Source organism: Thalassophryne amazonica, chromosome 8 (assembly GCF_902500255.1).
Source record: "Thalassophryne amazonica chromosome 8, fThaAma1.1, whole genome shotgun sequence".
NCBI lineage: Eukaryota > Metazoa > Chordata > Actinopteri > Batrachoidiformes > Batrachoididae > Thalassophryne > Thalassophryne amazonica.
Window position 1 is genome coordinate 5,229,461 of NC_047110.1, and position 72,089 is coordinate 5,301,549.

The 72,089-nt window shown below is 43.1% G+C and overlaps 1 protein-coding gene and 1 long non-coding RNA gene across 2 annotated transcripts; one reads left to right on the top strand and one right to left on the bottom strand.

The window, feature by feature from the left end:
* Positions 1-14,729: 14,729 nt before the first annotated feature.
* On the bottom strand, positions 14,730-22,472 carry LOC117515015. Its single transcript, XR_004561992.1, has 3 exons — positions 22,409-22,472; positions 22,160-22,243; positions 14,730-15,914 (listed from the first exon to the last, which is right to left on the bottom strand). It is a non-coding gene; the product is annotated as an uncharacterized LOC117515015 (long non-coding RNA).
* A 2,008-nt stretch (positions 22,473-24,480) lies between these two features.
* Positions 24,481-51,091, top strand: LOC117515220 (carbohydrate sulfotransferase 5-like). Its single transcript, XM_034175698.1, is given in 3 exon segments — positions 24,481-24,626; positions 48,401-49,618; positions 49,620-51,091. Coding segments are annotated over 2 exon segments (1,188 nt in total). The 5' UTR covers positions 24,481-24,626; positions 48,401-48,470; the 3' UTR covers positions 49,660-51,091.
* Positions 51,092-72,089: the final 20,998 nt, after the last annotated feature.

Here is a 72,089-nt window from a genome sequence, read left to right on the forward strand (position 1 = left end):
AAATAATTTAAGCACTCTGGTTACCATGGTAACCACAAATTTGTTGATTTATCATTTATTCAGGCCTACTGAATATATAATTTCAAGATTACTGAGATAAACTGACAGAGCAAATTCAGAAAAATGTCTCGGGGCAACTTGCATAAACATTACATGTGTTCCCACACGAGGGCGAAGCTACTGAATACTGTGTTGGTAATATGAACAGAAGAAGAAGAAACAGCAAGATGTGTAACACTGGCAGCTGCAGGTTTGGTGATTAAAACGGCCGCCGTTTTTCTCTTTTCTGCAAATATATGTACTTATGCCTCTATATACATTTCCACACACTTTACTTTTTCTTGTTCCCCCCTTTTTAATATTATTATATTTAAGTAAATATTGGAGGAGTGGGGTACCATTAGTTATACCTAACAGCTAGCGTTAACGTATCTAGCCGACCTTAGCTACATTCATCGTAGCTTACAAAATAGTTGGCTCTTTTATGTTTGATAACCCACATTAATTCATACTTTTGCCCACATTTATATTTATTTGTTAATACCATTACTGTAGGTTTAACTACGCTATTATACTTTACACACCAATTACTGTTTTTGTTTATCATGTTAGCTTGCTGGGTACGGTTGGCTTATTCACGGCTAATTTAGCTCTTCTGCTATAACTAGCTTATTTTCACCATTTTCAATCTATTTTACATGGTGTAGATTTTTAATGATTCATCAGTTTATGTGTCCTTTAAAGATATCAACATATAGTACCTACGTTCTTAGGTTTCCTTTTGATAGCATAATGATTATACTTTTTATTTTCCTATAATATGTTAACAGAGTTACTTTGGATACCAGTACGTTCACACACTCATAGCTTCTGCTTCTATAGCTTAGCCTACTAACTATATTTGATTTTACTACTAGCCTACATACTAAATTACCTTTACTACAATCTTCTCCTGTGATGTCTTATCCTTCTTATGTCTTAGCACTTATTGTATTATATATACCTTTTTCTTGAGCTGCTTGGGTGTGTAGGGAGAGTTCCCATGGGATAAAAAGGCTTTTTAACCTACCATCCCTGGTTCTCAAGACCAGGCACCTAAGTGACTCTACTCTACTCTACTCTACTCTACTCTCCTGTTTTACTCTTCCTTTTTAGATATTTAGATATACCTTTGTATACTGGCATAGTTCCACCTTAGAATTGGAATATAATATATAAGATATACCTTACTGAATTTTCATGCACTCTGTTAACTGGAATATTAATTTTTGCAAAAGTTTAAGTCACTACAGACTGTGATTGTCAGCGACCAAAAATATGGATTTCACGGAAACAGATTGCAATGGCAGCTTATTATCCACAAGTCCCACAGACCTGAGTTACAACCCAAATTCCAATGAAGTCAGGACATTGTGTGAAATGTAAATAAAAATACAATGATTTGCAAATCCTCTTCAACCTATATTCAATTGAATACATCAAAAGGACAAGATATTTAATGTTTAAACTGATAAACTTTATTGTTTTTGTGCAGATATTTGCTCATTTTGAAATAGATGCCTGCAACACATTTCAAAAAAGCTGGGACAGAGGTATGTTTACCACTGTGTTACATCACCTTTCCTTCTAACAACACTCAATAAGTGTTTGGGAACTGAGGACACTAATTGTGAGTGTCATGATTCACCCTGTAATAGAAATCACAGTCAACCTGATAACAGAGAAACACACCAAGGAGTCACTGCTTCTCTTTACTCGCGAGGAGAGAGAGTATCACTCAAGCATCAAATTCCTTCTCTCTCTGCTGAGCACCTTCTCCTTCAGCTTTTTATTCATTCAAGCAAACAAGGGAACAAGGGTGCGGTTAACATGGTTACAAAATGGAAAGCAGAAATGATCAGCACAGACTCTCACGGGAACAAGGACAGTTTCAATCTTTAGTTAAGTGTCAACATCAGCAAAATACGAGGTCTGTTAGAAAAGTATCCGACCTTTTTATTTTTTCAAAAACCATATGGATTTGAATCACGTGTGATTGCATGAGACAAGCTTGAACCTTCGTGCACATGCATTTTTTCACGCCTGTCGGTTGCGTCAGGGCTGGACTGGGGAAATTTTTCAGGCCGGGCATTTTTAACCAAGACCAGGCCACCACCAGGTATCGAAGGGGAAAAAATTAAGCCTGCTGTGACAGTGTGGTTTTTTTTTTTTTTTTGGTCCCTTAACCAATCAATGTGCACCAAGAGACACATACATTTTAACACTATAAGAAGCATTGTGAAAAGTTCTCCCGAAATACAGTTATCATAGGCTTATCAAAAGTACGATCTATTGACAGTAGGTCACATTACTTTTTAGACATAATAAGCCGTCATTTCATTCAGCCTTGTTACTTAAATTTAGAAATAGAAATTATATAAAAACATTTGTTATAGAAATACTGTAGGCTATACTATAAATAATGTATCATTACTTGTGCGATACAATTCATCATTTAAAGCAAGAAATGACTGGATGACTGGACCAATGACTAGATACAAAGGTTGAACTTTTGAAACTGCAATACACAAAAAGGCCACACGATGGAGACAGTTGTCTATCTCACTACAAGCTACAAGTAACATCAAGGATTTCTTTTATTACCAATTTGTGTTGCTAATCAACTTAGAGAATGACTCTCAATTTAAAGTAAAATGTTAGGTATGTGAAATTTCGTAAAAAAAAAAAAAAAAAAAATCCGCAGACCAGTAGGCCATCAGGCCACCGGGCAAATGCCCGGTGTGCAATACTATCAGTCCAGCGGTGGGTTGCGTCATTCGCCTGTGAGCAGGCTTTGTGTGAGCACTGGTCCACCCCTCTAGTCATTTTTTTTATTGCGAATAAATGTCTGAACGATTTGGAGCTTTGCTGCATCAGTTTTTTTTCCAGAAACTGTGAGAGACCTCCAGGTGGACACCGTTTGGAAAATTAATATGGCTTTCAGGGACGATTTTATGGGGATTATACAGATTAAGGAGTGTTACTGCCGCTTTAAGGACAGCCCACAACTGCTAAGAGCGCGGCACGCACCCAGCGCCGATCGACATGCTCAGACCCCGCTAAAACAACCAGATAATTTCCAACGTGAAGGCTTTGTTTATCCGGGACCTCATCTGACTTTCACAAAAAGGCAGAAGTCATGGACATCAGCACTTTTTTGGCACATTCCACTGTTACAGGAGTTTTTTTCATGGAAAGAAAAGCGGAGGGATGCGCCATGGAGCCGTTCATTACGCGGGACAAAACCACCTCGGTGTTGGTCTCACAGGACGGCTTTCAGGTGGATAGTTGATCAAGATGTTCAACAGTATCATCATAGGCTTCTTCTGACAGACAGACCAATATCCACTGCCATCAGTGGATAACAGATCTTCATAACTTTCAACCGGTTCATCACTTTCTTCTGCTGTTTCTTGTGTCATCAATCAGGCTCTCATTTCTTCTGATTTACCTTCTATTGCAGTTACGATCAGCCTAGTACACATCTTATATATGGAATGCAACAGCATCTGCACAGTACCAAAATGGCGGTAAATACCGTCATTGCAAACAAAGCAGATACAATCAAACTTTTCCATCTCCCAAAAAAGCTAAAAGCTTTGTTCCAGAATTCATTATCTATTCCTGACTGCTCTTTTAGCTCTTCTGACACGGTCTTCAAATTTGCCACTGTTTTGGTTAGAGATCCATCTGGTGCTGTATTATTTGGAATTATTGTACAACATGATGTGCCAAACATTGCACACACACCTCCTTTTTCAGCCAAGAGCATGTCCATGGTAATTCGATTTTGGAAAGCCATTAAAGATGTAGCTGTAGTTCATGTACAGCCTTGAACACATTTCTAGTAAGACTGGACAAGTGCGGCACATTATAATGCATATAATCAACTATGTCAACATTTCTGTTCATCACAGGGAAGATTGTACTAAAAATTGGGAAAGATTCAAATCCTGCAGCTACTGGAACCACCAGTTTGTATTTATCTGGTACACCGCAATGTACCCCTATAGCATCAATGTAGGTGGGAGATTTTTCTCCAGGCCAATCCAGAGACCTCTTATGTCACTTGTTGTGATCCATTATGGCCACATGCCACCCCAGCAACTGGTCTCTTGGGATGGGTACTGCAGAGATCGGCATTATTAGTGAGACTAGGGCACACGTCCCCGTCCATTGTGGTGGCAGCCAACCTTGCAAGCGTGGTGTTCCACAATACCACCATACATCGGCCCTGGCTATCACCAGTTGGGTAGCGGTGTTGTTGGTAGTCAAATTGTGTCTCTCAAAGCACAGATCAGGAGTGATATCTCCCACTTTCAAGGGTTTTGTTGATTCAGGATTTCGAGTAAAGCAAATATAATTGCCATAGACATCTTTGTTAAAGGTAGGTGTTGTTGCATTTCTCAGTGTAATTGGGAACGGTTCATTGAATTAGCCACAGTCACCTGATGGATTTGTCTCTTTCAACAAACTCAGATTACAATGGGTATACTTCACTTCCACTGGTGTGGGTACCAGTCTCAGAATTGGTCTGGGACCAGAAGAAATTAAACAATCCCCTTTTACTTGGTTGGCTGCTTGTTCTGCCATTAGAAGCCAATTGTTATTTTTCCCTCTAATCCCAGTCTCAATGTCAATCAGATCATCAACTTCCAGGTCTGTGGAATTAAATACTAATACTTTGACTCTATTGTGGGCCCCGACCGGTCTCCCAAAGGTGGTGCTGGTTGCCACATTCTGACAGATTATTATTATTTGTTTTGGATTGTCTCCTGCTGCATAGGCCCATAAATATCTACAGACAGTAGGAGAGTTTCACCAGAACCTCCTATTTTCCCTTTAGCCAAAGTGATTATTTGTTTTGGTATTGAGCATAAGGGGTAGTTGGATGAGGTGCCCAGTCACCTCCAGGGTAGCTAACTGTTGTGTCCCAGGAAGTATCCTGAAAATCATTTGTAAGGTGAAATTCATGATTTGGAGGAGCCAGGAAGAGCAATTTTACTGGCAACTGAAAGATATAAGACATGTTAGCAGGTGTGCACAGGCTTGTCCCATAAGTGTAAGCTTGGCTGCCATGACAGTTTCCTACTCGTGGTCTTACTTCTCTGTCTTCCACTCAGCTATGATTTTTGTGCCTTCTTCAATTATCCAAATTATACCAGTAATAAGCACCTCGAGTAATGCCAAGGTTAACAGCATTATATGAGGTTTAAGCCCCATTTTGTCTGCAAGACTCTTCAAAAGGAACATATCGATGTCCTTTTCTTTTTTCTTCTTCTTTTCTTTTTGACAGTTCAGCAATTCAGTTCAGCAGTTCTGGGCTTTTGGTGTTATTTTCCTTATATCAGTATATGTATGTATGTTGCATTTGTACTTCAGCTAAAAATGTACTCTTCCTGTTCTTTGTATTCATCTCTTTCAGATCAACAGACGCACAGGATAAGAGGTCCTGGAGACCCCTGAAATATCCCAAGAATTCTTGGGATAATTCTGGGGTCTCCAGTGACCTTGCTCTCCCTTGTCTCTCTTATCCCGTGCGTCCGTTGATTTGAAGAAAGGTTTTGACCAGTTATTTAAATGTGAACACAATTACTCTGAGGGTAGTCCACCACTCAGAGATTTATTGAACAGAATTTAAATGTCACAAAATTTGACAGAATTTACGTTTTACAGAATGAGTGAGATAAACAAAAATATATCCAAAAGTTCTGAGGGTCCCAGGAGCTGCAAGCTTCCAACCAGCAATCTGGTGTTCCAGCAAGCTGACAGTAAGCAGGAACCCCGGACAGTGGACTGTCTTTGTATTTATACCCTATGCTACTACAACGTTTTTCTGCTAATCTTGTGTGTTGTCCTTCATCTGGTGTTATGTGTCGGACGCAGCTCGGAGAACCGACCAGCGTTTGAAGGACCCAGTATGAAATAAGCAGAGCACGGTACAAAGGCTAACTGAATTTAATACATAACAGTGATAATACAGAAAGGTGCGGTCTGGCGTGGTGCGCTCCCAGCAGCGCTAACGGTCCGGAGCCAGAAGCTGTTTCGGACCCAAGGACCCCGCCGACACCCCCCAGGTGGCCGCAACAACCGAGTCTGTGAAAGAAGGAACCATTATGTGAGTCCACACTCTACACACAGAACACTTAAAGGTGTACAAACAGCAAACACTTCCTGGCTTGATTGCTGATCAGCTTCCAACCTGCAGGCATGGAACATCCAGTTCACAAAACTCCACCGCAGTGGAAGCTGATACATGACTAACAAACAGCTCAATACAATAAGGTGTGAGGGACACCACATTTACTGACTGTATAACTGTTAGTCACAAAATCTAACGTACCTCAGGAAGTGTGCTGACGAGCGTGAGACCTCACCCCCTCCTCTTTCTCAGACTGTGCATCAAACCTGGACGTTTCTCAGCATTCGCTGCTGATGAGATGGCTCCCGAGACGACGATCTCACCCGTCTGGTCACAAGGTCGAGTCTCTGGCAAATACACACTGTGCACTCCAGTCTTAAATGCCAACATGCTCCAATCCATCCAGATGCACCTCAGCTGTGAGTCCTGACGAGTCGCAGGTGATCAGGGTGAGGTCCTGACAGCCTCAGCAACACAGCCACTCAGTCCCAAATGCACGCCACCTGGGAGGAAAACAAAAAGACAAACAAACCGGCAGCCAGGCCCCCCCAGCCATATAACAGTACCCCACCCTCACGGGAAGCCTCCCGGCGACCACACACACCTGGCCCAGGAGAAACACCCCCCCTCCAGGGACCATGGCTGGAAACCGCGTCTGCGTTCGTCCTCCAACAGACTGGTTGAACTGGCTGCATCTTTGCCCTTGTTTGACAGTCTCAGCACAGGTGTGGCCAGGAGTTCCTACACCTGTGCGGTCAGCCTTTAACCAAACATGTGTGATTAGTCAGAAAACAAAACAACCAAAACATCCCCCCCGCCCCAGGGGACCGTCCCATCAAACCCCAGGGAAGGGGAGAAAGGAAAAACAACCCAACCCAAGCCCACAAACAAAAACACTAAAACACCCCCCCCCCCCCCCAGAGGACCGTTCCATCAAACCCCAGGGAAGGGGAGAAAAGAAAAACAATCCAAATTTAAGCTCACAAACAAATGCCAAAATACCCCCCCCCTCCTCCCCCCCAAACGACACGTAGGGACCAACACCCCCCAGAGGGCCACCCGCCAGCTCCAGGAGTAATAACCACGGCCGAGGTCCCTCTGGGATCCAACGTCACCCACGGGGACCACCAGCGCCCCCCAGAGGACCACTCGTCAACCCCAGGAGACGCCTCCCCGCATGACTAATGGACCCAGCCCCGGCCGTCCACGGCTAGATGGACCCAACGCCCGTTCCCCCCCAGAGGACACCACAGTCAAACCCTGAGGGCGGAAACTGGGGGAGGGAAAACAAAAAAAAACCCAAACCCCCCCCCCCCTCCCCTCCCGGGTGCAGAGGCTACCTGGGAAACGCCCAGCACAACCTAACTGCACCCCTCCAGCAATGCCGACACTACGGCACACCCGGCTGGAGTCAGAGGAGAAGAGAGGGCATAACAAAAAACAAAGAGAAAAAACAACCCAAAGACCACCCCATCACCCCCCAGGGGACCGTACCATCCAACCCTGGGGATGTGAAACAAAAAGAAACAAAGGAAAAAAAAAAAAACAGACCAACACACAGTTGTTTGGGTCCCTGTTCTCTTTGTGTTTTTTTTTTTGTTTTTTGCAAAGGCTACAGGGTCACACCCCCAGACAAATAGTGGACAACAAAAAAGAAAAGCCCACACAAAAACCAACTCAAAAAACACCCACACAAAATGAACTAACACAAAACAAATCAGTGAGTTATACCGTCAAGCTCAACCAAATGGAACACACCTGTTCCTACTCAAGAGCTTGACGGTAACGTGATTCAGTCACCACAAGGGGGAACCAGAGTGCTAAAAATGAAAAAACCCCTTGGGCGACAGAAAAAAACAAACGAGCTGCTTGTGTGTGCGCAGCTGAGTGCAACACACAACCAAAATGTGCTCAACTAAATAACGCCGGAGCTGATACAACAGACGCAGTAGTTACCTTTCTCCGGGGAAACGGGGCTATGACTGTAACACAGGAAGCCCAGCGACCCGTGCTAACAGAGCTCCGCCGTGCGCGTGAACCCATTACAAACGCACTCTTGCAGCTCCCGTTTACACCTCTTATCCGGTCGGAGTGTGACTGGCGACGGCTTCGCGTCACACTCCACGACCCACGGATAAGGCACAACACAGGAACACGGCTGCAAGAGAGCACAAATTAGTATCCAGTAATGGGTTTCAAACACGCACCTTCCGGGCGGAGAGCCCCGCAACTGATCCGGATAACCACTGAACGTCTGCTGCCGCCTTCCCGGCGCGTTACCGTCTCTGCTACCGCTGGGTCCGTGATGTTTGGCCAGAGACTACTGTTATGTGTCGGACGCAGCTCGGAGAACCGACCAGCGTTTGAAGGACCCAGTATGAAATAAGCAGAGCACGGTACAAAGGCTAACTGAATTTAATACATAACAGTGATAATACAGAAAGGTGCGGTCTGGCGTGGTGCGCTCCCAGCAGCGCTAACGGTCCGGAGCCAGAAGCTGTTTCGGACCCAAGGACCCCGCCGACACCCCCCAGGTGGCCGCAACAACCGAGTCTGTGAAAGAAGGAACCATTATGTGAGTCCACACTCTACACACAGAACACTTAAAGGTGTACAAACAGCAAACACTTCCTGGCTTGATTGCTGATCAGCTTCCAACCTGCAGGCATGGAACATCCAGTTCACAAAACTCCACCGCAGTGGAAGCTGATACATGACTAACAAACAGCTCAATACAATAAGGTGTGAGGGACACCACATTTACTGACTGTATAACTGTTAGTCACAAAATCTAACGTACCTCAGGAAGTGTGCTGACGAGCGTGAGACCTCACCCCCTCCTCTTTCACAGACTGTGCATCAAACCTGGACGTTCTCAGCATTCGCTGCTGATGAGATGGCTCCCGAGACGACGATCTCACCCGTCTGGTCACAAGGTCGAGTCTCTGGCAAATACACACTGTGCACTCCAGTCTTAAATGCCAACATGCTCCAATCCATCCAGATGCACCTCAGCTGTGAGTCCTGACGAGTCGCAGGTGATCAGGGTGAGGTCCTGACAGCCTCAGCAACACAGCCACTCAGTCCCAAATGCACGCCACCTGGGAGGAAAACAAAAAGACAAACAAACCGGCAGCCAGGCCCCCCCAGCCATATAACATCTGGGTGGTCTTGATCCCTCGATTTCATGGCATGGTCCTGCCCACACACGCTGTGTTCTGTTCTTGAACTGATAAGAAATTTTGGACAACAACTGCTAACTGAAAAACTGTCAGCAAGTCACATCACGCGGTTATACCACAAGAATGTTTGCACATTTCAAAATTGCACAACCTTCTAACAAACAGTTTAGTCTCATTCTCTGACAGTTTATAACATTTACAAGACTTTTGAAAATGATTATATTAGTAACATATCTTCATGACAGCTTGCTAAAAAACTAAACTAATGTTTGAGCAAAAGCAAATCTTAGAACAAAAGCAAATATAATCATAAACATAACATACCTTTAATTAGGTAGACACAATACACAATTCAACAGCATTCAAACATATAACTCAAAAGTATTTGAATATATCAATGTCATGTAATTAACCTTAGCTGTTGATTACGTGTTTAATAAGCATTAAGAAATATTGATCACTATGAGCATATGATTAATATATTCTTCAACAGCAACAAGCTCTATTAATCAAATCAAATCAATTTTATTTATATAGCGCCAAATCACAACAACAGTTGCCCCAAGGCGCTTTATATTGTAAGGTAAAAGCCATACAATAATTACAGAAAAACCCCAACGGTCAAAACGACCCCCTGTGAGCAAGCACTTGGCGACAGTGGGAAGGAAAAACTCCCTTTTAACAGGAAGAAACCTCTAGCAGAACCAGGCTCAGGGAGGGGCAGTCTTCTGCTGGGACTGGTTGGGGCTGAGGGAGAGAACCAGGAAAAAGACATGCTGTGGAGGGGAGCAGAGATCGATCACTAATGATTAAATGCAGAGTGGTGCATACAGAGCAAAAAGAGAAAAGTGCATCATGGGAACCCCCCAGCAGTCTAAGTCTATAGCAGCATAACTAAGGGATGGTTCAGGGTCACCTGATCCAGCCCTAACTATAAGCTTTAGCAAAAAGGAAAGTTTTAAGCCTAATCTTAAAAGTAGAGAGGGTGTCTGTCTCCCTGATCCGAATTGGGAGCTGGTTCCACAGGAGAGGAGCCTGAAAGCTGAAGGCTCTGCCTCCCATTCTACTCTTACAAACCCTAGGAACTACAAGTAAGCCTGCAGTCTGAGAGCGAAGCGCTCTATTGGGGTGATATGGTACTACGAGGTCCCTAAGATAAGATGGGACCTGATTATTCAAAACCTTATAAGTAAGAAGAAGAATTTTAAATTCTATTTTAGAATTAACAGGAAGCCAATTAAGAGAGGCCAATATGGGTGAGATATGCTCTCTCCTTCTAGTCCCTGTCAGCACTCTAGCTACAGCATTTTGAATTAACTGAAGGCTTTTCAGGGAACTTTTAGGACAACCTGATAATAATGAATTACAATAGTCCAGCCTAGAGGAAATAAATGCATGAATTAGTTTTTCAGCATCACTCTGAGACAAGACCTTTCTAAGTTTAGAGATATTGCGCAAATGTAAAAAAGCAGTCCTACATATTTGCTTAATATGCGCATTGAAGGACATATCCTGATCAAAAAATAACTCCAAGATTTCTCACAGTATTACTAGAGGTCAGGGTAATGCCATACAGAGTAAGGATCTGCTTAGACACCATGTTTCTAAGATTTGTGGGGCCAAGTACAATAACTTCAGTTTTATCTGAATTTAAAAGCAGGAAATTAGAGGTCATCCATGTCTTTATGTCTGAAAGACATTCCTGCAGTTTAACTAATTGGTGTGTGTCCTCTGGCTTCATGGATAGATAAAGCTGGGTATCATCTGTGTAACAATGAAAATTTAAGCAACGCCTTCTAACAATACTGCCTAAGGGAAGCATGTATAAAGTGAATAAAATTGGTCCTAGCACAGAACCTTGTGGAACTCCATAATTAACCTTAGTCTGTGACGAAGACTCCCCATTTACATGAACAAATTGTAATCTATTAGATCAGGGGTGGCCAAGTTCGGTCCTCGAGAGCCACCTTCCTGACAGTCTTAGTTGTCTCCCTGCTCCAACACACCTGAATCCAATGAAAGGCTCATTAAAAGTCTGCTAATGAGTCTTTAATAATATAATAATAATATAATATATAATTTTATAATATAATATAATATTATTATTATATAATATAATATAATATAATAATAATAATAATTCAATTCCCGACAATGATCCAGTACACCAATCAAAGCACTACTGATAAACATGTAGGCATATAGGCAAACATCAATTTGACCCCACCACAATGCCCCTGTGCCGTACCCTTATAACCAGACTTAGTGAGTCAGAGTCCCACAGAGAGAAGGTCGAGTAATTGTGACTGTGCCTGCCTTAGGTTGTCCCAGGGTTTAAGACGGGATCTTACCCGTCATGGGCCATCCAGCCTTCTAATACTCGCCTGAAAAAGGATACCAACTGGGCAGGGGTACCAAGGGGTGGGGGAGCAACCATTTGAGGCGTCATATCCAAACAGTTTGAATTTTCACAGATCATCAAATTTGTAGGATCACTGAAAGTGAATTGAAGTACCTCTTTAATAATTTATCTCAGAATAGATCTGTTGGATCAATCAATGCTTAAACAAAACATGATAGTAGTATTATAATAATAAGTGTACAAGGACAGGATCAGATATATATCATTACCATTATGTTGACAGGATCTAAGGCCCCATTCAGTTTAGCCCCCAGCCCTGCACCCTGGTGTGTAAGCAGTTATATCAGTAACAAAAAGGATGTAAGCAGTTCTTCGTTGCCAGATTTAAGAACAGCAAGCATTCTTCATTGCACAGTGGATTATGGAAAACATCTACAGTGTGTATCAGTGACTCACTAAAAAGTAAAAAAAAAAAAAAATGTGAGAAGAAGAAGAGAGAAAAATAAAACATAGGACACAGTAATAGCAGTAATAATATACTGGTCTTCACTGAAGGTCTGGTTTCGTTAGGAGAGTGCTGTGACATTTATTAGGGATGAGGAGCCCCAATTTGTTGTCTAAGGCAGCAGTGATGCATCTGAGAGACAAATGTCTTATACAATGGACCAGTACAGTTACTGATACAGTCAGGGAAGTTGGAGAAATTAGTCTTTTCCACTTGCCAAACTATTATGTTATTAACTGCAGATTTTTCAGCCAATTCCTGAGAGTGTCTGTTAGTCCCGTCCGGGCTCTGGTTACAGAACCGTCAAATACAACACTGTTTTTGGAATAAATGCACAGCACTCTGTGGCCAAACATGTGGCAAACATCCCCCTTCGGCTATACCAAAGTCCAAGTTAATCTGTCTTGGTAATCCATCAGTATAACTTTTAGTTGTTCATGTGGTCCAGTCACAGTGTCTCTGGTCAGATTATTCAGTCTTTGCACACTGAAATCACTGCAGAACTCAATGAGTGAGTTACAGTGACAAATAACTTTCTGCCTAACAATTTGAATTACATTATGGATTAGATTTTTTGATGCATTCCTCGGACCCAGTGCCACGAGGGGGCATTTTGGGGGTGACGCCCCCTCACGTCATCAACCCCGCCCCCTCGGATGTGACAGTTCTCAAAAAAATAAAAAGAAAAAAGAAAGAAAAAGAAAAAAATACTGGAAAATATAGCAAAATATTAGTTATTCAATATTATTATTATCACTTTACCAGGGGCGTTGCTGGGCAGGTATCGTAGATTTACACCTGGTTATACCCGCCCGCTATGTGTAAACAAATGACATCATAGCGCACGCGCAGCCCAAAAGCTGTCCGCAGAGGGGAAAAAAAAAAAAAACTGTCCGCAGAGGAAAAGATGAAAATGCGAGAAGTGTGTTTTGGTCCCAGTATGGATATTCCGGATGATGGGTATTCCGGATGATCATGGATAGTACGACAATGAACAGCAGCTAAAGCAGCCAGGTTGATGAGGATGCACTGGCTAAATTGGAGAGCAGCGCGCGCCAGCTAGCCGACACGACAAAAGTTAAGTGAGCCAACTTTTTATGTACGTGTTACGTGTTGTGTATCTCAGTAAAAAGTGATAATAATGCAAATAACATTCTGTTGTCGTGCGGTCTGCATTTTCTTAGTCCCTCCATTCATGGCCAGTCGCCCACAATGACAGATATTAAAGTTATGTATTGTTGTAAATATATCTACATGAAAGGTTTATCTTTGACCTGTTGTGTGACTGTCATGCCCAATTGCACTGTGTTTGCACTTGTGATGGAGGGCTGTATGTGGGGTTAATCTACTGTCTCGTGTCATTTCTCAGATCAGTTGTTGGTTTGGTTTTGTGGTACAGACGGCTGCCCAGTTCCGGATCACCTTTTTTAAAGTCCCGCTATACGGAGCCATAATGCAACTGAATGTCCTTTAATTGTGTATTGTTGTATTGGGTATTTGGATGTTATTTAGCTGAAAAAGTCTGGGTGGAGTAGCGCTTCTACTTAAAGTGTGAAGCCACATTAAGTGTGGTGCAAACATTTGCCAGAAACGGATCACTTTTGCCAGTTCCGGATCACGACACTCTGCGTCACTTTGGGGTCATTCCTGGCATCTGGCTGGAGCCCTTCTAATGCAGAATGATACACACTGTGTTTTGAACACAAAATGATAGAAATTATACTTATTAAATGAGAATTTACTTCGTTTCGAAAAGCGCCGTTATACGTTTTTACGAGCAAAAAATGAAGTGTGGAGGTGAGATTTCTCCCGAATTAAAAAGTAAAAGCCCCCACATTCATGCCCATTCATGATGTCAAGATGACCCCCAAAGTCCACATGACTCACAACTACAGACACGAGGCTGCTGCTTCAGTGATCCGCAACTGGCAAATTTTCGCGTTGGAGATAAATGTGCGCAGCAATTAAACAGCAAGACATAACACACTGACATTTTCTACCCAAGTAAGTAAATATTGTCCCACTCTAGAACCAAAAACACTGAACGGCTAACTCACCTTTGCTACGTTTTAGAGATCGTTACTTTAAAACTTGCAGGAATGAGTGAGTCAGAAAAAGCGTGCACACCGCAGACACCGGGATGTTTTGATTCCTCTGCTGATCACAAGGACGGCTGCATCCGGTTGAGCTTGTGGTCGTTTGTAGACAAAACATCAGTCTTTCCATTGGTACCAAGTATTAGCTTATTCGTGCTGATTACGAGAAATGGCGGCACAAAAACTACAGCAGTGATCCGGAACTGGGCAAGTGACTGTATGCAGGAGATCACTTGACCGAGGGTCTATACGTTCAAATAATAATGAAAAAATACTGTCATCACTCTTTACTCTTACACAGTCTCTTACAACGGTGTAGCCTAAATACACAAGCTTTCCAGGAGCGCACCCAATTCATTATGCACGCTCAGAGGCACGTCCCCTCCAGTGTGCACTTTTTTTTGGGGGGGGGGGGGGATCCCGCCCCCTGTAATAAACTCATCGCCCCCTTAATATTTTTTTTTTGGCGCCAGGCCTGGCATTCCTTAGTTTACTTATTGACTCTGCATTGTGTTGTTCTGACTGTCCATTTGACACCTGCTGGTCTCCATTACGTAAACTCAATTAAAATGAGTGAATGTAATGCACTGGAAATACATCACCAACACTTAAATGTCCCAAAACTTCAAATGCACTTAAAGGAACTGTGTTGTTATGACAACAAGTCATTTTTGAGTTAGTTTAATTAATGGAAATGAGTGACTATAACTTTTCAAAGTTTGTGTTATGTGAGGAACGCGGACCGAGGAGCGGCCCAGAGTCCAACAGAACCCAGCACTAATTGACCAGAAGCAGCTCCAGAAAGAAAAACAGATTTATTACTGTCACCCTGTGCTGTCCATAAAATCTAAATAATAAAAGTCTGGTGAGGTGGACAAGTGGCGCACTCTCTCAGCGCCACAACAGATCCGAGCCCGAATCTTCTGGACTCAATCGTTCCGTCAACACCCCCCACCCCCCAGGTGGCTTTCCAGAACAATGCTCTGTGAAGGAGGAGCAGAAGTGAGGTTATTCATACTATCATTATCCACAATTTTCTCCACAGAGGCACACTTATCAGCAACACGTTCAGATCTTACTGCGGACCTACTTCAGACAAACAGCTGCTCACAGTGAGTGGAAGATCATCAATCCCTTCACCACAGCCGTGAGGAGCAATCAGAACAATTATCTTCAATTCTTTAATTTTAACTGCGTCAAACGCCACAACATATAAACAATTTAGCTTTTAGAAATAATCACCTCTGACGTGTGCTGACAGCGCTTGCCTCTCACCCTCATCCTCCTTCACAGACGTGATGTCAGCCTCTGGAGCAGCCCTCGGCGTCCTCACATACTCGTCACAAGAATGCAACAAAGTTCAATTCTCCGGCAATCCAGTCCAACTCACTGCTGGCTTAAATGCAGCTTCTAATTACCACATAGGTACTAGCTGAAAGCCCTTAGATCTGCATGTGAATATCACAGGTGTCGTAACTTCCTCCTAATGGAGAGCCGCACGAGATCACAGCAGGTGCAGCCAATCATCATAATAAAGGTGAGAGACTCTTCTGCAGCACAGCTTTCCCAGAGATCAGTTCCAAACCACCTAGGAAACAAAAAACACATAAAAAAAAACCATGTCCACCCCAGCCCCCCAGCACACAACAGTTTGAGTTTCATTAACTTAATTATTGTATTAAAATGGAGTGTTCAGTTTAACAGTGAATGGATATAATTAAATTTATCTACACTTTTTGGATATCTTGTACCCCTAACAGATGGTCGACTCAATCCCGCTACAATTTGATCCACCAATTTATATCCATCAGCCACCCCCTTTTTACCCCAGGAAACTACACTCATCACAAGGGATACAGTAATAACAAAACACAGACATTGGATTCACTTATTTTATATATATATATATATATATATATATGTATATATATATATATATATATATATATGTATATATATATATATATATATATATATATGTATATATATATATATATGTATATATATATATATATATATACATATATACATATATATATATACATATACATATATATATACATATATACATATATATATATATATACATATATATATATATATATATATATGTATATATATATATATGTATATATGTATATGTATATATGTATATATATATATATATATATATATATATATATATATGTATATATATGTATATATATATATATATGTATATATATGTATATATATATATATATGTATATATATGTATATATATATATATATATGTATATATATATATATATATATACATATATACATATATATATACATACATATATATATATATGTATATATATATATATGTATATATGTATATGTATATATGTATATATATATATATATATATATGTATATATATATATGTATATATGTATATATATATATATATATATATATATATATATATATATATATATATATATATTTGTAGTTTCATCTTCGGATTACTAAATAATATTATTCCTCTCAAGTTGTAACTGGAATCCTTCATTTTAAACAAACTTGGAACATGTTGGAAGGCAGAGATTATATATAAGTACTATAAAAAGAAATTAACAACTATTATGCGGATTTGCAAAAAAAAAAAAAAAATCATACTTAGGAAAAATACTAATTACATAAAGAAAAGATAGACACCTCATGAAGGTTTACCTTATATCAGTCAAAAATCAATCAATTTCAATCAATCAATTTTTTTATATAGCGCCAAATCACAACAAACAGTTGCCCCAAGGCGCTTTATATTGTAAGGCAAGGCCATACAATAATTATGTAAAACCCCAACGGTCAAAACGACCCCCTGTGAGCAAGCACTTGGCTACAGTGGGAAGGAAAAACTCCCTTTTAACAGGAAGAAACCTCCAGCAGAACCAGGCTCAGGGAGGGGCAGTCTTCTGCTGGGACTGGTTGGGGCTGAGGGAGAGAACCAAAAACACAGGATGATCAAGATATCGGCTTATTGTTCCATTTGTTGCTTCTACATTGCTGTCAGTTCCCCCTCAACAATATTAATGCTTCCACCAGGAGCTATATGAACACGTTATAATTGTCCACCCTTTTTTACTTTCCTCCACCTGCACACACACCTTCATGTAACCACACACTCTCCACCTACTCAAACTTGCACTTCCAACTTTCTTAATCCAGCTTTCACCTGCACTTGCATTCTTAAAAACATTCTTGGACCTTTCATTCAGCTCCCTGTCCTTCAGCCTGACTTGCGTATTTTAATAGTTTATTTTTCACCCCCTCATGTTTTTTCTTGTCATGGTCCTTTGTGGAACCTCCTCTCAAATAAAATTAGAAAAAGACGTCCACAGATCAAAAAATGACCTGAGTCCTATTACACTTGACATATTATATACAAATATATACACGTAGAACTCAAAGGGACTATTGGTTGCAGTGCCCTGATAGGAGACCTGCCCGCCAACCTTCTCGCAGACTTTTTAGGGCCTGGAGGACGGGAACTGGGTGTTAATTCAGTCTCACAATCAGTTTTAAATAGTCCACAGAGGATCTACCACAACCACCCACACAGGCAATTCTGTCTGTTATTTCAGTCAAAATAATTAATCAGTCAATTAAAAATGTATTTATTTCTTTTTTTTTTAGCAGTATTTAATATGTATACTGGGGAACTGATTAATAGAAATGTTTTATAACAAATTCTTTATTGTCTAGATGAGCCTGTTTCCAAACGTGTTTATGAATACCCACTGGAACTTATTGATCTAATTGGTCAGTTCCACAGTAGCTCATTCATGAGAACTGAGGCAAAAATAAGCCAAATACTGCAGTGTTCAATTAAAACAGTCAATCTGAATTTTGTTCGATACAGACAAGAACCAACCCACACAAACTTCAATATCCCCAAGTACATTTACAGAGGACAAATACACAATCCAACACCACATGAAAATATTCACAATAATAAATCCAATCATTAATTGTTTTACCGGTATGTATTTTGATTGCCTTTTACTTGAAATATATTGAATATGCAAAACTAACCCGTCTTTTCCACTAATCTGGTGCTCAAAAGTTAACAATATTTTAATCACTTTATCCAAGTTATTTGATAATTTGGTATTTATTGTTTTTGAATTATCATCTTACCAAGCTGAATAAATTTACTTCATTAATAGGGTTTTCTCAGAATTTTCCATTTAAAAAATTTTTCTCTTCACCCTGGACACAGACTCACACACATTAGCGCAGCAGATAAGCAAAGGAACACTTCAGTTAATGATGCAAGCAAGAAATTTTGCACAATAGCTCAGTAGAACCTTCTCTTTCAAAAGGTTTGGGTACCCACAAAAAATTTCAAGATGGCTGCCATTTTTCAAGACGGCTGCCGGCTATACTAATTTATGATGATTTCTGCACACAATGGATGAAACAAATGCACCATTTCTTAGCTAAAGTGTGTTTTTGGGCTTGTACAATAGTTAAAATCATCAACAGTATAATAAATATAATTTTGAAAACATATTGTTCAAAATGCCAGGGCAAAATCGTCTTTTTAGCAATTATGATTTAAAGCTATAAATCTGCTGTATCTGCATATCTCACATTATAAGGTTTTATCAGAATAAAAAATATAAATTATATGGACACATCATATATACATGTATATGTATACCTCAGATCATGTGTGTATATGTATATATATATATATATATATATATATATATATATATATATATATATATATACACACACATATATATAATGTGTGTGTGTGTGTATGCAAATTCCTCTTTCATATGTGTTTCTAGATATACGAGGTCTGTTAGAAAACTATCCGACCTTTTAATTTTTTGCAAAAACCATATGGATTTGAATGGATTGGAATTCCTTCGCACATCTGTCTCAATGTGCCGAAAAAGTGCTGATGTCCACGTCTTCCGCAATTCCTGTGGTAGTCAGACGATGTCCTGGATAAACACAGCATCCAGTTTGGAAATGAACGGCACATTCCACTGTTACAGGAGTTTTTGTCATGGAAAGAGGAGCGGAGGAATTGGGACATGTCCAGCTCTCCACAATTTCTCTTATACTCACTCGACTGGTAAGCACTGAAAGCCGAGATAGGCATGTCCAAACTTGTCCTCTGACACTCCGAAACGGAGATGTTCCTTTGTCTTGCTTCCAAAGCGAATCGGTCTTTACACGCAAAGCCTCCGCGCGGCTTTCCATGACAAAATCTCTTGTTAAAAGTGAAATCTGCCGGAAAATGGCTGATGTCCAGCTCTTGTGATAACCAGAGAAAGAGCACACGACGGTCTCGTATCCACAGAGCCATCCGTTTAGAAATGATCCAGTGGTTTGTGCTGCATCGTTGCATCTCGGAGTGCGGCGCACCGACCGTCCTTAAAGCAGTCCTGAAAGCTGTAGTAAAAGTCCTTATTCTCTGTGAAGCCCGTAAAATTTTCACCGAAAGCCAGATAAATTTTTCAAATGGTTTCCAGGTGCCAGTCTCTAACAGCTTCTGAAAAAATTCTGATGGAAAAAAAGTCCTTTTCATTCCGCCATTTCCAGACAATGAAAATCCGACGAGGGGGCGGGACCACTCCTTCCCAAGGCGTGCTCACAGGCGAATGATGTCACCAACAGGCGTGGAAAAACTCACGCATGCGCACGAGGGTTCAAGCATGTCTGAGGTAAAAACATATGAATGAAATCCATATGGTTTTTTGAAAAAAATAAAAAGGTATGTTGCTTTATTGACAGACCTTGTATATTTGTTGATCTGTACTGTAGTGATAGACAGTTTTCTGACAAAAAAAAAATATATAAATAAAGAAACTTTTGACCATCTGCTACAATGATACATTGCTTATATTGCAAAGAACTCGACAAGATAAGGAAAGCTTTGGCAGTTCCAAAGAAAAAAATGAGTGTGGTGGCGCACTCATGCAGTCTCCTATTGAGATGCATTGTCATCACCTGTCGAAGATCCCTCACAGGTGCCTTGCTGTCACAGAAAATGCATGCTTCCTTATCAGGACTCATACGGGGGAACTTTGCTTCCTTTTCCAGGTGGTCACTCTTGGTAGTAGGTTTTTGCCTTGTAGGTTTTCGCTTACGATCTAGTTTGTAATTGCTGAACATGAGTCTACATTTTCTGTGGTATTTTGCCATGTTTTCTCTCAATGTTGCCTCTATGCCACTGCCTTCATCCAGCCTTGCTGGGTCAAAGGTGATTGGCATTTCACCGATTTCCTGGAACAATGGCACATTTCTTGCAATCATCACATATCCATCCTGCTCTGGATCATGATGCACAGAAGCTAAGGGTGAAATAAGACCTTCCTTTTTATTGTCTTGACAAAGACAGCATTTGCTCCAGTCAGTTTCCTTTCTGCTTGGGAAAGAACTTGCCATTTTGAGCCATTGACGAAGGCGGAGGGGCTATCCTTTTACCACTTTTGTCAAGTATGCACATTGATGTATGGGATACAACTAGGTTCGGTTACCCTACACCTAGCCCGATCATTCATCCAATGTCATTTAAGTCCTGTGTGATCTGTACACCATCTGGGTAAGTACATGGGTAACCCATGTATAGCCCCCTCACCCTTGGCTTGGCTCTCCCGCGCTGGCACACCCTGTCAGTTCAGGTGTGGCTGTCTAACTAAATCTACTAAAATTACTTTCTACTAGCTAAATGATTTGGGGCTGCTAGACAGCATTTGGGACACTATTCTATGCTAAACTACACTACAACTAGCGCTAGCATACCATTTTGGTGTTAGTAATACTAAGTATGGCATTAGTAAAGCAAGATTAGCTGACACTGAACCCCATGCTGAGTTGAACAGCAGTGAAGTCACCAGTGTGCCCTGGTTGTGCATTGACTTTCACTCTTTTAAATATAATACAAAATCAGCAACTTCACACCAAACTGAATTGTAAACCAATTGTGTGTGACATATTTAATGAAATGAATACTTGTGCATAACATAAAAACATCGCCAAGAGCCTTGTAAGTCATTCATGTGTTCTGATCGGAAATATGGCTGCCATATTGTGTATGCTTGTAAATCTATATACTATATTAATCAGTATACAAATATCCAGCATATATTTGCTTGGGGGTGTAGATTAAGCAAATAAAACAAATACAAATGCTTAGAAACATGACAAAAGTTGCGAGAGGTGCGATATGGAAAGTCGAATGGCGGCCATCTTGAAAAATAGCGGCCATCTTAAAATTTTGACTGGGTACCCAGTGAATTTTCACAAGTACGCTATGGGGAATATCTGTGCCAATTTTTTTGCTTGCATCATTAACTGAAGTGTTCTAGTGAAAAATTGAACTTATCCGCTGCACTACGTACACATACGACAATGACAGATATCCGCGGTACATTTATCAAAGTCGTCAGTGATAACACCGATTCTTAAAGAGCCAGTGTTAGTCTTAGCTTATAAACAGCTGTTTGTCCATCACGTTGACTTAGTTAATGTCACACCAAAAACCCCACAATACACAATATCCACAGGCCAGGCAGAATCTTAATTCTCTCTACGGTCCTATTTTTTTAAGTCTATATATTATTTATTTATTTTTAGTATTTAATTATTTTTTATGACATCTTTTGGGGGTTACCTTAACCCAGGTTACCTAAACCCTTTTAGGTAACAATTTTATTAAAAAGGCTTATGCTTGCCTTTTACAGATAGGGCTCTTTTGATGTGTGATGGGATTCAATGTCATTCACGCTGGCTCAGTCATCATCGCTGAAATAATCATTGTAATATTAATTCATTAATTACCTTCTTCAAATCATGTCGTGGTCACTAATTCATGGGATAATTCTGGGGTCTCCAGTGACCTTGCTCTCCCCTGTCTCTCTTATCCTGTGCATCCGTTGATTTGAAGAAAGGTTTTGACCAGTTATTTAAATTTGAACACAAATACTCTGAGGGTAGTCCACCACTCAGATTTATTAAACAGAATTTAAATGTCACAGAATTTGACAGAATGCAAGTTTTACAGAATTAGTGAGATAAGCAAAAACATACCCAGAAGTTCTGAAGGTCCCAGGAGCTGCAAGCTTTCAAACAGCAATCTGGTGTTCCAGCAACCTGACAGCAAGGAGGAACACTGAACAGTGGGCTGTCTTTGTATTTATACCTTATGCTACTACAACATTTTTTCTGCTAATCCTGGGTGTTGTCCTTCATCTGGGTGGTCTTGATCCCTCCATTTCGTGACATGGTCCTGCCCACACACGCTGTGAAGTCTTCTGAAATTTTGGGCAACAACTGCTAACTGAAAAACTGTCAGCAAGTCACATCACGCGGTTATACCACAAGAATGTTTGCATATTTCAAAATTGCACAACCTTCTAACAAACAGTTTAGTCTCCTTCTCTGACAGTTTATCACATTTACAAGACTCCATGACAGCTTGCTAAGAAAATAAACTAATGTTTGAGCAAAAGCAAATCTTAGAACAAAAGCAAATATAATCATAAACATAACATACCTTTAATTAGGCAGACACAATACACAATTCAACAGCATTCAAACATATAACTGAAAAATATTTGAATATATCGATGTCATGTAATTAACCTTAGCTGTTGATTACGTGTTTAATAAGCATTGATAAATATTGATCACTATGAGCATGAGTAATATATTCTTCAACAGCAACATGCTCTATTAATATATAAATGATGACTTCTAAACATTAAAACACACTCATATATGTAACAATATTTAGCTCAATAAAAGATAAATAATATGATGATACTGAATGTGGAAAAAAGCACAAAACAATGTATATTTAAGCACATTCCTTCAACCTCCACCCATTTAGAATATGCACCAATTATCACCAAATAATACTTCTTGTTTTCACACTGATTTAATTCAATAAAATCAATCAATCAATCAATCAATTTTTTTATATAGCGCCAAATCACAACAAACAGTTGCCCCAAGGCGCTTTATATTGTAAGGCAAGGCCATACAATAATTATGTAAAACCCCAACGGTCAAAAACAACCCCCTGTGAGCAAGCACTTGGCTACAGTGGGAAGGAAAAACTCCCTTTTAACAGGAAGAAACCTCCAGCAGATCCATGTGTATTGTTTGGAATGGATATTGTGGAACTGGAAATTTCACTCTTTACGGTCTCTCATTGCCTTGGGAGTTATGTCTTGCACAAAGCAAACATGCTCTCCAAAAATTTTTTGAATAGGAATTGAATCCATAAGTCGTGAAATATTGAGATACCAGTCCAGCTATCCCTTCTGTTGAGACATGGCAAGGATCATGGCTCAATACTGCAGCCAATCTAAACAAACTTCGTGGCAAGAATGGTTTGTGCAAAAGTCACATATAAATTTGACTTTGATCATTTAGCGTAGTGCCTTGCTTTTTCCACAATATTTTCTCACTTTCAGATGCAGCTTGTTGCATGTCCCTAAGGACAGTTTGGTCTATTTTCTGATTAACCAATTGAAACACTGTGCTGCTTGTTTAGCCACTTCATCTGCAAAGCGGTTTCCACAGGAAACAGGGTCTTGGTTTGCGGTGTGTGCTGCATATTTGCATATGGCTACCATGTGTGGAAGCTGGACCGTTTCCAGTAACGAGAGCAACAAATCTTTATGTAGAACAGGCTTTCCTGTTGAAGTTATCATTCCTCTATTCTTCCAATGTTGTGCAAACACATGTATAGTAGAAAAGGCATATTGACTGTCAGTGTAAATGGTAACTTTTTTATTCTCCATTAGTTTGCATGCTTCAGCTAAGGCAATCAATTCTGCTGCTTGTGCAGACATATGGTCGGGGAGCTTTTCAGCTTTCAAGATTTCATTATGTGTTACTACTGCATATCCAGATGCATTTGTGCCATCAGGATTTTTCTTGCATGAACCATCTACAAAAATGGTAATAGAATTAAGAATTGGTGTATCTTTCAGATCTGATCATGGTTAATGTACTTCTTCTGCTTCAGCCAGGCAGTCATGTTGTTGTCCCTCATCATCAGTGGGTATGAGGGTTCCTGGATTTAAAGTGGGGCACCTTTCTACAGTCAAATGCGGCTGGGATAACAATGTGGTCATACATGACAAATGTCTGGCTGGAGAGAGAAAAGAAATGTTTGTCTGCAGCAGTAAGGCTGACACAGCATGCCGTACTTTAAGGATGAGTGGATGAAACAGCACGACCCCAGCAGAAGCCTGCACTGCCAGCGAGGCAGCTACAAAAGCTCTTACACAAACAGGTAAGGCTCTGGCCACAGGATGCAGTTTAGTGGAATAATAGGCCACTGCTCTGAGTTTATTGCCATGTTGCTGGGTCAGTACTGAAGTCATAAATTCACCCTTACAATCAACCATTTGGACAAATGGTTGTCATAGTTTGGTAAAGCCAGTGTGGTGCTAGAGTTCAGGGCCTTCTTAAGGTGGCAGAAGTCCTGCTCTGCCTCTGGTGTCCAGGTTAGAGCCGCAGACATGGGCAAGTTTTCTCCGTAAATTAAGGTGCTCAGGGGAGCAGCTGTTTCTGCATAATTTGATATCCACTGTCTGCAGTAATTTGTTAATCCTAAAAAGGACATCATGTGTTTCTTTTTGGCTTGTGTCACTTTCTCTGCATGAGTAGCGTGTGTGATATATTCGCTCAGTGTAGATGTAGGTAACGAAATAAAATGTTTGTTTACCCATCCCTGAATAGCAGGGAGTGAGTTAGAGTGGAGTGCATTTTTTAATTGTTGTTGATAGGGCCCTTGTTCCTCATCATTTTCCTGCCGTCCACTAATCGCTTTGAATACTTTGGTCATCCTGGTTATATAATCCTCAAAAGCCTCTCCCTCTCTTTGTTTAGCTTGTGCTGGCATTGAGAAAATTTGCAGTGTCACAGCAACAATGACAGCAGCAGTTTATCCGGACATTCCACTGTTAAAGGAGATTTTTTTAATGAAAGACGTGCGGACGGATTGGCGCATCGGCTCGCAGCCGGCGCGGTGCGCCCACCACAGGAAAAACACCTCCGTGTTGATAACCATTTGTAAAATCCAGGCGGCTTTTGGTGGCTTTCAGTTGAGTGAGTATCTGAGAAATTGTTTAACAGCAGGGCATGTTCCAACTTGTTCTTAAGGCTTCCAACGGAGGTGTTTTTCTTGTGGTGGGCGCGCCGCGCCGGCTGTGAGCCAACGCACCAATCCATCCGCATGTCTTTCATTAAGAAAATCTCCTTTAACAGTGGAATGTCCGGATAAACTGCTGATTCTGACCTCTTCTGGAAGTTCTCTGTTCTCTCGTCGACGTCCTGGGTCAACAGAGGCTTAAATTTGGAAGTTTTCAGCTTGAAACAGGATGACGACGTCGCCTCGGAGCGCTGCGCGACATCCCGCTCCGTGGGAAGTCCTTAACAGCGATAGAAACAACCCAAAATCTCTCATCAGCCATTAAAATTTTCACCTAAAACCAGCTGAATTTCTCGAATGGTGTACACTCGGATGTGCCTCAGTTTCTGAAAAAATTTTGATCAAGCACAGTGCCAGTCTCTCAGGAAGAAGTCAGACAATGAAAATCCGACGAGGGGGCTGGACCATTCCTTCCACAAGGCATGCTCACAGGCGAATGACGTCACCGACAGGCGTAAAAAAACTCTCGCATGCCCACGAGGGTTCAAGCTTGTCTGACGCAATCACATGTGATTCAAATCCATATGGTTTTTTAAAAAAATAATAAGGTCGGATACTTTTCTAATAGACCTCGTAGTTTGCTGTGTGTTTTGAATAAATGTGTGTGGAAAATTATTTTTCGCTTTATTTTTTCCTTGCCTATTTTTGATTGTAAACCTTTATTACACTTATAAAACACAACAAAAACATATATATTCTGAAAGCACAGGTTGTCCTGAAAAAAGACACATAAAACGTGATTGTGGGATGCAGGGAGAGGTGTTAACAGCAATAATAAAATGTCCAAAAAAATCTCCTCGGACACCAGAGGGTTTAACATTACTTGTACTTCTTTTCTTTTTGCTTTTGCCTTATTTTCTGCTTCTCTGCGTTTGAAAGCTTCATCACGCCACTTTTGTGTATTTTCAAGTCCATATTTCTTTTGTTTTCTGAACGAATCAGCTGCTTTCATTTTTATTTTTACCAAAAGGGCTGTTGTGTGGGCCGCTGAAGAGGAGGTACTGCTGGCCCACCACCACCAGATGGCGCCCTGCTTGGAGTGCGGGCTTCAAGCACGAGAGGGCGCCGGAGCCACTGGAGTGACAGCTGTCACTCTTCATCAGCACCAGCTGTCACTCAGCCAACTCATCACCATCTCCATAAAGGCCGGACTGCGACTCCACCTCCTCGCCGAGAAATCAACTACCAATCAGGTAACTTTCTCTGCTGACTCAAAACATTGAGTAATAATCTGAACTTCTTTGCAGCCGTTTTCCTGTGGTGTGTCCTTATCTGTGGGATTGGCGTTTGGTGTGATCAGCGACAGCTTCGCTTCACACCCCAGCCAGATAAGTGGTTAGACAGGAGCTGCACAAGTGTGTGATTGGAGGTGGAGGTGCTCCCTCCTTACTGAATACAGACTGTGGGATTACTGAGTGTGCGACCTCACACTCATCAGGACTGTCTCTGTTCTCTGCCAGTAGTACCGGGTCTGACTGCTGAAGACAGCGGCCACCTGGGGCGCAGGGCTTGGCGGCTCCGGTGTTCTTCAGCTCCGTTGGCAGTGGAAGCTGTGTGGATCCGGCTCTTCTCTCGCCAGGCGTCTTCTATCGTCGAGCCTGCCCACACGTCACCTGGTGTATGATTGACAGTCACTATATTGTTATTGTCTGTACGTCGTTGTGTGATTCACAACATTAAATTGTTACTTTTGGCTTATCCATTGTCCGTTCATTTACGCCCCCTGTTGTGGGTCCGTGTCACGACACTTTCACAACAGGATTTCTCGGCCAGCGTCATGGATCCCGAGGGGCATCAACCATCGCTTGAACAGCCAATGGAAGAGCGAGGTGCACAGGCACCAGCAGGAGGCATGTTGGGTGAGCTGCAGCACATCTTAACCGCCTTTACCACTCGATAGGACTTAGTTACCGAGCAGAGCAGTGTTCTCAATCGTAGGATGGAGGCTCTCACCACCCAGGTGGAAGCGTGTGCTCAGGGCGCTGCTGCAGCACCTCCTCCTGCTGACCGTGTGCCAGAAACAGACATTCCGCTGGTCGTTCAACGAACCCCCCCACCTTCCCCTGAAGCATACATAAGCCCTCCGGAGCCGTACGGAGGCTGTGTGGAGACGTGCGCGGACATCTTGATGCAGTGCTCGCTCGTCTTTTCACAGCGTCCCGTCATGTACGCAGTAGACGCCAGCTGGGTGGCTTATGTGATCAATTTGCTTCGAGGAGAGGCACGCGCCTGGGCTACGGCGCTTTGGGAGCAGAATTCACGGCTCCTAACAGTTTATACTGAGTTTGTGAGGGAGTTCCGACAGGTGTTCGACCACCCTCATAGAGGCGAGACCGCTTCAAGTGTGCTGCTGTCGATACGGCAGGGGCGTCGGAGCGCAGCGAAGTATGCAGTCGACTTCCGCATCGCGGCAGCCTTTGTAAACGGACTGTCTCTGGTCCTTAAGGAGCACCTGGTGGCGAAGGACGAGCCGCGGGATTTAGATGGGCTTATCGACCTGGTTATACGGTTAGACAACCGATTAACGGAACACCGACGGGAGCGAGACGAAGGGCGTGGTCAGGCACAAGCCGTCCCTCTTCCTCCCGGGTCCGAAAGGAAGCCGACTTCCCCACGCTCCACTGCCAGGGCTCTCCATGTGACAACAGCTCCCCCTGCTGACGTTGCTATGGAAACGAGCAGGGCCAAAAAACGATCAGATCAGAGACAAAGGAGGCTGATCCGTGGAGAGTGTTTTCTCTGCAGCTCTACCGAGCACACACAGAGAGAATGCCCCAAACGGTCAAAACAGCAGCACTCGTCCTTAGAGACTGGGCTAAGGGTGGGTCACAACACCCACGTGGGGAAACCCCGACGATTTGCACGAATCCCAGTCACGATCCTGAGTGGGGATCTAACCCTTCATGCCCCAGCACTGGTGGACACGGGGTCGGAGGGGAATCTGCTGGATAGCAGATGGGCAAAGGAGGTTGGGCTCCCTCTAGTGGCCTTACCGTCACCATTGTCGGTGCGGGCGCTAGATGGCACCCTTCTTCCACTAATCACACACCAGACACAGCCAGTGACATTGGTGGTGTCTGGGAATCACAGGGAGGAGATTGTGTTTTATGTAACACCTTCTACCTCCCGAGTAATTTTGGGTTTTCCATGGGTGTTAAAACACAATCCCCGGATTGATTGGCCATCTGGGGCTGTGGTTCAGTGGAGCGAAACCTGCCACCGGGAGTGTTTAGGATCCTCGGTTCCACCCGGTGTGACAGCTAAGGAGGAGGTTTTAGTCCCCCCCAATCTGGCGGCAGTGCCAGCCGAGTACCATGACCTTGCTGACGTCTTCAGCAAGGATCTGGCACTCACGCTGCCCCCGCACCGTCCGTACGATTGTGCCATTGATTTGATACCGGGCGCTGAGTACCCGTCTAGCAGGCTGTACATCCTCTCACGTCTGGAACGCGAATCAATGGAGACCTACATCCGGGACTCTTTAGCTGCCGGGTTGATCCAGAACTCCACCTCCCCGATGGGTGCTGGTTTCTTTTTTGTGGGCAAGACGGACGGCGGACTCCGTCCATGCATTGATTACAGAGGGCTGAACGAGATCACGGTTCGCAACCGATACCCGTTACCTCTGTTGGATTCAGTGTTCACGCCCCTGCATGGAGCCCAAATTTTCACGAAATTGGATCTTAGGAATGCGTATCACCTGGTTCGGATCCGGGAGGGAGACGAGTGGAAGACGGCATTTAACACCCCGATAGGTCACTTTGAGTACCTGGTCATGCCGTTCGGCCTCACCAATGCACCTGCGACGTTCCAAGCATTGGTTAATGACGTCTTGCGGGACTTCCTGCATCGGTTTGTCTTCGTATATCTAGACGATATACTCACCTTTTCTCCGGATCCTGAGACCCATGTCAAGCATGTACGTCAGGTCCTACAGCGGTTGTTGGAGAACCGGCTGTTTGTGAAGGGTGAGAAGTGTGAGTTCCACCACACTTCTCTGTCTTTCCTGGGGTTCATAATCTCCTCCAACTCCGTTGCCCCTGATCCGGCCAAGGTTGCAGCGGTGAGAGATTGGCCCCAACCAACGAACCGTAGGAAACTACAACAGTTCCTCGGTTTTGAAAATTTCTACCGGAGGTTCATCAAGGGCTACAGTCAGGTAGTTAGCCCCCTGACAGCCCTGACCTCCACAAAAGTTCCCTTCACCTGGTCGGATTGGTGCGAAGCCGCGTTTAGGGAGTTGAAATGCCGGTTCTCGACTGCACCGGTTCTGGTGCAGCCCGATCCCAAGCGCCAGTTTGTTGTTGAAGTGGATGCCTCTGACTCAGGGATAGGAGCTGTGCTGTCCCAGAGCGGGGAGTCCGACACGGTTCTCCATCCATGTGCCTACTTTTCCCGCAGGTTGACCCCAGCTGAACGGAACTATGACGTCGGCAATTGGGAACTTCTTGCGGTGAAGGAGGCTCTTGAGGAGTGGAGACACCTGTTGGAGGGAGCATCGGTACCATTTACGGTTTTCACGGACCATCGGAACCTGGAGTACATCCGGACCGCGAAGCGTCTGAACCCCAGGAAAGCCCGCTGGTCGCTGTTCTTCGGGCGTTTTGACTTCCAGATCACCTACCGCCCCGGGACAAAGAACCAACGGTCTGACGCCCTGTCCCGGGTGCATGAAGAGGAGGTCAAGAACGAGCCGTCAGACCCCCCTGACACCATCATCCCCGAGTCCACTGTCGTGGCCACCCTTACCTGGGACGTGGAGAAGACCGTCCGGGAGGCCCTGACACGGAGCCCGGACCCGGGGACAGGTCCGAAGGACAAGCTGTACGTCCCACCAGAGGCCAGGGCTGCGGTCCTTGACTTCTGTCACGGTTCCAAGCTCTCATGTCATCCAGGGGTGCGAAGGACCGTGGCAGTGGTCCGGCAGCGCTTCTGGTGGGCGTCTATGGAAACCGACGTCCGGGAATATGTCCAGGCCTGCACCACCTGTGCCAGGGGCAAAGCCGACCACCACAAGGCCGAAGGCCTCCTCCAGCCTCTGCCCGTGCCTCGTCGCCCCTGGTCTCATATTGGCCTGGACTTTGTCACGGGCCTCCCACCGTCCCAGGGCAACACCACCATCTTAACGATAGTGGACCGGTTCTCCAAGGCGGCCCACTTCGTGGCCCTCCCGAAGCTCCCGATGGCCCAGGAGACTGCAGACCTCCTGGTCCACCACGTCATGCGTCTGCATGGGATTCCATCAGACATTGTCTCGGATCATGGTCCTCAGTTCTCCTCCCAGGTCTGGAGGAGTTTCTGCAGGGAACTGGGGGCCACCGTCAGTCTCCGGACGAACCAGGAACTGGAGCAGTCCCTCCGCTGCGTGACCTCCGCGCACCCGATGGCCTGGAGTGACCATCTGGCCTGGATCGAGTACGCTCATAATAGCCAAGTTTCATCTGCCACCGCCCTCTCCCCATTTGAGGTGTGTTTGGGGTACCAGCCCCCATTGTTTCCGCTAGTGGAGGGAGAGGTCAGGGTGCCCTCGGTCCAGGCCCATCTGAGGAAGTGCCGTCGGGTGTGGCGTACCGCCCGCTCTGCCCTGCTCAGAGCCCGGACGAGGGCTAAGGCCCATGCAGACCGCCGGCGTTCCCCGGCCCCTGCATACCAGCACGGGCAGGAGGTTTGGCTATCCACAAAGGACATCCCCCTGCAGGTGGAATCCCAGAAGCTCAAGGACAGGTACATAGGACCTTTTGCCATAACCAAAGTCCTCAGTCCGGCCGCAGTGAAGCTGATTCATCCAGTGTTCCATACCTCAAGGATCAAACCCTACCACACGTCGACTCTCTGCACCCCCGGACCGGCGCCGCCTCCTGCCCGGATCATAGATGGAGAGCCTGCCTGGACCGTGCGCAGGCTGGATGTCCGTCGAAAGGGCCGGGGGTTCCAGTATCTGGTGGACTGGGAGGGGTATGGACCCGAAGAACGCTCCTGGGTGAAGAGGAGCCTCATCCTGGACCCGGCCCTCCTGGCCGACTTCTACCGGCGGCACCCGGACAAGCCTGGTCGGGCGCCAGGAGGCACCCGTTGAGGTGGGGGTCCTGTTGTGTGGGCCGCTGAAGAGGAGGTACTGCTGGCCCACCACCACCAGATGGCGCCCTGCTTGGAGTGCGGGCTTCAAGCACGAGAGGGCGCCGGAGCCACTGGAGTGACAGCTGTCACTCTTCATCAGCACCAGCTGTCACTCAGCCAACTCATCACCATCTCCATAAAGGCCGGACTGCGACTCTACCTCCTCGCCGAGAAATCAACTACCAATCAGGTAACTTTCTCTGCTGACTCAAAACATTGAGTAATAATCTGAACTTCTTTGCAGCCGTTTTCCTGTGGTGTGTCCTTATCTGTGGGATTGGCATTTGGTGTGATCAGCGACGGCTTCGCTTCACACCCTAACCAGATAAGTGGTTAGACAGGAGCTGCACGAGTGTGTGATTGGAGGTGGAGGTGCTCCCTCCTTACTGAATACAGACTGTGGGATTACTGAGTGTGCGACCTCACACTCATCAGGACTGTCTCTGTTCTCTGCCAGCAGTACCGGGTCTGACTGCTGACCCTGTTGTGGGTCCGTGTCACGACACTTTCACAACAAGGGCGTTTGTGGAATCAGGAGTCAATTTTCCATCAAAGTCAAATTTATTTCTCAAAATTTTCAAATGTTCAGTTTCAGTTTCAGTTTATTGCCATTTGCAGTAGAAAAACCACATTGGAATTAAAAAATTGCGAGCAGATCTCAGTGCACATCAAACACACAAACACAAGCCATTCATTCAACATGTACAGCATGATTAAAACCCCCAAACCACATAAAAATCTCAAAAGAAGGTATTCAGAGTCAATAAATAGTAGTTTAAAATATCAAAAACTTAAGTGCCCGTGCAGATCCAAAGTGCTTTACTATAGCGCATTGTTTAAAATTTTCACAGCCTGTCAGAAAAAAACTCCTGCTATGGCAGGATGTTGTGCTTTTAATGGCACAATAGCTTCTGCCAGAGGGAAGCAGGTCAAAAAAGTCACTGGCCGGATGATGAGATGGGTCATTAATGATCGATAATGCCCGAGAAAGAATTCTTTTAATAAATGACCTCCAGATTGGGCAGCTCCACACCTGCAATCCTTCTGGCTGGGCGGACAACTTTGTGCAGTGCTCATTTTTCTTTGCTTGTGGTGTTACCAAACCACAGTGTGACGGCTCCTGTGAGGACACTCTCAATAGCACAGTGATAAACGTTTGTCAGAATTTGTTTGTTTGGGGTGAAAGCCTTCAGCTTGTGTAAAAAGAACAAACCTTGACAGGATTACTCCTCTGCATGTACGAGGGTAGGCTGAAAAGTTCTAAGGCTCACCATGAAGGAGTAATGCATTAACTGCATCATAGTGAGCCTTAGAACTTTTCAGCCTACCCTCGTATGTAGGAAGAACAAAAATAGAGGAGTGATCGGATTTACCAAAAGCCAGTCTTAAACTAGACCTGAAAGCGGACTTCACATTACTATAGCAGTGGTCTAAAATACGTGCGCCTCAGGTCGGTTGCTTTACGTGCTTTTAGTAGTTGGGACGCACAGACTTCAAGTTACATCTGTTAAAGTCTCCTGCTACTATTATCACAGCATCAGGATGAGAGTTCTCATACATGTACAAAATATTACATAAGTCTTCAAGGGCCGCCGTAGAGTCCGCCCCTGGATGGATGTAAATGGCGCAAAGAAGCATCACCGTAAACTCCCGGGGGAGATAGAAAGGACGGCACTTCACCACAGCACACTCCAAGTTAGCGTTACAAGTTCTGTTTACAACAGTATTATCCGTACACCTCAATCAATCAATCAATCAATCAATCAGTTTTTATTTATATAGCGCCAAATCACAACAACAGTTGCCCCAAGGCACTTTATATTGTAAGGTAAAAGCCATACAATAATTACAGAAAAACCCCAACGGTCAAAACGACCCCCTATGAGCAAGTACTTGGCGACAGTGGGAAGGAAAAACTCCCTTTTAACAGGAAGAAACCTCCGGCAGAACCAGGCTCAGGGAGGGGCAGTCTTCTGCTGGGACTGGTTGGGGCTGAGGGAGAGAACCAGGAAAAAGACATGCTGTGGAGGGGAGCAGAGATCAATCACTAATGATTAAATGCAGAGTGGTGCATACAGAGCAAAAAGAGAAAGAAACACTCAGTGCATCATGGGAACCCCCCAGCAGTCTAAGTCTACAGCAGCATAACTAAGAGATGGTTCAGGGTCACCTGATCCAGCCCTAACTATAAGCTTTAGCAAAAAGGAAAGTTTTAAGCCTAATCTTAAAAGTAGAGAGGGTGTCTGTCTCCCTGATCTGAATTGGGAGCTGGTTCCACAGGAGAGGAGCCTGAAAGCTGAAGGCTCTGCCTCCCATTCTAATCTTAAAAGCCCTAGGAACTACAAGTAAGCCTGCAGTCTGAGAGCGAAGCGCTCTATTGGGGTGATATGGTACTAAGAGGTCCCTAAGATAAGATGGGACCTGATTATTCAAAACCTTATAAGTAAGAAGAAGAATTTTAAATTCTATTCTAGAATTAACAGGAAGCCAATGAAGAGAGGCCAATATGGGTGAGATATGCTCTCTCCTTCTAGTCCCCATCAGTACTCTAGCTGCAGCATTTTGAATTAACTGAAGGCTTTTCAGGGAACTTTTAGGAAAACCTGATAATAATGAATTACAATAGGCCAGCCTAGAGGAAATAAATGCATGAATTAGTTTTTCAGCATCACTCTGAGACAAGACCTTTTATAATTTTAGAGATATTGCGCAAATGCAAAAAAGCAGTCCTACATATTTGTTCAATATGCGCATTGAAGGACATATCCTGATCAAAAATGACTCCAAGATTTCTCACAGTATTACTAGAGGTCAGGGTAATGCCATCCAGAGTAAGGATCTGGTTAGACACCATGTTTCTAAGATTTGTGGGGCCAAGTACAATAACTTCTGTTGGGAAGGTGTCGTAGCACGGACCCACAACAGGGGGCGCAAATGAACGGACAATGAGTAAGCCAAAAGGTAACAATTTAATGTTGTGATAATACACAACGAAATGTGTCGTAATTTTCACAGTCAATAAACACCAGGTGACGTGTGGGCAGGCTCGAAGATAGAAGACGCCCGACGAGAGAGAAGCCGCGTCCCACACGGCCTCCACCACCAACGGTCTGAAGAACACTGGAGCCGCCAAGTCCCGAGTCCCCAGGTGGCCTCTGTCTTCGGCTGTCGACCCTGGTACTGCTGGCAGAAAACAGAAAGATGATGTATGAGTGTGAGTCCGCACACTCAGTAATTTACAGTCCAAACACAGTTGGGAGGGAGCACCTCCACCTCCAAATCACACACACTCGTGCAGCTCCTGGTCAACCACTTATCTGTGATGGGGTGTGAGGCGAAGCCGTCGCTGTCACACCAAACGCCAATCCTCCAGATAAGGCAACACTCCAGGAAAACGGCTGCAATAGAGGTTCAAGTTATTACACACACACAGTGTTAGTCAGCAGAGAAATTACCTTGGTACTGGTAGTCGATTTCTCGGCGGGGAGGTGGAGTTGCAGTCCGGCTTTTATGGTAGTGATGATAACGCGTGACAGCTGGTGCAGAGGATGAGTGACAGCTGTCACTTCTTCTGGGTCTGGCGCCCTCTCGTGCTTGGAGCCCGCACTCCAAGCAGGGCGCCCTCTGGTGGTGGTGGGCCAGCAGTACCTCCTCTTCAGCGGCCCACACAACAGGACCCCCCCCTCAACGGGCGCCTCCTGGCGTCCGACCAGGCTTGTCCGGATGTCTTGTGTAGAATTCGGCCAGGAGGGCCGGGTCCAGGATGAAGCTCCTCTTCACCCAGGAGCGTTCTTCAGGTCCATACCCCTCCCAGTCCACCAGATATTGGAAACCCCGGCCCTTACGACGGACGTCCAGGAGCCTGCGGACTGTCCAGGCAGGCTCCCCGTCAATGAGCCGGGCAGGAGGCGGCGTAGGTCCCGGAGTACAGAGGGGCGAGGTGTGGTGTGGTTTGAGACGGGAAACATGAAAGACAGGGTGAATCCGCAGTGAAGCCGGGAGTTGAAGCTTCACTGCGGCCGGGTTGATGATCTTGAGGATACGAAAGGGTCCGATGAATCTGTCCTTTAGTTTTGGGGAGTCGACACACAAAGGGATGTCCTTGGTCGAGAGCCACACCTCCTGCCCGGGCTGGTATGTTGGGGCCGGGGAACGTCGGCGGTCCGCATGGGTCTTGGCCCTCGTCCGGGCTTTTAACAGGGCAGAGCGGGCGGTCCGCCACACCCGGCGGCACCTCCTGAGGTGGGCCTGGACCGAGGGCACACCGACCTCTCCCTCCACCAGCAGGAACAATGGGGGCTGGAACCCCAAACATGCCTCAAAAGGGGAGAGGCCGGTAGCAGACGAGACTTGGCTGTTATGGGCATACTCGATCCAGGCCAGATGGTGACTCCAGGCCGCCGGGTGCGTGGAGGTGACGCAGCGAAGGGCCTGTTCCAACTCCTGGTTAGCCCGCTCTGCCTGGCCGTTGGTCTGGGGGTGGTACCCGGACGAGAGACTCACGGTGGCCCCCAGCTCCTTACAGAAACTCTTCCACACCTGCGAAGAGAACTGGGGACCACGATCTGATACAATGTCCGATGGTATCCCATGCAGCCGCATGACGTGGTGGACCAGAAGGTCTGCCGTCTCCTGGGCTGTCGGGAGCTTCGGGAGGGCCACGAAGTGGGCCGCCTTGGAGAACCAGTCCACTATCGTGAGAATAACGGTGTTGCCCTGGGACGGCGGGAGGGTTCGTTGAACGACCAGTGGAACGTCTGATACAGGCCCAGGACCAGCCAGAGGAGTGGCTGCAGCAGCGCCCTGATCGTGCGCTTCCACCCTGGCGGTGAGAGCCTCCACCCTCCGATTAAGGAGGACACTCTGCTCGGTCACTAATTCTAAACGGGCCTTGAAGGCGGTTAAGATCTGCTGCAGCTCACTCAACCCGCCTCCCGCTGACGCCTGCGCTCCTGGCTCTTCCATTGGCCGTTCAAGCTGAAGTTGACGCCCCTCGGAGTCCATGACGATGGCCGAGAAATCCTGTTGGGAAGGTGTCGTAGCACGGACCCACAACAGGGGGCGCAAATGAACGGACAATGAGTAAGCCAAAAGGTAACAATTTGTGTATTATTGTGATAATACACAACGAAATGTGTCGTAATTTTCACAGTCAATAAACACCAGGTGACGTGTGGGCAGGCTCGAAGATAGAAGACGCCCGACGAGAGAGAAGCCGCGTCCCACACGGCCTCCACCACCAACGGTCTGAAGAACACCGGAGCCGCCAAGTCCCGAGTCCCCAGGTGGCCTCTGTCTTCGGCTGTCGACCCTGGTACTGCTGGCAGAAAACAGAAAGATGATGTATGAGTGTGAGTCCGCACACTCAGTAATTTACAGTCCAAACACAGTTGGGAGGGAGCACCTCCACCTCCAAATCACACACACTCGTGCAGCTCCTGGTCAACCACTTATCTGTGATGGGGTGTGAGGCGAAGCCGTCGCTGTCACACCAAACGCCAATCCTCCAGATAAGGCAACACTCCAGGAAAACGGCTGCAATAGAGGTTCAAGTTATTACACACACACAGTGTTAGTCAGCAGAGAAATTACCTTGGTACTGGTAGTCGATTTCTCGGCGGGGAGGTGGAGTTGCAGTCCGGCTTTTATGGTAGTGATGATAACGAGTGACAGCTGGTGCAGAGGATGAGTGACAGCTGTCACTTCTTCTGGGTCTGGCGCCCTCTCGTGCTTGGAGCCCGCACTCCAAGCAGGGCGCCCTCTGGTGGTGGTGGGCCAGCAGTACCTCCTCTTCAGCGGCCCACACAACAAACTTCAGTTTTATCTGAATTTAAAACCAGGAAATTAGAGGTCATCCATGTCTTTATGTCTGTAAGACAATCCTGCAGTTTAGCTAATTGGTGTGTGTCCTCTGGCTTCATGGATAGATAAAGCTGGGTATCATCTGCGTAACAATGAAAATTTAAGCAATGCCTTCTAATAATACTGCCTAAGGGAAGCATGTATAAAGTGAATAAAATTGGTCCTAGCACAGAACCTTGTGGAACTCCATAATTAACCTTAGTCTGTGACGAAGACTCCCCATTTACATGAACAAATTGTAATCTATTAGATCAGGGGTGGCCAAGTTCGGTCCTCGAGAGCCACCTTCCTTACAGTCTTAGTTGTCTCCCTGCTCCAACACACCTGAATCCAATGAAAGGCTCATTAAAAGTCTGCTAATGAGTCTTTCATTGGATTCAGGTGTGTTGGAGCAGGGAGACAACTAAGAGAGAACTCCATAATTAACCTTAGTCTGTGAAGAAGAGTCCCCATTTACATGAACAAATTGTAATCTATTAGATAAATATGATTCAAACCACCGCAGCGCAGTGCCTTTAATACCTATGGCATGCTCTAATCTCTGTAATAAAATTTTATGGTCAACAGTATCAAAAGCAGCACTGAGGTCTAACAGGACAAGCACAGAGATGAGTCCACTGTCTGAGGCCATAAGATCATTTGTAACCTTCACTAATGCTGTTTCTGTACTATCATGAATTCTAAAACCTGACTGAAACTCTTCAAATAGACCATTCCTCTGCTGGTTTACAACTACCCTTTCAAGAATTTTTGAGAGAAAAGGAAGGTTGGAGATTGGCCTATAATTAGCTAAGATAGCTGGGTCAAGTGATGGCTTTTTAAGTAATGGTTTAATTACTGCCACCTTAAAAGCCTGTGGTACATAGCCAACTAATAAAGATAGATTGATCATATTTAAGATTGAAGCATTAATTAATGGTAGGGCTTCCTTGAGCAGCCTGGTAGGAATGGGGTCTAATAGACATGTTGATGGTTTGGAGGAAGTGAGTAATGAAAATAACTCAGACAGAACAATCGGAGAGAAAGAGTCTAACCAAATACCATTACTGAAAGCAGCCAAAGATAACGATATGTCTTTGGGATGGTTATGAGTAATTTTTTCTCGAATAGTTAAAATTTTATTAGCAAAGAAAGTCATGAAGTCATTACTAGTTAAAGTTAAAGGAATACTCGGCTCAATAGAGCTCTGACTCTTTGTCAGCCTGGCTACAGTGCTGAAAAGAAACCTGGGGTTGTTCTTATTTTCTTCAATTAGTGATGAGTAGTAAGATGTCCTAGCTTTACGGAGGGCTTTTTTATAGAGCAACAGACTCTTTTTCCAGGCTAAGTGAAGATCTTCTAAATTAGTGAGACGCCATTTCCTCTCCAACTTACGGGTTATCTGCTTTAAGCTGCGAGTTTGTGAGTTATACCACGGAGTCAGGCACTTCTGATTTAAGGCTCTCTTTTTCAGAGGAGCTACAGCATCCAAAGTTGTGCTCAATGAGGATGTAAAACTACTTATTAACTCATTGAGTGCCAGCCATTTTCAAAGTTCAGAACATCCCAGTGCCAGGATTTTTCAGCATTTGAGTGTTTTTCAAGACCCATAGAAAATTGAGTTCTATGTCCATGTCAACAACAAACATACCAAAAGAAACTTCAGACTTTCCTTTGTCATCAGAAAAAAAAAACGTTTGTTTGTACATCTTTCCATTCTTTAGTAGTTGGCTGCAGAACATGGGTGGGTATCACTAAAAATGCTGATTTCTGACAAAAAACTGAGAAAATTGGCTTTTTGTGACAAGCAACATTTCAAGGAGAAAATCTCTTTAATTGTTTTTGCTTCAGTGACATCTCAAACATTATGAAAAGTGAATCTATTGTATAATGCACCAAAAAAAAAAACCCATCAGGGGAGGGACTCCATCTCTCTTCTCTCGGCGGCGCGTCTTTTCCCTCTGGCTCCCGCATATCGGACCTTTTTATTTTTTTTAAAAACCTGATGGATTTGAATCACATGTGCTTGCATGATCCTGTCGATTGCGCCATATGCTTGTAAGCAGCCTTTGTGTGAGGTGTGTGTCGTGCGCTCGGCGTTTTTTCATTCCAAGGAAAAAGACGTAACGACTGGAGCAGCGCAACTGCATCACAGTTTGACAGACACTGGGTGACAGCCAGGTGGAAACCATTCGGATTAGGAGCGGTACAACTGTAAGACGTCTGCACAACTGTGGAGAGCGAGCCATGCTCCAGTCCACACACACACTGCTACCACCCACAGAATGGGTTCCTTTGTGATTACAAGTCTAATTTTTTTACACAAGCTAGATCAGCTGATTACCCCCCCCCCCCCCATAAAAAAATGTAATTGGCGCAATAATGCGTCTTGGCGCTGAGCGTTACTATCTGAAAAGACGCGTTTAAGCATCAATGGCACTCAATGAGTTAACTCTTTATCTACGGCGATGGCGCCCATGCCATATTTTCCATATGCGTATTTTTTTTACCGTAACTCCGCCATAGTTTGTCCAATCCGAATGATTCAAAGTGCATTGTTAAGCTAACACCAAGGGCTTTCCAATGATATATGGTGTATTACGGTAAACGTAAGCCTGTGATGTCATAACGCAGAGGAAAAACACGGAAGTTTCACACTAGTGCGCCGCTGATTCTCATTACCGTAGGTTCTCATGTAAGACCTCAATCTGAAAAATTTCAACACTGACAGCAAGCCAAGAACCCGTGCTTTCCAACAGTATGCTATATGTTGCATATATTATGGTAAAGTGCGTTCGGTGACTTTTGAAACGAGGGAAAAGTATGAAAAAGAGCGCAGAAGTGACAGAAAAGTACAGAGACAGACATCAAACATAAATGTAGTAATTTTTGAGGAAAAGGCAGGGTGTTAGTGTCATTTGTGAAGGTGCGTGTGTGTGTTTGTGTGGGTGTGATGGCTCCATCAGCCACAAGCCACTGCCCGGTGCCAACAAGCAGAAACCCACCTTGCCAGCGATCCACAAAGGGGCGGCGTTCTTGCAAGGTGTGCAAGAGGTCAACCTGCTGGATGTGCAAACTTTGTAAAATTGGCCTCTGTCTTCAGCCAGATAGAAACTGTTACAAACAGTACCACACTGACAATGGAATGATGTAGTTTAGATCTCATTTTGATTCTTGGTTATATATTTGTATATAGTTTGACACTTTATTGTTTTATTCATATTGTAGAATTTTGCACAAAATGAGTGATCAAATGAGTGATTTATTGCACATTTTAATAATACAGATAATAATTGACATTTGTATAGTTTTGCACTTTGTTGTTATTCATATTGTTTGGTTCTGCACTTTAAAATTGGTTACTTTTTGCATATTTGTGCCTTGCAAAATGTTTACTTTTGCACTGTTTCTGCGCTGTTTCTGAGTTCTAGACACACAAAATGAATTATTTTGATTGTAAACACTTACAGCTTCCTGTTAAAAATGTGAAATCCAAACTTCCTTTACATAACAATCATTTTTCACTAAAAAAACTGAAAAAAATCAAGTTCGTTTTTGTGTTTTTTCTCATTTTAAATGCTAAAACTTACAAATAATGTGTATAAATAGTTAATCAGGTGTAATATAATTGAAATTCAGGTACTCTTGGAAAAGGGTACCAAAGCACACAAACATAGAACATTATTTCTTAATTTTATTGCTATAATAAAAAATTATAACCAATCATCCATTTATTGCCTCAGTAGGTAAAGGGTTAATGAGAAAACACACACCTCCTCCTTTGGACTTCCCCGTTTGTTCCCTCACTCGGTCTAAGCGGTGAACAGAGAATCCCGGTGGTTGGAAGGCGGAATAGGGTACGTTGCTGTGGAGCCAGGTCTCCATCAAACAAAACACAGCGCAATCCCGGGCCTCGCGCTGGGTGGGTATGGATGCAGCTTAGCAAGTCGTCTGCCTTGTTTGACACTTTGAACCAGGATATTTTGCCTCCATATATTTATAATCTTTCCTGGCATTTTTTATTTTCCTCCTCTTTCTCCTTATTACAACATGAACAACAGTTTCCTATGATTACAATTTCTAACAAAATCTTAAGCTTTCTCTTAAAATCACACTTGATAATATTTTGTTGAATTATATAGTCTTGCTGTCAGTATTGCTCATTTTCGGTAACACACACACACAACAAAGACAAAGACACACAGCTGCGGCACATTCACACCGGTTGTCTTTTTTTCAATATTTCTCGTGGACAGTACTTACTTCCATATATTTTGCATCTCCAGTTTTAACTTAATTTTCCCGTTTTTGGTTTGTTCCACAACAAGAACAGCACTTCCCCATAATTTAGCTGTCAGTGGTTTTATTTCCTAGGGAAATCTAAACGGACGGATTGCTGTCCTTTTTACTGCTTAAAGATCGGGCAAACTCAAAAGTTGTCTTGCCTAGAGCCTCTTTTCAGTTTACGATGACTGTTATTCACACGTAAATTATTTACAACTATTATTCACACATAAATTATTTACGACTATTATTCACACATAAATTATTTACAATGATTATTTTCAGTGTTTCCAGTGGACAATACTGAGGGACTAATCATCCCAGACTTTTACGATCCGCCCATAGAAGGTTTTACCGACCCATTTACTGTAATATTACTTTTAGCGCTTTTGTACCTATCAGATGTTTTCCATCTTTACTGAAAACTTTAATTGGGTTTTTCTTTTTTACCTGCCTGGTCTGTTCTTTACTGAAAACTTTAATAGTATGTTTCTTTGTGGTAACCCTCAGTCACCCATATTTCTACAGAGACAACAGTATTATCCCTGATGAATCTCTTTCGCTAAAGTTTGGACGTCTTCACCCCGATGAACGTCGACCCGTCAGTGAGGAGTCCGCCCCGGAAAGGATCTTCAATGGGATTTCTTCCCGGCCATGGCCACGGTCTTCACGGAGTCCTCCTTCACGGGTTGACAACCCTCAGGTTTGTTCAAGCTGTCAGGTTCACCCTGTAATAGAAATCATAGTCAACCTGATAACAGAGAAACACACAAAGGAGTCACTGCTTCTCTTTACTCACGAGGAGAGTATCACTCAAGCATCAAATTCCTTCTCTCTCTGCTGAGTACCTCCTCCTTCAGCTTATTTTCATTCCAGCAAACAAGGGTGCGGTTAACAACATTGAATGCCCATGACCTTTGATCCCTCAGGTGGCACCACATTAAAAACCAACATCATTGTGTAAAGGATCTTACCACGTGGGCTCAGGAACACAGAAAACCATTGTCAGTTAACACAGTTTGTCGCTACATCTACAAGTGCAAGATAAAACTCTACCATGCAAAGCGAAAGCCATACATCAACAACATCCAGAAATGCCGCCGCCTTCTCTGGGCCCGAGCTCATTTGAAATGGACAGATATGCAAAGTGGAAAAGTGTGCTGTGGTCTGAGTCCACATTTCAAATTGTTTTTGGAAATCATGGACATTGTGTCCTCCGGACAAAAGAGGAAAAAGACCATCCAGATTGTTACCAACGCAAAGTTCAAAAGCCATCATCTGTGATGGTATGGGGGTGTGTTAGTGCCCATGGCATGGACAACTTACACATCTGTGATGGCACCATCAATGCTGAAAGGTACATCCAGGTTTTTCAACACATGCTGCCATCCAAGCAACGTCTTTTTCAGGGACATCCCTGCTTCTTTCAGCAAGACAATGCCAAGCCACATTCTGCACGTGTTACAACAGCGTGGCTTCGTAGTAAAAGATTGCGGGCACTAGAGTGGCCTGCCTGCAGTCCAGACCTGTCACCCATTGAAAATGTGTGGCACATTATGAAGCGCAAAATACGACAACGGAGACCCCGGACTGTTGAACAACAGAAGTCGTACATCAAGCAAGAATGGGAAAGAATTCCACCTACAAAGCTTCAACAATTAGTGTCCTCAGTTCCCAAATGCTTATTGAGTGTTGTTAGAAGGAAAGGTGATGTAACACAGTGGTAAACATACCACTGTACCAGCTTTTTTGAAACATGCTGCAGGCATCCATTTCAAAATGAGCAAATATTTGCACAAAAAATATAAAGTTTATCAGTTTGAACATTAAATATCTTTTCTTTTTGGTGTATTCAATTGAATATAGGTTGAAGAGGATTTGCAAATCATTGTATTCTGTTTTTATTTACATTTTACTCAACGTCCCAACTTCATTGAAATTGGGGTTTTATAAAATTTTGACAAATTTGATAAAAGCATAACATCTTTATCATTTTTGTAAATAAGGAAAAATTATTAAAAACTGATTCACAAAATAATGTTTTCAACATGCATGAGCAGGAAGCATTGACATTTAAATAAAATAGCTCACAGACAAATAATACTTTTTTACTGGTCACTTCACAACTTGCAGTTCAAAGATTATCAGGCATGTTTTTAAACAAACACACTGAACATGAGATGAATATAGCATCCACACATGTTACAGTGACATGTAGAACATCAACTAGATTTCACATTTCCAGAATGAACATTTGTCCAGGGTTTACTGTTTAGCTCAGGCCTCGTTTGAGGAAGACTTCATGTCACAGTCGAACAGTGTTTGGTGGAAACTGTTACCATAACAACATATTTCTTGCTTTCTGATTCCTTTAATTTAGGCTGTTTAATTCATGTTTGCAGTGAGGCATGATATTATAATTATCCAGGGTAAAACATGTACATTGTACACAATATAATTGTAAAACCTGGATACAATCATTTCTGTATGTAAAATGCAACATTCTCATTCTGGTCAAAAAAGCATCAGTGAGTGATCATTGTGTACGAGGTCTGTCCGTAAAGTATAGGTCCTTTTTATTTTTTTCAAAAACTATATGGATTTCATTCATATGTTTTTACGTCAGACATGCTTGCACCCTCGTGCACATGCGTGAGTTTTTCCACGCCTGTCGGTGACGTCATTCGCCTGTGAGCACTCCTTGTGGGAGGAGTCGTCCAGCCCCTCGTCGGAATTCCTTTGTCTGAGAAGTTGCTGAGAGACTGGCGCGTTGTTTGATCAAACTTTTTTCTAAACCTGTGAGACACATCGAAGTGGACATGGTTCGAAAAATTAAGCTGGTTTTCAGTGAAAATTTTAACAGCTGATGAGAGATTTTGAGGTGATTCTGTCGCTTTAAGGACTTTTCACGGTGCGAGACGTCGCTCAGCGCTCTCAGGCGCCGTCGTCAGCCTGTTTCAAGCTTAAAACCTCCACATTTCAGGCTCTATTGATCCAGGATGTTGTGAGAGAACAGACATACATTTTAGACAGGGACACCGTTATACCACGCCACCGCACCGCAGACTGTGCAAAACAGCATACTTCGTATGACCGACGCACGACCGTCATACAAATAGAATAAAGAATAAAGAAACAACCTGGCGGCGACAGCATGGTAGCTAGCCGTGCACACCATTTGCACAGGTTATATTGCTAGGCTAGGTTACGTGACTGGCAGTTAACACGAACGGAAATAATATCCAACCTTAATTCATATCTGAGTGACCCAGTTAGACAGCACTTTACTTCAGACCAGAAGATCAGAATGTCTCTCTCACACACAGATGTCTGATTTATGAACAAGTTAGGTTGCTGTTCATCAATTAATAGCTGAAGTTAACCTTTGCTTACCGTCATGGCCATGGTCCCCGCCTCACTTTATAGTCACCCTTTCTTGACTTCAATGAAAATATATACTTGTTTTATAAAAAGTAAAATAAGGACCTCTTTCTTGACCTCATATTTAACTGTTGACAGCACTGTAACAGTAAAACTTGTAATTTCTAACCTACATTGTTAATAAATGTAACTATTAAATTCTTTCTAACATTTAAATTTTCTCTAAACATTTTACTTGTCGAAATTATTAGTATTTTAAGTAGTATTAGTAGTTGTAGTAAAAAAGTCTTCAAAACTGGACCTTTAATCTAGGGGTGTTGTGAGGGGGGACATCCTTGCCCCACGCCCCCATTCCATCTGGATTCGCCCCTGCTTTGGCGTTTGAGCACAAAGAATGGATAACATTTATTTATGCAGAAAACATGACCAGATTTACAGGTCAGAAAGTTTTATTGCGTTTTCACATCATGCGCTCCCCAGAAAGAGAGTTTAGGTGCATTTGAGTGGAAAATAGTGTTAGTTGTTGATTGTTGGAGTTGGAGGATCAGCTGTTTTTAATGAGCAGATACGCAGCGGCTCAGCTGAGCTCTAAATAAAGGAGGAAAAAAAGCATAAAAATGTCTTGGTAAAGGTGTGCTGTTATCACCGCACTTTAAGAGGTGAGGACGAGTCGTAGCTGCTACAAAAAAAAAAAAAACGCGGATGAAAAGCTCACAGCTCGCTTTACTTCATAAAAAAAAAAATCCGCAGGCCAGTAGACCATCAGGCCACTGGGCAAATGCCCGGTGTGCAATACTATCAGTCCAGCGGTGATTAGATCTTACTTGTGTCAAGCACCTTGAGGGGGCTTTGTTGTGATTTGGTGCTATATAAATTAAATAAATTGAACTTGAAAGAATAAAACCAAGAATTTCATAACTCAAAATGATAACTAAACAACACACATCAATAATCAGAACCCCAGACGAACAAAGAGAGATCGCACGGAGGAGAACTGACAAAACAGGACGGGGCAACTACAGGTGAACACACACACCTGCAGGCAGCAGGAACAAACAGGTGCTCACGCAGGGAAGCACAAAGGACACACACATGCAGGGAGCAAGTGCATATGGAGTAGGACACGCAACAGAGAAACAGATACAATCACACATACAGACAAAAGACAGCCAGGACACGCGACACATAGGGAGCAGGGAGACAGGTGCATATGGACTCGGACACACATACCCACAACAGACAGCCTGGACACGCCCACACATACACCCACACACAGGGAGCAGGAAGACAGGTGCATAAGGACTCGGACACACAGCAGGGAGGCTCATATAACAGAAAAGTCATGAAGACATGGGTCAGAACAAAAAAAAAACAGATGAGCCGATGACCCCACAACAAACACCAACACTGACTAAAAACTGAAGCTGTTTGCCACATCATCCATATTATAATTTTTATTATCATTATGAATGAGATACTTAAGATAATTTGTTTATACGAGGTCTGTGAGAAAAGAATCCAACCTTTTTATTTTATGCAAAAAATATATGGATTTGATTCATATGTTTTTACGTCAGCCAAGCTTGAACCTTCGTGCGCATGCGTGAGTTTTTCCACGCCTGTCGGTTGCATCATTCGCCTGTGGGCAGGCTTTGAGTGAGCACTGGTCCACCCCTCTCGTCGTTGTTTCATTGTGAGAAAATGGCGGAATGATTTGGCCTTTTTTTCCATCAGAATTTTTTCAGAAACTGTTAGAGACAGGCAGCTGAAACCATTCGAAAAATTTATCTGGCTTTCGGTGAAAATTTTACGGGCTTCACAGAGAATAAGGACTGTTACTACAGCTTTAAGGACTGCCCACAATGGCGCACGGCACGCTGCGCTCCGAGCCACCATCAAGAGGCAGAAACCACCACATCATTTCTAAACGGATGGCTGTGTCGATCTGGGACCGTCGTGTGCAATTTCTCTGGTTATCAAAAGAGCTGGACATCAGCCATTTTCCGGCAGATTTCACTTTTAACAAGAGATTTTGTCATGGAAAGCCGCGCGGAGGCTTCGTGCGTCACGACGGAGCCGCTGATGAAGGGAGACAAAGGAACACCTCCGTTTCGGAGTGTTAAAGGACAAGTTGGGACATGCCCATCTCTCCACAATTTCTCTTATACTCACTCGACTGATAAGCACTGAAAGCCGAGATAGGCATGTCCCAACTTATCCTCTAACACTCCGAAACGGAGGTGTTCCTTTGTCTCACTCCATCAGCGAATCGGTCATGACGCGCGAAGCCTCCCCGCGGCTTTCCATGACAAAATCTCTTGTTAAAAGTGAAATCTGCCGGAAAATGGCTGATGTCCAGCTCTTGTGATAACCAGAGAAATTGCACACGACGGTCCCAGCTCCACACAGTGATCCGTTTACAAATGATGTGGTGGTTTCTGACTCTTGATGGCGGCTCGGAGCACAGCGTGCCGTGCACCATTGTGGGGCGTCCTTAAAGCTGTAGTAACACTTCTTATTCTCTGTGAAGCCTGTAAAATTTTCACCAAAAGCCAGATAAATTTTTCAAATGGTTTCCAGCTGCCTGTCTCTAACAGTTTCTGAAAAAATTCTGATGGAAAAAAAGCCCAAATCATTCCGCCATTTCCTGACAATGAAACAACGACGAGAGGGGTGGACCAGTGCTCACTCAAAGCCTGCCCACAGGCGAATGACGCAACCGACAGGCGTGGAAAATCTCACGCATGCGCACGAAGGTTCAAGCTTGGCTGATGTAAAAACATATGAATCAAATCCATATATTTTTTGCATAAAATAAAAAGGTTGGATTCTTTTCTCGCAGACCTTGTATATGGCTATTTCTCCTAATACTGTCTAGTATACTCCATATTCCTTTAATATTGTTTCCTGTAAGCCTGAATGCGTGCAGAGCATCAAGAACCTTGTTTGATTGGAAGAGATGATGATGATGATGATGATGATGATGACCAGTACCAGCACCACCTGGGATCAGTCATGCTGAGGTCACCGTGTTCTTGGACATACAACCTTGATCACTTGTCATCATCAAGTCCTAAATTTAAAATTGTAGAGTTTAAAGTTTGTTTATTTGGAAGGAAGCTCTAAAAGACATTTTATTAAATGATTTGCAAGTGAAGTTGTGCTTTGTGGAAACGCATTTCACTCATGTCCTGTTTGACTGGTTTGATTTTTTTCTGTTTGTCTCACAGCTCTCATCTCTTCAGCCCCACAGAGGAACACCAAGGATAAAGACACAGATCCACGGCAATCTTGTTGATCATGCGACATTACAGATTGATTCTGAGGACCATGACTTTCCTGATCATCCTGCAGGGGGCAGCAATGGTGCTCTTTTACGGATGGTATGTCCAGCACAAGCCCAGCACTGTCACAGAGTCCAACAACAAAGTTCACGTGTTGGTGCTCACGTCGTGGCGATCAGGTTCCTCTTTCCTGGGTCAGGTGTTCGGCCAACACCCGTCGGTGTTCTATCTCATGGAACCTGGGTGGCACGTGTGGACACAATTGAGGGTTGGTGCACGGAAAGCCCGGATGGCTGTAAGGGATCTGTTACGAAGCCTATTCCAGTGTGACTTCTCAGTAATGGAGTCTTACCTGGAACAGAAGTCTCGCATCTCCAACTTGTTCATGTGGAGTCACAGTCGAGCGCTGTGCTCGCCTCCAGCCTGCTCTCTCACACCGCGCAACCAAATAAGCAACCAGACTGAGTGCCTCAAAGTGTGTGGCACTCAGGGCCTGGAGGGGGCGCAGGATGCCTGCAGCACTTACAGCCATGTGGTGTTGAAAGAAGTACGATTCTTTGAGCTGGAATCCCTCTACCCACTTCTCCAGGACCCAAGTCTAGACCTTCGCATCATCCACTTGGTTCGAGACCCAAGGGCAGTGGTGCGGTCCAGAGAGATATTATTTGGCTACTTTCTCGCTGATAATGACGTGGTCCTGGAGCAGAGAAAAGTCCCAGCGAAGGAGGTGGATTATGAAGTCATGCAGAAGATCTGTAGTAGCCACGTGCACATCACTGAGAGAGCTCTTGTGAATCCCCCTCCCTTTCTTGAAGGCCGTTACAAGTTGGTTCGCTATGAGGATGTGGTGATTAACCCACTGGAAGAGATAAATGCCTTGTATGAGTTTGTTGGTCTGGGGATGACCAGCACACTGGCAGACTGGATCTACAGGGTGACACATGGCAAAAGTAAAGGCTCTTGGAATGAAGCCTTCCAAATTACTTCCCGAAGTGCTGCAGATGTTTCTCAGGCCTGGCGCACCACTTTACCATACAACAAGGTGAAACGGATCCAAGACGTGTGTAAGCCAGCCATGACATTGCTCGGCTACAGAACAGTTAACAGTGAAAAAGAGCAAAAGAACCTTGACTTGGATCTGCTGGTGCCACAGGAACCATATCAGCTGGTTACCAGCAAAAACAGAGAACCCCAATAAGCTGTAAAGTCTGAACCCGACTTCAGAAGGTCACACGTGCTGGTCTTATGCTCACGTTCCTCTGTAGACTGACTCAGCCGAGGGAACACTGTCGCCCTCTTAAAACTGTCAAAACCGATTAATGGCCACTGAATTCGTTTTTCTTAATGCAGCCCAAAATCACAGCATGACTTCAGATTGTGCACAACATGTGACGCCCTCTGTGTCGAGACTTCACCGGGTTCAGAGAACTCCATGGACAGGCACCAGGCTGCAGCTCAGGGTTACGGACCTCCTTGTGATGTCCATCACAGACCATCATAATGACCTCACACTGGACATGTCTTTTAACAGACGGAGAGACGAAGATGTCGGGAAGAATGCTGCAGGAACAGGTTTCAGGAAAGGACACAGAACAAAAGAACAAACACTGGTGGTGTGAAAGGATTAAATTAGACTGAACATCCTCATCAGCAGAGTCCTCTGCTGTATTAATACAGACTAAAGTCTGAAATCCAAACCCATCAGGACTAACGAGAAATGTCAGCGGTAGAAGAGACAACAGGTAATGTTAAAGGGAACATGTGTGTTTTTAAATCTGGATTTAAAGAACAGAATTAGTCTCATTAGTTTCAGAGGGTGTGAGGATCTGACACTGACAAGAAGTTCAGTGATTTTCATTCAGAGAAATCTGATTAGATTTCTTACATTACATTCAGATTATCTACAAATGAGCGCGCCAAACACATATATGGGGAATTTTTTTTTTTTTGTGCCATGTTGTGCATCATTCGTAAGTCTGCAGGAACACAAACACATGAACTATTTTTATTGTTGGGTTGTCCACTGTTTGGGGACGGGGTGTATTTGGGTGCTGTGAGGACCTGGTGTGGACTGTTTTGACACCAGCTGTTGGTGTTTTGGTGGTTCTATGTTCATTTTCCTTCTTATATATAATGACTTAAAAATTGACATGAACCTCAACATTTCAGGAACTTCACTTACTGCTCCTCCGTCAAGTTTGGAGGCTGGAATATTGAAGATATGCGGTGCTCCGGAGACTGTCTGAGAGTTGCTATATTAATTGTCAGATCTCTTCCATTTTTATCTTCCAGAGTCATATCATATAAAACTGGCAGATATATAATTCTCTCAAACACACTGTGTCATCAGCCTGTATTATTATTTCATTGTCCATAATTTTGACAACCCACATATGATGAACCTCTTTCAATGTCTCACTTCAGTGGACAATCATTTCCTGATATTTGGAGACTGTAAACACTGGTAGGTGATCAGTGATGTCATTGATTAATAACCCACTCACTGTATTCTTCTCAATGTCATTGGTGAAAATGTTATTGATTAAGGTGGCAGAACAGGGTGTGATTCTGCTGGGTCGAGGGATTTTTGGGTAGAAGCTCAGACTGTACATTGTGTTAATAAACTCATCAATCATTTTGTGCCTGTTTGGATTTAACAGAACAACATTAAAATCACCACAGATAAAAATAACTTTTTGATGACTTTTTGAAAACCTGTCTTCAATCCAGGTCCTAAATGTATCAATACTAGAGCCTGGTGATCTATATACACAGCTAGTTATCACATTTTAGTTTTTTTTTCTTTACAGATTTCAGTTCTTATGCATTCTAATAAGTTATCAATGATGTCATACTGTCTACTACCTTTATAATTCAAGTTTTTATCTACAAACACAGCCACTCCTCCGACAGTCTTGTACAGTTACATTTATACCATCCAGTTCAAAATCCACTCATTTAGTCGTGTTGATCCATGTTTCTGATATGGCGATTACACTGAATCTTTTTGTGAACTGACTAAAATATTCCTTTGTTAGGGTTCTTTGTGTGGTGAGTTCAAAAAGAATTGGACAGGAAATGGACTTCAAAGTTTTGATGTTGTATTGAAAGGTGTCGACACTGATAACAGAGACATCTAAGCAGCACTGGGGTCTTCGAACAAACCACATGCACCGTTTGAACAAAGAGCCACGATTCTTCTTCTGCACTAACTTTTATTCCTGAGTCAAGGCCGGCCCCTATGTGGGTGGTCCTTAGCCTGTCGTGAATCAGTGGCTATGTGATTGGCTGCAAAGTGAAGTAGGTGGGTATAAGCAGGTGTCGTGATCACGTTGCGTTCAAAGCAGTATGTAAAAGTTTTATGGTGTATGTCGGCGTGCCAAGCAACAAATCAGAGTGATCCTTTATGCTGTTCCCATTCTGTTCCAAATAGATGTGAATACTTTGTTTTTTATCAATTAAACAGCTATAAGAAGCAGTTAGGTTAAGATCACCAAATACAAGGACATTTTGTGATGTGCGCTGGCCATTTTGTAGTGTGGGACATTTTGGGTGTGCATCATGGAACACTCTGACAGAAGACTGACTTGATATAATTTAAATTTGTGTACAGACTTCTGCTATTAAAATGGATTAGTAACAGTTTACTATCTGATTTAATGATTGGGTTGTACTGGTCCTCTCTGTAGTAATAGCATTCATCGTTGATATTGAAGAAGAAATTATTGTCTGGATCTATGTGATTTTTCAAGTCCAGTAAATTATGGTCGGTGTGTTGAAATGTTCTCAGTTCCAGTTTATCATGATCAGTAATCATTTGAGTTCTGTCAGTATTATCTCCATTTGTGGATGAATGAGTTCTTCCAGACTGTAACATGATTCTATGTTAAGGGCTCCTTCACACATAACACAATTGAAGCTGACTAGCACACGAAGGAGGAATTGCATGCTATTTGTGAAAAATCGGAGCTGCTTCCAATGCCTCGTACACCTGTTGCTACAATTATTCACGCACACCAGCAGCTGAAAGATAGAGTGTGCACTGTGAGAGCTCATTCGATCCCTCTTGCAGCAGGTGTTGGCCAAATTCCAAGTGAAACACACAAACATCTCATACCGCTCGCTTGCCATGAAGAAAATGTGTGGCCATTCGTGTTGTTAACATGAAAACTGAGCAGATGATCACTGTCGAGCTGGATGTTAAATTTGTCTAAGTGCACCCACAAGTGTGGTTCACAAAAAGCAACACATGGGGCGTGCGTGTATGTCGCATGTGTCGTGCACCCCCCGGTCCCCCAAAACACGTGGCGTATGTGTGTTTTGCCCCCCTGCTCCCCCCTACACAAGTGGCATGTGGGTGGAGCACACTTGCATAAAAACACTTTTATGTATGTACATATTATACTTATATGTATGCACATGGGGTCCGGACAGCCACGTCTGAGCGTACACAGCACAGGGAGGCACCTGTGAGCTTATCTCAGCACACTGACTGTTATGGATTTGTACGCTGGTGAGAACTGATCCAGCGTCTGACTGAACCCAGTGTTAAATAACCAGAAGCAGTTCCAAAAAAAACAAGTTTATTTTCTTTTCCCCTGTGCTGTACACAAAATACTAAATAAAAAAATCTGGTGAGGTGAAGAGGCGGCGCGCTCTCTCAGCGTCACAATGGATCGGAGCCCGAACGTTCTGGACTCAGGAATCCCGCCGACACCCCCCAGGTGGCTTTTCCCAGGACTGTACTCTGCGAAGGAGGAACAGAGGTGAGGTTATTCAACACTGTTACCAAGACATACTATTTAGAGGCACACTTATCAGCAACACGTTCAGGTCTGACTTCGGACTTAATTCAAAAGGGCAGCTGCTCACAGCCAGTGGAGGATCATCAATCTGCGCGCCACAGCCGTGAGGAGCAAACCAGATAATTTCCACCAATATTTGAATATAGCTGTGCAAAAACGCCAAATTACAATCACAGATGATCTCTTAAGAATAATCACCTCTGACGTGTGCTGACAGTGTTTGCCTCTCAACCTTGTCCTCCTTCACAGGCGCGATGTCAGAATCTGGAGCGGCCCTCAGCGTCCCACAAACGGTCGTCACAAGGTCGTATTCTCCGGCAATTCAGCCCTGATCACTGCTGGCTTAAATGCAGTTCTTCATTTCTTCATTGGCACCAGCTGAGAGTCCTTAGGTCCGCACGTGAGTGCCACAGGTGTCGTAGATCGTCCTGATGGAGAGCCGCACGTGAGTGCAACAGGTGCAGCAGATCGCCGTGACAGAGGTGAGACACTCTTCTGCAGCACACTCTCCCCAGAGATCAGCCCCAAACCACCTGGGAAGGAAAACAAACACAAAAACAGCAAACAATGTCCAGCCAAACCCCCCAACACACAACACTGACAGCTGGATGACGGGTCAGTGTATACAATGTGTCACATTACAAACAGCAAGACCACAGTCAGGACAGGTATATAAATAATTACGGCAATAACTACATACACAATTTCATAGCAACCACATAACACAGAAACTGAGTGACACATTGGTCTGGGCGCTGAACGGACAGGGGGACGTATCTGGCTGCCAACAGCAGCTGCTGTTGAGATCTCTGATCCTGGACGTCCCATCTTTGGAACACGTACCGTGTGTTCAAAGATATGAACTTACAACTGTCTTCATGAGGTGCGTGTCTCTGCCTGCTGTCCTCACGTGGAAAACATCTTGCGCCTTTGCGCCGGAGTGCAGGGGCCGCACACAGCGCACCTCAGCAGGCTGCAGGCCGGCCCAACAAGTGTATCCATCCATCATTAATTTCTCTCTTTTGAAAAGACATGTTTATCTCCTTGTTGATTTTAAGCATTTCGGGCTGGTGTTATAAAACTGCAATTGTAGCGCAGTTGTAAAGTTTCTGTCCGTTAATCAGAGTGTTAGTAAATTGCAGGTTTGAATCCCGTGAGTGGTATTTATTTTTTATTTAATCAGGGTTATTTAACTACAGGGTTCTGTATTGGGTCCCTTTTATTCATTTTTTATATCAACCCAGTGATTTTCACTAATTACACACCAATATCTCATCTGTCAGTGTCCGGTGATTGTATTAATTATTTATATAGCTGGCTGGACATAATAAGAGCACACTGCTTCATTCATGTCATTTCATGACTGTACGTCTGTGACCATGGATCATCTACAGAGGAACAGATGGTTCATACTTGTATTGTTTGCTCGATAAGAGGGATTCAATAAAATGCTGTGTTTTTTATGGTGTGTGTTTTTTCTTCAACAGCAGAGGTGCGATGTGGTGCAACATGTTACAGCGACTCGCACTGTGTTTGTGCATGCTTGTGCACGAGCATGTAACGAACATCTGACTCCACAACTGAGGCATCCCAGTTCTGTTTTGAAGAGATCTGGAAATTCATCACTTAGTTTCCACTCCTTTTGAAGTGCCATGTCTGAATCAGCAGACGAGACATGCAACATCTCTGGAACTTGCGACGTTCCCCAAAGTGGCTTCAATTTGACAGATTTAATAGCGAGGGACAATTGCAGAGCCAAATCCAGAATGATTCGCAGCATATAGATGGCGTGTTTTCCCAGAATGTTGAGATCTGACATCTTGGTAACTGTAAAATCAGTGTCTGCGTTGATTCCGGTTACTGGATTTTCTGTAACTGCAGTGAACGTCCCAATCACCGGTAGCTTGTGACTGGTTGCTGACAGTGGTGGGCACAGCTAACCAAAAAGTTAGCTTCGATAACTGGTAATCAGGTAACTGAAAAGTTATCTTTTTTAACACTGAACCGATAAACTCCCTAAAAACCTATCTTAAGCTACAGATAACCGATAACTTTAAATTTTGCCTCCCCTATACTCTCAGCAACTAAGAAGCTGATTTTGAATATAAACACCACCAAAGCTTCTAATAGAACCAACGGTGATCACAAATCCAAACAGCCAATGAGCCAATGCATGTCTTTGTGCGCTCTGCCCCCTGCTGTAGGAAAGCATCATTTACTCATTCTGTGTAAAAACCAACAGAAGTGAATCAATGTCATGTGTTGGTGTTTACAAATAAATGTGCTTTTATAAAATGTCATTTTTTTTCATTTGTATAAAAAAAAAAATTTCAAGATCCTGCTAGACAGCGCCTAACCGCACACATGATAACATCACAACTCTATCCGGTTATGGAGACGAGGTTTCTTTCAATAACAACTGTCAAAAAACTTTCTCGTGTGTTGGAGTTGTGTGGCGATAGGAATCGCCTTTTGAATGCTTGAATAACAATGTCAGTCGCACAAAGAAATCAAATAATAGTGAAAACATGTTCGGTGCGGTGTCATAACGCATCAATCAGTCGCTCCATGAGGCATCATAACATCAAGCCTGGTTTACATGGCAAGATAATTAGACCGATATCGGACCCGATCTTCCCCTTCCGACAATCTTAAGGATGCCCTGACAATCGTGATGACACTAAATATAATCTTATCAGATATTCCTGCCGTGTGTGGTGTGTTAAGAAGGATGTGAGGAGCTAAATGTTACATGCAGCCAATCAGAAAGTGAGGTTTTGACGTGGGAATGTTCGTGTGTGAAATCTGTTTGTGTGTGTTGTTTTTACCGTGTGGCTGACATCCCACACTGTACAACTAAACCTGTCAGATCTATGTTTTTTTTTTTTTTCTCCACGTGTGGGGTCTCTCAGGTTTTGGAAACCTACAGATAATTTTAAAAAACCTGCGGTCGACAACACTGTGATATAACCGGTCGCCAGTAGATGGCAGTGTTCTATGCATTTTGACGCCAGTTATATCACACAGCCTGAATCACAATTTCGGCTTTTGGAAAAGGAATTTGGGCTTCTTCTGGCATTTTTACATAAAGTAAACACAATAACAACGTCTATATAAACCCAGAGAATAGATTCACGAGAGTTTTAGGCACAATATACAAAGAGTTTAATGCGGTTGTCCGTGTGGAGCCTGATCAGAGCATCTCAAATGCATTTCTCCTGTTGTGAATTTTAACCCATAATGCACTGCGCACACACAATGTCCGCACTAAAACCTTCAAAATTAGTGCATTACTTTAAAACTAAAACATACATTCACTTTTATAAAACTTCAGACGTGACGTTAATTTAAATTGTCGAAAATTAGATTGGTTAAAATTTTAACCATAAAATAAAACTGTATGCCTCTGGAAGACTTGGGTGCTATTGCCCGTGTAACAGTATGGGGTCAAAAGAAAATTTTCTCCTTTGCCTGCAGAGGATAGAGCAGTTTATTCTGGAGCCAGCTCTTCTCTGTTTGTAGAGGATAGAACTGTGTCTCTACTACAAAAAACCACGTCTGCAAAAATGTTAGTGGTCTAAAAATTATCGGACCAAAACTTATCGTAAGAAAACTGGTCTGATGATGGTTTTCAAAGTTATTTGAAAAGCTAATCCGATAATGAAAACATTATCCTAGATAGTTAGCGGATTAGCGGAACTGTGCCCACCACTGGTTGCTAACTTGTAGCGGTATGTAACATCAGTCAGTTTTGGCTTTCTAAGTTGCTGCCAGACTGGCACAGAGATGAAATTCCCTGGGCTGCCAGAGTCGAGTTCCATACTGAACTGCTACTTCTGGACAGTGACGGGCACTTCTAACTTGGATGTAACCAAATGGATGTTAAGTTCTGGGTTGATTGCCACTGGTCGGATGATCTTGGTGCTTGCTGTCTTTTTATACTGGTAAAGCTTCTTGCAACAGACTCTCTCCAGATGGACGACGATATTGCAAAAATTGCACTTAGTGCCTTTGTGTAGACACTCTGAAGCCTTGTGATCCTTGCACAGTGATAGTATGTTGGCCTTGTTGGTGGATCTTCTTGAATGTGTCTGGAGGCTTCTTAGATGATCCTTTGGATGAGTCCTTCCTGTTTTTGTGGAAAGGTTTGGCCTTTGTAACATAGACAGTCTCTTTGGCCACTTTAGCTGCATTTTCTGTCTCAACAGCGACCTCGACAGCCTTGGTGAAGGTGAACTTATTATTCTTGATCTTGAACAAGGCTTTGAGCACTGCTTCACTTTTCACAGAACAAATGAAGCGTTGACATAGAGCTTCATCCAGCGGATCTTTGAAGCTTGCAAAATCACAGGTAGCTGCGTCATGGTGAATGCAGGCCTCTAATTTGTGTTGTGTTTCTCCTGGTTTTCGCTGCATGTCACTCCTGTAGTGCATGGCCTCACTTCGCCATAATTAAATAAATACTTTGTTTTCTCAACAAAAACCTAAGGTTTTGAACTGGGGACAGACTGTGGTTTATTCCTAACTGGGAAATTCCTCCATCCCATCAATCCAATCCCATCGTCATGTCTTCCGAAGAGGAAGCAGAGACTGGGGACTCAGAGGCGGACTCATCCATTACCCAGGCCGAAGTCACCGAGGTGGTTAGAAAGCTCCTTGGTGGCAAGGCTCCTGGGGTAGATGAAATCCGTCCTGAGTACCTTAAGTCTCTGGATGTTGTGGGGCTGTCTTGGCTGACACGCCTCTGCAACATCGCGTGGCGATCAGGGACAGTGCCTCTGGATTGGCAGACCGGGGTGGTGGTCCCTCTGTTTAAGAAGGGGGACCGGAGGGTGTGTTCCAACTATAGGGGATCACACTCCTCAGCCTCCCCGGTAAGGTCTTTTTCCAGAGTACTGGAGAGGAGAATTCAGCCGATGGTCGAACCTCGGATTCAGGAGGAGCAGTGTGGTTTTCGTCCTGGTCGCGGCACACTGGACCAGCTCTACACGCTCCATTGGGTGCTCGAGGGTTCATGGGAGTTTGCCCAACCAGTCCACATGTGTTTTGTGGATCTGGAGAAGGCGTTTAACCGTGTCCCTCGGGGCACCCTGTGGGGAGTGCTCCGGGAGTACGGGGTCCGGGGTCCTTTGCTAAGGGCTATCCAGTCCCTGTGACCGCAGCAGGAGCTTGGTTCGCATTGCCGATAGTAAGTCAAACCTGTTTCCAGTGCACGTTGGCCTCCGCCAGGGCTGCCCTTTGTCACCGGCTCTGTTTATTATTTTTATGGACAGAATTTCTAGGCGCAGCCAGGGTGTAGAGGGGGTCTGGTTTGGGAACCACAGAATCTCGTCTCTGCTGTTTGCGGACGATGTGGTTCTGTTGGCTTCGTCAAATCAGGACCTTCAGCGTGCACTGGGGTGGTTTGCAGCCGAGTGTGAAGCGTCCGGGATGAAAATCAGCACCTCCAAATCCAAGGCCATGGTTCTTGACCGGAAAAAGGTGCTTTGCCCTCTTCAGGTCGGTGGAGTGTCCTTGCCTCAAGTGGAGTAGTTTAAGTATCTCGGGGTCTTGTTCACGAGTGAGGAACGGATGGAGCGTGAGATTGATAGATGGATTGGTGCAGCATCTGCAGTGATGCGGTCGCTGTATCGGACCGTCGTGGTGAACAGAAAGCTGAGTAGGGGGGCAAAGCTCTCGATTTACCGATCGATCTACGTTCCGATCCTCACCTATGGTCATGAGAGTTGACTCATGACCGAAAGAACGAGATCGCGAGTACAAGCGGCCGAGATGAGTTTCCTCTGCAGGGTGGCTGGGCGCTCCCTTAGAGATAGGGTGAGCAGCTCGGTCACTCGGGAGGAGCTCGGAGTCGAGCCGCTGCTCCTCCACGTCGAAAGGAGTCAGTTGAGGTGGCTCGGGCATCTTTTCCGGATGCCCCCTGGACGCCTCGCTGAAGAGGTGTTCCGGGCACGTCCCACTGGGAGGAGGCCCTGGGGAAGACCCAGGACACGATGGAGGGACATCTCTCGGCTGGCTTGGGAACGCCTTGGGGTTCCCCCGGAGGAGCTGGGGGAGGTGTGTGTGGATCGGGAGGTCTGGGTGGCTTTGCTTGAGCTGCTGCCCCCGCGACCCGACTCCGGATAAAGCGGAAGAAAATGGATGGATAGATGGGAAATTCCTGGGTCCATCTGGAGACACCTCTGTGGGCCCCAACCCTTGCTCCACATCACAACAGAACTGTAACTCAGAGTTCTTCAAAGGAGCCCTTGCTTGTTTATCGGTTAAGTTTCAGTCACTGTGAATTACATGACATTATCATTGCTTCACGTCAGAATCTGAACTTCCCCAGGCCAGGAAAATCCACCTTTTATGGCTTCACACCAAGGCCAGAACCTCTTCAGACACTGAAGGAAGATCTCTTCCATGATAAGATGTGGCCATAAACTTTGAGCCTTGACAACCAGCTATTATCTCTAGGTCTAAATGAAGGAAACAGTGGAATATTCTGTTAACCATGTGGTGTGTGCAGGATGTGTGTAAGCCTTTAATAATGTTATATTCATCCCAAAACTGTCTTAGAACAAATAGTATGCCAAAATAGTTAATGTGTGTAAATAATTGAATCATTTCTTTGTATGCCTTTCTGAGCACATGAAGATTTCTGTAAAGTTACACACCCTGAATGGGCGGAGTTTAATGACTTAAGTCCCCTTTAAAAAGTTAGAACAGAGTTTCGCCTCTGGCTTTTCCCCCTCTCTTGCAACGCTTCTGCCCCTTCTCTTTCTTCCTTTCTTAAACGCTTAACTTTATGTTTGGGTCAACAAGGCCCCATGCTAGCCAAGCTAAAGATACCACGTGGCTTCATTCATTCATTCATTCGTTGTTTCATTCGTTATTATTCTTTGATAACTTAACAAGTTTTTAAGGTTTGTCAAGTCTTTCAAATTTTTAAGAGAACTTCGAATCTGAACTTTTCAAAATAATAACTAAATTGCAGAAAGGCGACTTTCCTTTTCTGTATTTTACAATGCTGCTCTTAAAGTTTTAACCTTTTTCTAAATTCACAAAGACTTTTACTCTTGCTTCAACAAACTTTTTAAAAGCTACCAGAACCCATTTTCAACAAACGCTTTCCATCCCTGGGGTCCAGCAAGCTGACGACAGCAGACCTGACTACAAGTAGCCATCCTGTTGGTAAAACGAGTCGACACTGAAGCCTTTGGGATCACTGGGGAGACCGCTGGATTAACCCCTGACCCAAGTGAGCTCACGCTGCAAAGAGCCTAATCCATCAATGACTGACGGACGGTTCGACCGAACCATCTCTTCAATGGATCAGCTAAGTGACCCAGTTAAAATCACCAGAAAAAGGGTTTTGTTGTCAATGGATGTAAAGTGGCTTCTTTTTAAACATATTCATATATTTGTTTAATAATTTTCTTAATAATCTGAATAAAAGCTTCAAATTTCATCACTAAATTCTCATCAGATTTATTTACTGTACTTTCTTTCAATGTCTCATGAGTAAGTAAACTGTATCCATAAATGAACTTATTTAATTACTGTCCACTCAGAATGCCACTATCTGTTCATTTCTTGTATAATTGTAAATAAAATGTAAATATTTCTGCTGTGGTTCATTTTGTGTTCAGATGGAAACCCTTAGCCAATCGCATCATAGAATTCAGACTTTCAGACCCGAGACTGATTAATTAAATTGAGACTGATTGATTAATTTGAGACTGATAAATTAATGAATGTTTAAATTAAAGTGCCTATGCTTTAAATAATGGTGCCCTGAGGTGATTAGATATTATTCTAATTAAATAATCATTATTAAACCCTAAAAGTGTTAATTATTTTGGTGACCCATTAAATGAGGTCTAGGCCAATTTAATTCAATTTGAGAGTTTAACAATACTTTCACTGTTTTTGGTGCTCTCCGTGAGGCCAATAACACATTGTGAGGTGTAACTACTTATTCACTACATTAAATTGATGCACGTGTGAGGTGCCATTCATTCCAGATAATTAAATTAATGTAATTCATTACAGCTTATTTTGGTGCGCTCGTGTGAGGCGATGTAGAATTTCGCTACATTTTATTTTGGTGCCTCAGTGTGAGGAGATTTATAATTGACCATTTGTTTCTGACTGACGCAAATTAAATCGTCATGAGACATTCTTAAAAAGTTTTTTCTGAATGAAACAAAGCCACAAATTTTAATTTCTATAAATGAATTAAGCTTTATTTATGTCATTTAGTGGATGCAAATTTACTAAGGCCTTTGATGAAAGTATTTATTGTGTGAATTTTCCACATAATTACTTTTCGTCCGGACTCGAGTTTATTTCTGACTGTCCAGAAATTAAACCACTGATTCCGAAGCTACAAAATAACAGTGATTAACTGCATCTTTTCCAGTTAAAAGCTTTGTTATTTTACCCAAAGCTACAGAATAACACATATTAACTGCATCTTTTCCAGTTAAAAGCTTTGTTATTTTACCCAAAGCTACAGAATAACACAGATTAACTGCATCTTTTCCAGTTAAAACCTTTGTTATTTTACCCAAAGCTACAGAATAACAGATTAACTGCGTCTTTACCAGTTAAAAGATTTGTTATTTTACCCAAAGCTACAGAATAACACAGATTAACTGCATCTTTTCCAGTTAAAAGCTTTGTTATTTTACCCAAAGCTACAGAATAACACAGATTAACTACATCTTTTCCAGTTAAAATCTTTATTTTACCCAAAGCTACAGAATAACACAGATTAACTGCATCTTTTCCAGTTAAAACCTTTGTTATTTTACCCAAAGCTACAGAATAACAGATTAACTGCGTCTTTACCAGTTAAAAGATTTGTTATTTTACCCAAAGCTACAGAATAACACAGATTAACTGCATCTTTTCCAGTTAAAAGCTTTATTTTACCCAAAGCTACAGAATAACACAGATTAACTGCGTCTTTACCAGTTAAAAGCTTTATTTTACCCAAAGCTACAGAATAACAGATTAACTGCATCTTTACCAGTTAAAACCTTTATTTTACCCAAAGCTAGAGAATAACACAGATTAACTGCATGTTTTCCAGTTAAAACCTTTATTTTACCCAAAGCTACAGAATAACAGATTAACTGCATCTTTTCCAGTTAAAACCTTTATTTTACCCAAAGCTACAGAATAACAGATTAACTGCGTCTTTACCAGTTAAAAGCTTTATTTTACCCAAAGCTACAGAATAACACAGATTAACTGCATCTTTTCCAGTTAAAAGATTTGTTATTTTACCCAAGGCTACAGAATAACACAGATTAACTGCATCTTTTCCAGTTAAAACCTTTATTTTACCCAAAGATACAGAATAACAGATTAACTGAGTCTTTACCAGTTAAAAGCTTTGTTATTTTACCCAAAGCTACAGAATAACACAGATTAACTGCATCTTTTCCAGTTAAAAGCTTTATTTTACCCAAAGCTACAGAATAACACAGATTAACTGCGTTTTTACCAGTTAAAAGCTTTGTTATTTTACCCAAAGCTACAGAATAACAGATTAACTGCATCTTTACCAGTTAAAACCTTTATTTTACCCAAAGCTACAGAATAACACAGATTAACTGCATCTTTTCCAGTTAAAACCTTTATTTTACCCAAAGCTACAGAATAACAGATTAACTGCGTCTTTACCAGTTAAAAGCTTTGTTATTTTACCCAAAGCTACAGAATAACACAGATTAACTGCATCTTTTCCAGTTAAAACCTTTATTTTACCCAAAGCTACAGAATAACAGATTAACTGCGTCTTTACCAGTTAAAAGCTTTGTTATTTTACCCAAAGCTACAGAATAACACAGATTAACTGCATCTTTTCCAGTTAAAAGCTTTATTTTACCCAAAGCTACAGAATAACAGATTAACTGCGTCTTTACCAGTTAAAAGCTTTGTTATTTTACCCAAAGCTACAGAATAACACAGATTAACTGCATCTTTTCCAGTTAAAACCTTTATTTTACCCAAAGCTACAGAATAACAGATTAACTGCGTCTTTACCAGTTAAAAGCTTTGTTATTTTACCCAAAGCTACAGAATAACACAGATTAACTGCATCTTTTCCAGTTAAAACCTTTATTTTACCCAAAGCTACAGAATAACAGATTAACTGCGTCTTTACCAGTTAAAAGCTTTGTTATTTTACCCAAAGCTACAGAATAACACAGATTAACTGCATCTTTTCCAGTTAAAAGCTTTATTTTACCCAAAGCTACAGAATAACACAGATTAACTGCATCTTTTCCAGTTAAAAGCTTTGTTATTTTACCCAAAGCTACAGAATAACAGATTAACTGCGTCTTTACCAGTTAAAAGCTTTATTTTACCCAAAGCTACAGAATAACACATTAACTGCGTCTTTACCAGTTAAAAGATGTTATTTTACCCAAAGCTACAGAATAACACAGATTAACTGCATCTTTACCAGTTGAAAGCTTTGTTATTTTACCCGAAGCTACAGAATAACACAGATTAACTGCATCTTTACCAGTTGAAAGCTTTGTTATTTTACCCGAAGCTACAGAATAACACAGATTAACTGCGTCTTTTCCAGTTAAAAGATTTATTTTACCCAAAGCTACAGAATAACACATTAACTGCGTCTTTACCAGTTAAAAGCTGTTATTTTATCCAAAGCTACAGAATAACACAGATTAACTGCGTCTTTACCAGTTGAAAGCTTTGTTATTTTACCCGAAGCTACAGAATAACACAGATTAACTTCGTCTTTAAGCTTTGTTATTTTACCTACAGATACAGAAATGACACTGATTAATTGCGTCTTTTCTTGTTTAAAGCTTTGCTATTTTTACCCACATTTAAATGTGTGTTTAACATGCAAAAGAACTTCTGTTGTGCTCTGAGCAAGTTTAATTATTTAAATGTTGCTGTGGACGGTCACGTCCAAACTTTTATTTTGAAAGTACGCAGTGCTACAAACGTGTGGAGTAGCTTCCAAAAATAGCTGCTGGTTTAACACAAAAGTGAATTAATTTTTCTCCTAAAAGTTAAACTTTGCCGAGCTGAAAAAGCGACTGTGATTTATGACCTGTGACCAGGGCTGGACTGGGGAAATTATTCAAGCCGGGCATTTTTAACCAAGACCAGGCCACCACCAGGTATCGAAGGGGGAAAAAATTAAGCCTACTGTGACAGTGTGTGTGGTTTTTTTTTTTTGTTTTTGGTCCCTTAACCGATCAATGTGTTGGGAAGGTGTCGTGACACGGACCCACAACAGGGGGCGCTAAGGAACGGACAATGGATAAGCCAACCAGTAACAATTTAATGTTGTGGAAACACACAACGGAATACAGACAGAGATATGGATTGCCAATGATACACCAGGTGACGTGTGGGCAGGCTCGAAGATAGAAGACCTCTGGCGAGAGAAGAGCTGATTCCCACACAGCTTCCACCACCAGCGGGCCTGAAGAACACCGGAGCCGCCAAGTCCCGAGTCCCCAGGTGGCCTCTGCCTTCGGCTGTCGACCCTGGTACTGCTCCACCTCCAATCACACACTCGTGCAGCTCCTGTGTAACCACTTATCTGCTACGGAGCGTGATGCGAAGTCGTCACGGTCACGCCCTTCTCCAGCTCCGATAAGAACACCACAGGGCAAGCGGCTGCAAGGAAGAGTTACGTTAGCAGAGAAATTTACCACAGAGAAGATTACCTCTTGGTTGCTGATTTCTCGGCGGGGAGGTGGAGTTGTAGTCCAGCTTTTATGGTGATGTGGTGAATGAGTGACAGCTGGTGCAGATGATGAATGACAGCTGTCACTCTCCGTTGCTCCGACGCCCTCTGTGCTTGAAGCCCGCACTCCAAGCAGGGCGCCATCTGGTGGTGGTGGGCCAGCAGTACCTCCTCTTCTGGCGGCCCACACAACACAATGTGCACCAGGAGACACATACATTTTAACACTATAAGAAGCATTATGAAAAGTTCTCCTGAAATACAGTTATCATAAGCTTATCAAAAGTACGATCTACTGACAGTAGGTCACATTACTTTTTAGACATAATAAGCTGTCATTTCATTCAGCCTTGTTACTTAAATTTAGAAATAGAAATTATATTAAAACATTTGTTATAGAAATACTGTAGGCTATACTATCAATAATATATCATTACTTGTGTGATACAATTCATCATATAAAGCAAGAAATGACTGGATGACTAGACCAATGACTGGATACAAAGGTTGAACTTTTGAAACTGCAATACACAAAAAGGCCACAAGATGGAGACAGTTGTCTATCTCACTACAAGCTACAAGTAACATCAAGGATTTCTTTTATTATCAGTTTGTGTTGCTAATCAACTTAGACAATGACTCTCAATTTAAAGTAAAATGTTAGGTATGTGAAATTATGCCAGGACTTGGGAAAATACATTTTAGACAGGGGCACCGTTATACCACGCCACCGCACCGCAGACTGTGCAAAACAGCATACTTCGTATGACCAACGCACAACCGTCGCACAAATAGAATAAAGAAACAACCTGGCGGCGACAGCATGGTAGCTAGCCATGCAACCCATTTGCACAGATTACATTGCTAGGCTAGGTTACGTGACTGGCAGAGTTAGCACAAACGGAAATAATATCCAACCTTAATTCATATCTGAGTGACCCAGTTAGACAGCACTTCGGACCAGAAGATCAGAATGTCTCTCTCACACACAGATGTCTGATTTATGAACAAGTTAGGTTGCTGTTCATAAATTAATAGCTGAAGTTAACCTTCACTTACCGTCATGGCCGTAGTGGTCCCCACCTCACTTTATAGTCACCCTTTCTTGACTTCAAGAAAATATATACTTGTTTTATAAAAAGTAAAATAAAGACCTCTTTCTTGACCTCATATTTAACTGTTGACAGCACTGTAACAGTAAAACTTGTAATTTCTAACCTACATTGTTAATAAATGTAACTATTAAATTCTTTCTAACATTTTTCTAACATTTAAATTTTCTCTAAACATTTTACTTGTCGAAATTATTATTATTTTAGTAGTATTAGTAGTTGTAGTAAAAAAGGCTTCAAAACTGGACCTTTAATCTAGGGGTGTTGTGAGGGGGGGACATCCTTGCCCCACGCCCCCATTCCATCTGGATTCGCCCCTGCTTTGGCGTTTGAGCACAAAGAATGGATAACATTTATTTATGCAGAAAACATGACTAGATTTACAGGTCAGAAAGTTTTATTGCGTTTTCACATCATGCGCTCCCCAGAAAGAGAGTTTAGGTGCATTTGAGTGGAAAATACTGTTAGCTGTTGATGCGTCGCGGAGGATCAGCTGTTTTAACATGTAGATGCGGAGCGGCTCAGCTCAACTCTAAATAAAGGAGGAAAAAAGCATGAAAATGTCTTTGTAAAGCTCAGTGCAGGTGTGCTGTTATCACCGCGCTTTAAGAGGTGAGGACGAGTCGTAGCTGCTACAAAAAAAAAACGCGGATGAAAAGCTCACAGCTCGCTTTACTTCGTTAAAAAAAAAATAAAAAAAATCCGCAGGCCAGTAGGCCATCGGGCCACTGGGCAAATGCCCAGTGTGCAATACTATCAGTCCAGCGGTGCCTGTGAAAAGGCACGGCCTGGTACCGCGCACTAAATAACTAAGCCGCACCAAATTAACATTAGCGGCTAGCATGCTACCTAACACACTTTAAAAGAAACGATTACATTTGTCAGCACAAACTAACGCCGATCAATTAGCGAACAAACATGAACGTTGAGTCCGTTTACTGACTTTAAATTTATAATATGTTAAAATTTAAAAGTTAGCACAACAACACATGGGCTAAGCTAAGCTAACTCACTCGAAAAACCTCAGAAAGTCACAAAGTTCCTGTGAAGTGCATTGTAAAAGTTGCAGTGCTTAAGCGACAGTCGTCGACAGAACTCAAAACAGCCAGAAGATAGTTTTCCAAAATTAATTTCTTCTTTTAAGTCGATACAGTCCTCCTGGAACCGCTAGCAAAACCGGAAACGAGTGGGGGGAACACCTCCCTCCTCCTTTCTTCTTCTTGACTCTCCAAGCCTTTTGAGCAGTGATGCCACCTACAGGTGGCGGACCACATTGCATCCAATTTGGCTCCAAAAAGAGTAGGCCAAATTTGTAAGTAGTTGACCAGCTTTCTTTTGTGAATAACTGACACTGATCAATTAAACTTATTGCATCGTTTAATGATGTTTAATTACTTTTAATCATTAAGATGGTACCATCCTGATTCCAGTTGAAAATAAAGGTGTTAGTGATTAACTCCTTCACCTTTATAAACTGAGATAACTCTAAAGCAAATTAATTTGTACTCTGATTGATGGCAATCGTCTAATTTTGAATGTTCTTTCTGATTTTTCAAATTAATTCTTTGACTTAAACTAACTCTGCTTTCAGCACTGAAGTAGTGCAAAATATCTTTCCAACATAATTTCTACCAGCTGCAACCGTCCCCGTGCATTATTCAATACAATTCAATCTGTCGTAAATCCTACAGATAAAAATTTCAATAATGCAACCATGTCAACTTGTGAAGACTTTCTTCAATTTTTCATTGACAAAGTGGCATCTGTCAGACAAAGTATAAAACCAAACCACCATATCTCTACTTTGTCAAGCTCACCTCCTTCTGTTGTCTCCAGTTCCAGTGTTCTCAAAGAGTTTGTGCCAGTGTCGCTCTCTCAGCTTTCTGAGGTTGTGCAGAAGTTGAGACCTACCACCTGTACCCTGGACATAATTCCACCAAAGATGCTGAAACAAATTTTTGACACAGGCTTCTTTTATTTTTCAACAACTGTTTAAGATCTGGGTCTGTTCCGGCTGTTTTCAAACAGGCTGTGGTCAGACCGCTGCTTAAAAAACCAAACCTTGATCCAGTAGTACTGTCAAACTTCAGACCAGTGTCCCATTTGGCTTTTCTCTCCAAAATTCTAGAGAAGCTTGTTTTTAATCAGTTGCTGTCTTTTCTGGACCAGAATCAGATTTTTGATAAATTTTGTACACACCACAGTACTGAGTCTGCGCTGTTGAGAGTCCAAAATGACATCCTGTTGTCCCTGGACTCAAAGAGACTGTACTGTTGGTAATGCTTGATCTCACTGCAGCAAACGGTCACTCACTTCCTCACCATAACACCGTAATCAGAAACCTGAGAGTTCACTTGGATACTGGCCTAAATCTCCATAAACAAATTGACTCTGTTGTTAAGACAAGCTTCTTTCAGCTCCGCATTCTCACAAAAGTGAAACCCTTCCTCAGTTGTTGTGACCTGGAGAAAGCAATCCACGCATTCATCAGCTCACGCTTGGACTACTGCAATGCTCTGTACATTGGACTCAGTCAAACATCTTTACACAGATTACAGAATGCTGCTGTCCGGCTCCTCACAAATTCTCATAAACATCACCATATCACACCTGTTCTGCGCTCTCTCCACTGGCTGCCAGTGAAATACAGAATCCAATACAAACTTCTCCTGTTTGTTTTCTGCTCCATCCACAGCCTCGCACCTGCGTATCTATGTGAGATTCTGACCCTTCACCAGCCCAGCAGATTTCTACGATCTGCACAGCTCTACTTGTTGGAGCAGCCCAGGTCTCAAAGCAAACAGTGGGGTGATCGTGCTTTCGAAGTAGCAGGTCCTAAACTTTGGAACTCGCTGCCCCTCGACTTGCGTGCCATCTCGGATCTGCCCCTTTTTAAAACAAAACTCAAAACGTATTTGTTTAGATGTGCTTTTGATACTTAGTCTTGTTTAGACTTGGGAATAAAATGTATGTGTTCTTCTTTTTAACTATATTTTAAATACGATTTTTATATGTACAGCGCTTTGGTCAACTTAGGTTGTTGTAAAGCGCTTAAATAAAATTTGATTGATTGATTGATTGATTGATTGAAGTAATCATATGATCAAATTGGTTATTACCTAAAGCCAATATTTTAATTGAAACAATTCAACAACTGAATCAAATTCAAAGGCACATTGCGAAATCACAACTCTGCAAAATGAGACTAAAACATGCAGACAAGTTCTGGCTCTTGAAAAAAATCAAAGAACCAGGAACTTTGCAAACCACTTAGGGACACAGACTTTTGTCTGACTGAAACTTGCCAACAGCTGGAGCTCACGAGCGAAGAAGTGTTCTCACGAAGACAAGACCTGGAAAAATCTTGCATGAAACACTTCAGACAGCTGGATGACTTTGACCGAAAGTAGTTTGAGAGAGAAAAACTCCAATTCCTCTCCGCAGGTACACACAGAGGACTTTCCCACCTCCCTTCATGGAAACAGGCTCTTGTCCTCCAGAAAACTGACAGGTATTGTGAGACTCTTGAAAGCTCACCTCACGATCCCCCTCCACACACTCAGCCTCTCACAGTTCTCCCTGATTGAGAACTTGATAAAATCGCACGACACATAACTCGCTTTGAGCCAAGTCCTGATGGCTCCCTGGACACTGGTGCTTACTTGAACGACATCAAATACTCTCTCAAAAGATTTTCTCAAGCAACCAGTGACGACTTTATCTATCTTCTCAGACAAACTTCTAGCCGTGAGGTTAGCAGGTTCATTGAAAGTCAACCTGAAGCGGTAAGGCAAGACATTCAGAAGCTTTGTATGGCACTGGAGAAAGAATTCTCAGACCACACAGCTCAGACAGGCTTAGCAGCCGCCCAGAAATCAAACAGGGGAGAAGAGAATCTCCTCACCTGTATTACAACCGGCTGCTGTGTGCATACTTTGGTACACGCAACGAGCCAGGCATGGATGAAGACCTCAGCTTCAAAACCTTGTTTGTTGAAAACCTTGTGGGAATCCTTGGGGACGCCAAGGAAGCCAATATTCAATACTTGCGTGATCTTGCTTTGAAAGGTTTCACAAAGCAACAGAAAAGAGACTCTAAAACCACTGAACATCATTCGGTTTTGAGTGTTAACACTCGACTGTCAGCCCTTGAGCTCAAAGGCGCCCCCTGTGGTCCACCTAAGCTCAACACAGACTCTACGCCAAGCTCTCCTATCCGGAAGCAGAAATCTATTCGAAACACACAAAGCATTTGAAATAGACTACGTCCACAATGACTGTGGTCCCCCCAAAATGCTAACAATTTTGGATCAAAGACAGATTCCAACTCAAAATAATTTAGCTTATTTTGGTGCGCCCATGTGAGGCAATTTAGAATTTCGCTACACTTCAGAATCTGAACCTTTCTCGCACGGTGAACCTTGTTGGATCATACTGATAATCCATGAACTTCTAGATTTGGTCCATGGTTAGTTCGTTGATCTTCCTGGGCACCTTCATCTGCTCAGCGAGTTTCAAGAGCTGCTTGTAGAAGGCAGGAGATTGGTTGGTCAGGAAGACTTGGGCTTTGATGTCATCAGGGATGGAATTAGCGGCGCAGAATGTACAGAACCTTGTGTAGTAGTCTTTCCACAATTCTGTTGTGTGATCGAATCCAGCAAACGACAGTGTTGCTTTAGCCGCGGTGTGCAGTATAGGTCCACAAAACAGATATTACTATTATTATTATTATTATGATTATGATTATTATTTCCTTTACATGAGGGACAGTAACGTCAGTTTACACAGTGGTGAAGCAGGTCCAGCTCACGCCAGAGAACCATCACGTGTGATGACCCATGAAAAGTTAATGAGAAACGAATAAACGGAAAATGATTCTTGTTTGTTAGCAGCAACAAGACAGAAGTCCCAGTGAGTGATGTTGGGCGATAATTTCAATTTTTCCCGGGTTGACGGGGAGCGCACTCAAAAACTGACGGAAAGAGACTTCAGTTTTAGATGTTGTACTGAATAAATACCTTCACTGAACAGGTCATGACTACATCAGGCTGCAAGCTGAGCACACACACACACACACACACACACACACACACACTCAGCCTGCCTCTTCACCCTGCACTCCAGCTCCGCCCCCAGATGGGCGGGCCGTTCCCCTCAGTGTGGATCAGATCAGATGTTGCATTTTGACCTTTATCTTCAGTGACTGTACGCGTTGTATTAAACGGGATGTGTAAAAGTAAAAACTGCTAACCACGCTGTCCGTGCAGCGCGGTTAGCAGAACAACAGTCTGCATCATGGCATATAATGTAAAGTTCTTATCATTACTATCATTATCTGGAGAAGGAAATATGACATGATTAATTACTATCATATGAAGTAGCAAAGTAGAAAATTAGTCATGAGACATACTGCTCCAACAAGTCCCCCTGTTGATGTGACCTTAAGTCACGTCACCTAAAAGTGAAAATAAAAACAACATGAACATCCAAAAATTAAAACGAACTACCAAAAACAACAAAAACACCCGAGAGTACACGAGCCTGTGTGGGTCTAAGAGGAGTACCTCACATCTTGTGGTGCTGGTGGTGCCTGACCCCCTCCAGCAGGACTTAACTAGACCATCTGAACTTGAAAGAACCACTTAAACCAGGCTCCTCTTAGGGAAGCAATGTAGCGTGTGAAGAACTTTTGCAGGATTTTACTGCACTAATTGCAAAGCATGGAATATGATAATACTAACAGCATGTGTAATAACACGGTGAAAAGGAAGAGAAAACACCAAATACCTAAATACAAAACATACTAACCTCAGCTGTCCCTGCAAACAGCGTGAACATGTGTTACCTTTAGCAACATGGTGAGATCAGTAAATGGAGACCTGACCATTGACCCTTTACTCAGTGAAAGGTGGAGTGGTCTTCATCCAAGAGGGCCGAGAGGCCACCAGCACTTGGATCTGTCCCCACCAGGTGCTCCACAGAAGG